Source organism: Oryzias latipes, chromosome 1 (assembly GCF_053564925.1).
Source record: "Oryzias latipes strain Hd-rR chromosome 1, Olatipes_Hd-rR_3.1".
NCBI lineage: Eukaryota > Metazoa > Chordata > Actinopteri > Beloniformes > Adrianichthyidae > Oryzias > Oryzias latipes.
The window spans coordinates 27,152,348-27,223,823 of record NC_136237.1 but is presented as its reverse complement, the minus strand read 5'-3'; the positions used below and the strand labels follow the sequence as shown (position 1 = coordinate 27,223,823).

Sequence of the window (71,476 nt, the reverse complement as noted above, 5' to 3'; positions counted from 1 at the left end):
AGCTCAATCTGAATGTCAGCCCTTTGAAATGCACTGATACCTGACCCCTGAAACCACAGCTGATAATCTGGCCTTATCCTGTCGTGTTTAAACCGCCCCATTTGCAACTTCTGAGGAATGAACCGTCATTTGACTGCATCCAAAAAAGTCATCTCACGTGTTTTTCTGTTGATCCCTTATTTTTTACCCTGACGACCTTCACACATAAAAGCAAAGCTTTGGAAAGTGCACAGGAAGAGGGTTAAAAACTGAACACTTCAAATCCTCTCTTGGTATGCTGGTGTGACGATAAAGAGAAAGACAGACGGAGATCCATAAGGGAAGCCCCCGGTCCTATCTTGTGTTGCTTTTGTGCTGGTAAAACACTGTTGCTTTGAAGAGGAAACATAAATGTGCGGGAGCAACAATCTGCAAGGGATTTACTCCAGGATATAGAGGGCTTTGAACCTTCGCTCTCAGTCTTTGAGATCCCTTATTTACGTCTGTTAACCCATTCCAGAGTGTTGATACTTTTCCACCGACATGGCCTGCAATGCATAAAAATAACACTATGACTGCCACCTCTGCTTAACATACTTATGAGAGTTTGAAATGCAGGAAAAGAAGGATGATGAAATAAGTTATCCTGAAGTAAATGAGCTCGTGTTTAATTGCCAAAATCCTACTGACAGAATCCCAACGGACTGGCGTTGTTTCCTGCAGCAGAACAAAAAAAAAGCTACAAAGCTAAATGTTGTTACCAGATAAAGAACACTGTATTTATTGGATTAAGGGAATGAAGACAGTCTAAAAGCACTTTCACACAGAGACTGTAGTGAAAAAAAAACATGCTGGTGAGGATCTTTTTACTCTTCACTTTTAGATTGAAACACTTCTTATGTAAGTTGTTTTGATATCAATGAGGCATCCTTCTAACATGCAATCACAGCAAATGAGCTACCTGCAGGATGTTCTTGTTGGAACACCTTAGTCTGAAATTACCTGTAGATAACCTGTAGATGTTTCAACTTACTTATTCACTGCGAGGAACACATTTGGGAGGGAATGATTTTGGTTTGACCGTGTATCCACAATGAGGAGCACATCTCTCTCCACGCTAAAAGGACTAACCAGACATGCAGTGAGTATGTGTATTTAAAGGACATTTTGGGTAGCGAGAGTATGATAGTCTGAGAATCTTTCAAATTTGATTGGCAGACATCCAAAAACTCTTTAAAAAGTCACACGCCTCAGCAGCCGAATACTGTCGCCAAGCCAAAACCACCAGGCGCAATGTAGCGTTCAGTGTCTTGCCCAAGGACATTTTGCAACACGGACAGGCAAGGCAGAAACCAAACGTGCAATATTCCGATCAGAGGTCGACCGCTTTCCCGATCAGAGGTCGACCGCTTTACCTGATCAGAGGTCGACCGACATCTGCACCATGACCTTTACAAAAATCCAGGTATTTGTGTTACAGAAACCAAACCCTGCAAGCAGACCATATCACTTCTGCTGTTTCTGCAGTTGAAAGTTTCAGGCTTGTTATTTTTACTCATTCATTGGTATAACATCCCTTCATTTTGAATGTCAAATCTTTACTTTTTTTTCTTTCTGTTCCAGTGTGGGCTTTCTATTTTAATGTGTATTTGATTGACCGGGTAATCCTAAATCATCTGCAACTAAAAGTGTAATTCAATTTCAGGTTTTGCTTGTTTTTTTTAGCAAAAGACAGGAACTGCAGTTGTTGAAAAATCCTCCTATAAGCCCAACATATGGAGGACATGCATCTCATTTGAAGATCAAATCAAAGTTTTTTCGGAACTTGGAACCAATCTGCCAAAAATAGATAACAGTAAAACTCCCCATAACCACCAAGCTAGGCCTGCTGTTTGCTTTATGGCACACACAAAAAAACCACATTAATGAGTCATGAAAGTTGTTTTCTTTAGGAAGAAACTTTCAAAACTGTTAATCACTCCCCTAAAAGTACTCGTTTTTTAATTTTGTTGATGTAAAATGTAATTTTGAAGCTGTTTTAACTATTCAGCCATTAAGTTTAATTTATCCCTCAGTTGGAAACATCCTCTGACATTTACAAATGCTCTGGACCTTCAGAGCTACAGTTTGTAACCTGAACCTATGAATGGTGTTAATGAGTACTGTGGGGCCTTAAGAAGTCAAATAAACAAAGCCATTGTGTAAACTGTCTTCACAGACCCTGAAAGCACAGAGGTTGTATCACATAACATAGAGATGACTGTGCACAAGTCACTCACACAAACCATGAGTTTGATGTGTTTCATCATACATAGTCACATGTGTTTCTACTTGCGCCTTAGTGGAGACTATAAGGCTGAGTGCTTAACCTAGTTTAGATAAACTCTGAGCTGATTTTACCAGTGGTAATCCACAAGGTGTAACCCTGTGAAGTGACATTTCTCATCAGAACCAACACATGAAGGCACCTCATCCTTCAGGCAATCACCGGACAAACTGAACTCAGCTGAACAAACAGACAGAAATCACTGCTGTCCTCAATTGTAATTTTGTCTGACACTTTTTTCTTTCTCAAAGGCCACAAGTAAAATGGTTGGTGACAGTTTTACTACAGTCAGTCAGATGCAACAATGGAGGGATTCATTCAAGAAGGATATTACCACCAGGAAACAGTTAAAACCTGCTTTTGTTTGTCGGTGAATAATGCAACTTTCACCCACAAGTGTTGTGACAACACCAGATTACACTCTAGTTTCCTGTTTGTCTTTTCCCAAGCTGGATAGGCTACACTTCTAAAATGTGTGCCATTCAAACAAGTGGCAGTATAATATCAAAAACATATTGTTAAAAATTTGATAGCCCTAACGAAGCATTGCATTTCCTCCCATTTCACAAGAAAGAAAGAAAAGATGGCTTATGTGGTGAGAGCTCACTATCCAACTATTTCCTGCAAATTGTCTAGAGGTGTGAAAATCTGCCAGCCAGACCCCACCAACTCAAAAAATGTCAGCAGAATGGCAACATAAGCATAAGTCTGTCTGCAGCGTATATGTGCAGCATCCTCATAAATGTGGTTAAAGGCAAACGTAAAGGAAATGTACTCTAAAACGTACTCTAAAACGTAAAGGAAATGTTGAGGTTGTTGCTATTTTCCAAATATTAAGCCAAACCTTAATCAGCACTGAAAGCTTTTGGTATGGGGGGGGGGGGGGGGGGTTCAATCGTGAGTCACTTTGGAAAAAAAATGGTCATCTTTGACATGTTTTTGTGCTCTCCAATTACACAAACTAAGGGACAGACCCACAATTCAGTAACACAAAGATGCAGAATCATTTGTGGCTACAATGTGGCAAATTGAGTTTATGAACTACACAACAAGTGCTACTACTTTGTGGCTGAGATCTGACTAAAACTACAAGACACACAAATTACAAAAACTTTCTCGGTGTGCCACAAACACATCAACATTTGTACAAAAGGCACTTTTGTTTCATAACATTTTAATTCATTTCAAACCAAGTTAAACAATTGCAAAGGTAAGTGTTGCACATTTTGCATTTAGGCATCACAGCAAACTATCTTACAGAAAAACAAAGTTGAGGCAAAAGCATCTGATTAGGATGATAGATGGATTGTGGGAGATATGGAGATGTGCCAGTGCCATGTGCACAAAAACCACAATAAGGCATTTCCTAAACTAAACACAACAGACAAATCTGCATTTCATTTATTATTTCCTTTTAATCCCAGCTTTCCAGTTGCATTGATGTGGCACTTTGCCGAAGCAGCATGAGTTGATAACTTTTTGAGTGGCTACTAAGTGTATCCCAGCGGCCCCATACGGAATCTCATAATCCCAGCAAGCGTCTGGTCCGCTTTAATGACACCAGGTCCCAGACAGAAAATTACCCCAAGTGTTAACTTTTTCTCACATTTCTGCTGCCATCAATGATTTACTGTCGAAGTGCGCTGCACCCGACTGTGGCGTCAGGTTTGAGAGGCAATTAAGGTTTATGAGAGGTCCAGTGCTCCCACAGTTCTAATAACAGCTCTCACAACGTGAGTTATATTTTTGGGTGTGAATAAATATGATCTTTTATCTTGTTTTGGCGCATGCGTAAAAGTCCCTAAATATGTGATTTTACAGACCAAAAAAAAAAAAAAAGTGAAAGTGTACCTGCGGGATGAAGTTGCGCTTCTTGGTGACAACAGCAGAGCGGTTAGTGGCCGCTGTGGGCTTCTCCTCGATGAGACCAGACTTGATGGAGTTCTCTTTCGGGCGCCCCTCTGATGCGTCTGTCCTCACGGAGACGATGAGAAACATCAAAACACAGCATCTATTCCAAGTAGTGGCAAGCATCCTCGATACAACGTCGAGAGGGAAAAACCAAAAACTTTAAAGTTTGTGTCGGGAAATTAAAAAAAAAAAGAGTATCTCAATAAGGCGCGTGCGCCCCCGCTCTGTCCATGCGTCACGGCTGCCAAGAGCGCAACAGAGGCAAGGATGGTGAGGCAAAAATTTATACTGCTGATGTGATGTTCAGAAGAATGCCTGCCATGGGCAGAGTCCAGTGAAGAAGGGGAGTAATGAAGAGTCAAAGTTGGTCAAAAGAAAAGGACCTTTAGGAGGTCTCCACTGTGTCTCCGTCTGGCTGTGAGTGAGCACTCCGTCTTCCAGCCGGCAGCTTTATGATCTCAGACACTTTTTTTTTAATAGGATCCTAATGAGTTTGCTTCCTCCGCCCCTATCCAGTACTGACAAAGAGTGAAACTAATCTGTGCGCGGCACTGCTGCTCCCGCATTGTCGTCTCCACACCGGCACCAGAAGCTCCTTTGGGAAAGAGCTATAAAATTATACACTGTGTATTTTAACTGAGCACTTGACCCTTCTTTACTGCGAGGCGGTTGGGGATGCAGAGGAAATAGGGAGAGAGAGAAAAAAATTTAAGAGGTCTATTATAAGTAAAGTGGAACATTTCCTCATTATCACGTGAAAGAATTCATTTCTAAAGGAAATGGTTACATGCGTTCAAACGCAGGCCTAAAAGTTCAAGTTTCATATGACCTTACTTCATAACTTACAATTACAATCAGTCTGATAATCACTGTTTTCCCCTCTATGGGAAAGACATCCCTCATGACGCACATGCCGGATGAGATAAGGTTAGTGCAGAAAATATAGACTGCAGTTTCATTCGGAATTCTGCACCAGGATTCTGCAGAATCGGCGAACTGAGCTCTTTCATTCTAGGCAGCTAAAGTATGTTGCTGGATCACCTAATTTTCTGAACATTATTATTACATGGAAAGCCTCATTTTGATGGATGCACACACAATAACTAATGAAAGTGAACAGAACTCTCAGAAAAACAGCTTTCCCACAATGACTCTCCTTTTCCCACCTAATATTGCTTTAGTCTTCACCCCCCCCACCCCCCCACCCACCCACACACACACACACACACACACACACACACACACTCTTGGTCTATTCAGTGTTGTAAGCTTGGCTGAACAGGGAGGAAACCAGTATACCAGTAAAGGCTTCTGACCTCAAAGGCGATCCATCACAGAGTCCAATTCAAAGTGTCAAGTTCTTTTGTTAAACACAAAAGGTAACCAACTGAACTGGGGAGTGGGAGGAAGTATTGGACTTGTCTGGTGTAACTGTAGACGCTCAGAAGTGCTACTATTTTAGCCTTACTAGTCACCTGAGTGGACAGTGATTTACCATGAAAGAGTCACACCAGACAGATGCCTTCGCCAGAAATACACTCTGAAAGTGTCTTTTTCCGGAATTCATGTAAGAAGTTATTGTAACACCTCACCTTAAGGGACACAAAAGCTTGCTTTAATTGTCAGAAAAAATACTTTATTCTTTCATATTTACTTTTTGACAAACCAAATCTTTTAGCTTCTTTTAGAAAATAATAGCAGACTTTTTTAAGTTACGAAAACTAAAAAAAAAAAAAAAAGCTTAGTGAAAAAAGCCACCATTGATTACCTAAAAAAAAGTTACAAAAAAATTAGGATGATTAAACAATAGTAGATTGTAGAATTAAACCAAACTTATAAAACTTTTCAAAATAAGACTAATAATATTTTTATTAGTCATCTTTATTTTTTGTTCTAATTACCAGCATTACCACCAGGTAATCCCCGGAGGGGAGTGGGAAAGAGGGACAATACATGAAGCGCACTGCACCAAACAGAGGCATAAAACTACATAATAAATAAACTATCAAGAATAGAGGAGAAGTACATGATTCAAACATGTTAATAGTAAGTTGCATGCACTTTGGCACGTATAGTGATTATAATAAGAATAATAGAATATCTACATTTTTAGCATATTGATATTAATGCAATATAGTATTAATCTATGCAGGGGGAATGGGCCGCCCTGGCCTAGTTTATGAAACAATCTTTCCTCTGTGGAGAAATATGTATAATGGATGTAATCAAAAATGTAATTATTCCCCCAAAGTTCTTTACTGTGGGTAAAATATGGGGAGCAATAAGTTAAATATTCTAAGATTACTAGCTATGGGCTGGCAATAAACCTGTCCAAACAGGAACCTTATGTGGACTTTATCATCATTTTTTAAATACTAGGGTTAAATAAACTATTTAATAAGTTTGACAAAAATTTATAGCAAAATTAACACCTAAATTTTAATGGAATCCTTCTACCTAAGTAAACATTTTCACACCTTTTTTATTTTACGGAAATATCTGACTGCTGCATTTATATTTTAAAAACTTCCCTGTAAATCACCTACCATCAATTCTGAATGCTTCATTGAGTTTTTTGATGAATGGACATTCTTATTAAAAAATCAAAGTAAAAAAGAAAAAAACAACAATTGCCTTGATTTACCTGATCAACATGATCAGACTGCAATGTTTCTGCTTTATTACATGTAATGAACATAATAAAATGCCTTGAAGAAAGGCTGTAAGGGGATCACAGTGAACTGGAGGACCAGAGCAAGGCGGGTCACTGCTCGGTGGAATTTCAAACTCATTCATCACTTCATGAGATGCAAGCACGAATAAAAAGACTCTCAAAATGACAGACTGCTTCGAGTCCACAAGGGGAAAAAAAGGCATGTGGACACACTGTTACTGATTAGTGTGGAAATGTCTGAAGGAACCGCAGCAGATGAGATATGACAGGCCAGAGTAGCAAAGTAACCAAGAGCACGAAAACCGATTGATGTGACAGACTGCAAAGCATCAGGTGCAATAGATAAAATTATTGGGGTTTTTTTCTCTCTCTTCTCTCTGCATCACAAATACAAGCTTGCAGAATCTGAGGTATTTGTCATAAAAAGTAAAATGGACTTTGAGATAATCCTTTATGATTGTTGTTTTTGGCCTGGTCAGTTGGAAGGAGTTTCCCGTGGGATCACCTTGTTCTGACACGTTATATTAGCTCCAGTCTCCTCATGGTATTCACTTTTTGATCATTATTAAGTAATCTGTAAATGTTTCCAAATGTACCATTGCCTGTTTGTTCAGAAGGCAACAGGAGAAAAGAAGCATAGGAGCTGTGAAATCTGGATTTGGAACACAAACTGAATTCCCACCTTGAATTCAGAATCTAAAAACCCTCCCAAATATGCAAAACACATAGTCATTTATAAAACATGGGGCTATTATTTCAAGGAAGAAAAAAAATCAGACTTTAGATGTTCAGTGTTTCCATGACAGATTAGAGTGGCATCATTTGCAACATTTCATGTCTTATTGCATCAAAAGGGCTTGCAGTTGAAGTTCACTGGGATGCCGACTGCATGGCTATGTCAGGAAAACACATTTATATATAAAATACTGCAGGTCAGAAGTCCAGATCTCAAGACTTCTCTGAAACTAGGATAGTGCTCGATGTTGGGACTTTTGTATCTCGTCAAAATTTTACATTACTTCTCAGTCTTAGAAGAACTTCAGAATTTCGTTTCTGTTACAAGAGTAATTTGAACAAAACGTTTTAAATCTCACTAAGGCTTTCAAGGCGGATATCAGCAGTTAGAGACACTGTCTGACACACTGTGTGAAGCCCAGCTTCAGCCTCTAATAATACATGTGATTAAAGTCCGTGTTGGTTTATTTTTTCAAGCCTTACTCGTGGATCTCATCTTCCAGACATTGACATCACGACTGACCACCCACAACTGTGTGGGTCGGCCTAGTTTGAGTCTGCCTTTGATTCTGCATCATTCTGGAATTTGTTTATGTTCCTAACAGGATTTGGGGTTCCCCAATGATCAGACCCAGCAACATGTCAGTCATGCCTTGCTCAGGAGGCGGAGCAAAAAGACTGAAACTCCATGCATGGGATTCAGAAAGAAGATGACATTATGCGAGTGAGCGCCTTGCTCTCTAGTGGACCATGTCTGGCAGATGTGAGCTGGCAGCCGGATGAAGAGTCTCATTCTGCAGGTGGCTAACCACCGCAGCAACAGGCCAAGAGGAAGCATGTCTGCTTCCAGGAAAGTACTTGTTTGGATGTTCAAAGAAAAACACATTTGTTGAGAGTTGTGCTGATTCAAATGTAGACAGCTGTGGATGTTTTTATTACTGGAATTTTTCTGGAACAGATTTATAAGGAAATATCTGTGTCCAACTTTGAGACAATTGCCTTCGTTTTTTTCATAGTAAAACCTTTGTTTTCTGAACAAGAAAAAAAAAACGTTGTTCAGATTTCAGTTGTGCCCGTCGTAAAAGATGAGATAAACAGTTTTTCCTTTCAGTGACGGACATCTCAACTCAACAGAAATAAATTTGTGAAAATTGAGAATGGGATTTTATGTGTCCAAAGACAGAAATGTGGACATTTTTCCATTTTATTTCTGCTCCATATCTCCTCCAACTTTCATAAGAATCTCTTTTTCAGGATTTTTTAAACTTTTGCTTAGTTAAATGTTGCTCTGTGTTCTTCTGCCCTTACTTACATTCAAACTGGTATAAGTTCAAAATAACGTCAATCATATAATCAAATATCTTAATTTATTTCAATTAATACATACATCTTTTTAAAGGACTTGGCACAGTATATATGCGATCAGACAGACACACAAACACAAAAATAACCTATAAACAATTTTTTTGTCAGGTTCTTGCTTGTGGATGAACAAACAGCAAACAGTCTGAACATCTTTGCAGCTGCAGTGAAAACACCAGCATGCTTTTGGTTTTAATCGTTCATAAGAAGAAAAAAAACCCATTTTATTCTGTATTGCAAAAACATACAATTTCTGCTTTGGATTAAGACCTGTTGAGCTATTTTCTGATGGATGGACTCCCCTGTTTTCTGATCCAAGCTTCTTTCAGTGTCAGATATAGAGATTTTGAAGGGTTTCTGCACTTTGGTATACAATCCTCCAAATGTAAAAACTGTAAACTCATGTTTCGCTTTTTCTTTGTCTTTGTTTTAAACCCTTTGTTTTCCACTACAACTAATAGTATGTGAATTTGGTAGGGTTTTCGGATTAAATACAAGTTCTTTGTTGTGTGATTAAAGTAAACTTTGACTTGATATAATTTAATGCATCTGTTCCTCTATATGTGCCTAAATTTAATTGCAATTGTGCCTAATTAAAAAAACAAGTTTATGGTTCTTTTAATATGTCTCCTCTGTCATTGTAAGTACAATACAATAAAGCAGTTCGGTTTCAGCTTGTGTATTTATTTAGAAGAAACACACCAGAAATTGTAAAAAAGTCTGAAAAGTTTTTTTTCCAAAAAATGTTTCACACATTTGCAGAGCATTGCTGACAACAAATGTCTTACCTGCTTATTGACACATTTCATGATTACAAAAACTAGCCTCAATCTTCTGTTTTCAAATGTAAAGACCCACTCCAATACAAATAGGGTTTTTGGGTGTTTTTAACATGTTCTTGCAGAATTTTCTCATGATGAAGGACAAAAATGTAAAGAAGATTAAAACTGCATTTCTGCGTATTTCTTTATTCAAACTGAGGTGAATCAGGAGAGGCATGTAGTTGTTAGGTACAACCATCGCCCGCAAGCTGCCCCGCTCTGTTACTCGCCATTTTTGTTGCCTCGGTAATGGGAGAGAGTGTACACAGAGGGATGATGGGAGATGAAAGGAGGCTCACTCTGCGTCAACAGTCCCGCCTACAACTTAGAGGGGAATCTTGAAAGAATCTCTGCCGCTCTGAAAATTATGTCCTAGAAAACTACAAAGGTTTTTTTTTTTTCATTTTGATAAAAAACAACATAATCATAATTATAAGACCACTGGGAATGCTTTGAAAATAGATCAAAAAATGATCAGAGTGGGACTTTGAGAGGCCAAATGTTGCAGTTCCTCAAAAGTCCACTGGGTTTCAGAAGGTTTCAATATGGTAAAAAAAACAAAATTCAAAAAGAGAATAAAAAATGAGTTAACAAAAGTTTCATTAATTTATGAGGGGATTTTGTTCAAATCAGTTGTTTTTGTTTTATTTGAGCTGATATTTGTACATCCCCTTTTTTATATTAATAATTTATTGATTGGCAGGTTGATGTACCAATGAAAAGACTTAACATCACTACATTTTTCTTGTCCCATCCAAACAACCATTTTTGGGTACTTGTTGTCCAATTGACATACACACCCTGCTTTAGGCTGAAGATAACAAATCTAGTGAACCCATTTTTGTTTTTACTTTCAAATACAGAAACATTAAATTTAAACTTATTCATCGTAATCACGTCACTCTTACTTTAATATTTCCAAAAGCATACTTTCAAAACTAAGTAAAACTGGTGCTTTAAAAGCGTCAACAGGAAACATACAGTAAAATAAAAACATGAAAAATGCCACAAATTCTACTATTTTCAACTATTTTCTAACCTGAGAGTACCGAAAAATTCAAAAACCCAATACACAAATAAAAAGGGAAAACCTGCTTTTGAGCAAATCAGAAATTACAAGTCCACTCATGACTTATTGTTGAGGTTGTAAAAGAGTTACGTACCTTTTAGTGAGTGTGGACGGTGAAACTTAAACCGCCGAAAGAACAAAATTCATTGTCTGATTCACACATCTAAGGCCGAATCCGAATTCGGTGACGCTTTCTTTTACAGTACAGTACTTACAATGTGTCTACTCGGTATTTACATGGTCGTTGCCATGTGTTTTATGCTAATGCAAATTGTAGGTGCAAATAATATTTATAAAGAAGAAATACACACAGGCATTGCCTATTAAAACATTACTTTTGTAATTCTTTGATTCTTGCAAAGTAGATTTTTTTTATGGCAATTTTGATTTTTCCTTTATTTTCTTTGTTGTTGTTTTTGTTTAATGTAACTAAAATATACTTTGTACTTCATCAAAAAAGTGAAGTTGTGAATAATATATCATGTTTATAAATGAGGATAATTGATTGATTTCCAGCATTGCAGTCAAAATAATAAAGAATTCATAGAGATTTATCAAACTCATTACAGAAATGATTAAATAACTAAAATATGCTTTGTACTTCATCAAAGTCATTATGGTTTTTACGTTCATTTGAGCTTATATTTTGATTTTTACAAACCCGGAAGAAGTCCTGCTACATTACCAAACTCTGCTGAAGGAATTTCGACGGACAAAAAGCACGACCCCACATGTCGCCAGTGTAATATAGACAAAAATGCAATAGATTTGACTGCAACTATTGCAGAAGTGACTTTGGCTGGAAAAGGTAAGGATCTGGGGCCATTTCCTGTTTTCATGGTGGGTGACAAACTCATGAGCTATGCAAAGGAGTGTGAATCATTCCTGGAACAACACAAAACTCTGGAAGAAAAGATAATTAATATGAAAACAAATCTGTTCTTTGGAATGCTCCTTTTTACTTTTTTGTACTTTAAACAAATTTCATGGTGATGACACTTTGTATGCTGCAGAAGTGTATCATATTAAAGATTGTTGTTTTCACTGCTGTCTTGTTTCTCTTTAAATTTGAGACATTTTACAAGAAGGAACCAGACCAGAATATGTTTTTAGAATGGAGTTACTTCACCCGTACCAACAAGTTAGCATTGTCTCATTTGGTAAGGTTAAAAGACCAAGTGTGTATGTACACTGTATGGGAAGGTAATACGTGAACATACCCAGCATTTACTACTGAAAGTACCATGTAATAGAGTGGAAATAGGGCTGATTTTCTTTTATAGTCCAGTTTCATTGTACTTAAGGGGAAGGTACCAAGTACTATTCAAGTGAATATACCCTGTATTTAGTAATGAAAGTCCCATGTAGTTGAGTGGAAATAGGGCTAACTTTCTTTTAAAGTCCAGTTTCATTGTACTTAAGGAGTAGTTTCTGGGGTAAATTCCTGGTAAATACCATGAAACATACAACAAGTGCAGACTTAAATTCAAGGTACTTTATCTGTACTTAACTTGTTCTTACATGTGGTAAGTACCACAAAAGACACTGTTGCACAATATGTACATACCCAGTAAGTATATCATAAATACCCAGTATGTACCATATAAGTATGAACCAAATAGTACCACATAAATACACAGCAAGTACAATGTAAGGACCAAGTAGACACATAAAAGTTCCATGTAGAAACCCAGTAAGTCCCATGAAAAGTACCATGTAAATACCTTTTAAGTACCCAGTAAATTCCATAAAAAGTACCATGTAAACACCCTGTTAGTACCCAGTAAATTCGATTAAAAAGTACCATGTAAATACCCTGTAAGTACCCAGTAATTACACTATAAGTACCAAGTAAATACCACTTAAGTACACTGTAAGTACTGTACTGTAAAAGAAAAAGTTATCCCGAATTCTTCCCCTGCTGCTACGGGTTCTCCCTAGGGGTGGGGTTGTCTGAAATAGTTTATTAATGGCTAACCCTCAAGGCGGAGGGTTAACCGAGCCCTCCGCCGCGAAGGTGCTGTGCCGTGGAGGAGAAATGCCTTTCTACACTTGGGTGTGCTCTGATGCACAGAAGTTTAAATTTAATTGTAAGTAATGACTTTTTGTTTTAGCATGAACTTTTTAAAATTATGAAACCAACGTTTCTATGTATTTGCAAGCCCTAGTAGCTCTGCACTAACGTAGCTAACCCCTGACTATTGATGACATCATCGAGAGGGAGTAACTCTATTTTTCCATACCTCTCCTTTTGGAGGGCTAAAATTTAGGAGTAGGTACAGGCCGTAGGGGTATGGGAAGAATTTGGATTCGGCTAACAGATTCCACTCTCCACAATGGAGATGTCCTCCAGCTCACATCAGGATCCCTTCTGCTGTGTCAATTTAATCAAAAGTCCAGCACTGCTTTCAAAACCTCTTTTCACTGCACATTCCAGGAAGATCAACTGAAGGCTGCAGCCAGCGGTGAGCACGGCTCAGTTTAAAGGACATGCTGGCAGATAATTGTTCCTATCCTCCCATTTCCACGGAAGATGGATTAGCCCATTTCCGAAGACTCGGACCTTCAGATGGGAGTATGAATGCGCCCTATTGCTGCCTTGAACCGACTCAGATTATTTAATCGATAGCAGTGACCCCTCACTGGCGGAGTGCTGACCACATGAAAGCATCAAACACTCTGGGATGCAGATGCCCAGAAGGCCATTAATGCTTCTAAATCAAACTGTGCCCTCTCTGCCTGGGGCTGTGGAAAACAGTGCAGAGCACTGTCACTGCTCCGCCTGATATTTGAAGTCGTCTTTAAAGATGTGACTCCTTGTCCCCTTTTTTCTTTCCAGCAGAAAAGACAAGCTTCATGGAGGATCATATGGGAAAATAGGGTCATAAATATGAGCATCAAAAGACAATAAAGCGCAGGTATTACACCGAACAATACTTGAAAGCAATCATTTGCTATTTATGTTTTAATTCTGAGATTGCCTGGATCTGAGAGGATTTAACACAATTGTGCTAAGGTTTGCATTCAAATAAATTTCTGTCTTTGGCTCACATGCTCATGAACCATGAATAACAGGCTCCAGGTAAAGTTTTAACAGAACCCCAGAGACAGGAGCCAGAGTTTGGCAACCCACAACCGCTCCCCGAAAAGAGATTTATGATCTGATCAGCATGGGCTATAAATACCATATTCTCACGATAAACTGCGATTTTCTAAATATTTCATTGAATCAATATGGTAAACCAGAAAATTAGATAATACTGACTGTGGATATGAAATGGCACGCCTGGACCTCAGCTATGCGTCGACAGGACAGATAAAAATGTACACTTAATTGTTGCCGCTGAGATCCCATGAGGAGTGTTGATTAGTTCTGACAGTAATAGTGTTTTAATTGGAACCAGCCTCGGCCAAATACATGAGAGCCCGTTAGTGTACATGCTATGTCTAGTGCGGGCGTGCTTTCTGCAGTTTACCTCAAAGTGCTGCTTTAAAATGTCTGCAGTAATTACAGCCGCATACAACTGTTGGCTCGTAACTCCAGGACCTGTCTGCAGACGTTGAGTAACACTGTTTCCTGGTTTCTGGCGTGAAGCTGATAGCTATATCAGTGTGTCAACAAGTTTTAGGACAAGAGTTACACAATGTGCTTTATAAGTGGGCAAAGTGTTTGCAGAAGTCTAAGCTTGAAAGTCTTGGAATCTAACTTTACTTTAAAGTTTGTTTGTTATTTTATTTATTTAAATATATACATTTAAATCAACTACATGTACTTTTCTAAAACAAATGGGCATGTCTGTTTGTCAGAAAATAGTAGGCTACTGCAGCTCTCCCTGTTGGTGTCAAAAAAACAGATTTCAAGTTTTTCCCACTTAAATATCCTTTCTTTGTCAATTTATTTGACAAATATTAAATAAATATTTGGTCATTGTCTTGCCTATCGTTGTGGCCACCCGGCCACATGTCACTGAATTTTGTTTTATTTTTAATTTGATTTAAAACTTTAAATCAAATATTGGAAGAGTGAAAAAATTTCCAGACCCATCTCAAAGAAAATTCTGGTTTTGGTGTTTTTTCACATATTCTTATGTCATTTTCTCATGATGGATGGCATATATTAGGAAAGTTAATCTTAAAATTGCATTTCTGGGTATTACTTTATTTAAAACCCTTGTGCTATCTTAGATGACCCCACCCTTACATTGACGTGTTCTCCCTACCATGACAAAGGTGGATAAAGGTGGACAGATTTCATGTAATCCATGGACACCAGTGAAGATCACAAATCATCGAAGAAAAAAGGTTCAGAGCACTGTCTAGTGGGTCTAGATGACCCAACTCCCAACGTTAAAGTGCCTAGGATAGCACAAGGGTTACACCGTTGTAGTTCAGGAGCAGACGATAAAATGCTGTTTAAAAAAAGTTGTAGCAGTGACATAGGTGATTCAGTTGATGGCCCACAAGCTCCCTGCAGACAAATACATCCATGAACGTCTTTGTTTTTCTCGTCTGACCTGGAATCTGACTCAAAACTCCAATACTGCTCGCCACTTTTGTTGCCCCAGTAATGTTAGGTTGGGTTGTGAGGGACTGTAAGCTAGCGGGAGAGCTTGTAAAAATAATGAATGGTGGGAAGTTGGAGCGGCCTTACCAACATGGGCAAATTTCTAATGAACCACTGCCGCTCTACAGAAATATGTCCTAGAAAACAATTCAGTTATTTTTATGGCTAAAAACAGTATAATCACAATTTTAAAAATCCGTTGGGAACTTTTTGACAATAAATCAAAAGATGATTAGAATGGGACTTTAAAGAATTGGGACTAAAAATCTCTTTTTTATCATTTTGATTTGATGAAGGCAATTAATTGCCTTATTTTGATAACAACTGTATGTCTCTCTTGTTCACATGTCATTTAGTTTACTGTAGGCTGCACACAGAAAAGAAACACATGAGCTTCTCTGGCCTCCTCACACCCGCTGCTTATCCATTCCAGGATTCCAATTTAAATTTTAAATCATTGTGAATCAGAGGAGCAGGAAAACAAATTTCATTTGAAAAATAACTTATTTGTGACAAAGAAAATATGCGAGGCAGTCCTCAAGCACCTTGCTCTGCCTCCATTCTGATTCATCCACTTGTAGATTAGATCCACTTATGTCTTTGTTTTCTTAGTCCGAGCTGGCATCTGGTTCAAATCTGTACGGCTGGATAGCTCAGATATTGCCATTTTTGTTGCACTGGTAAAGATATAGGTTGGGGGTGTGAGGGGCTGTAAGCAAGCGGGAGAGCATGTGGACAGGTGACGGGAAAGGGGAGTGGGGGGGTTTTTCGCCAAAGGTTCTGCCAACAACTCAGAGACAAATTTCTAATGGACTGGTGTCACTCTGTGTCCTAGAAAACAAATTCGATTTTTAAAATGTTGGTTAAAAAAGGCCTTTACAAGACTACTGGGAATGCTTTTACAATCAAAAGATGGTCAGGGTGGGTCTTTAAATTGTAGGTTTTTTTTGGATTGTAACAACAAAAGCCTGAATGCTGAACTTTTGCAATAAATTTTCAGTTTTGCATGTTTGGACTGTGTGTAGGAATCTGCTCCATTCACATTTGTAGTTATCCTGTTACCACCTCGCTACTAAATGATCAGGAATCACTCAGGTATTCTCTGCATCAAAGACTCTGGTAAAACTACATTCTCTAACTTTTGTTCTCTCATTTCTTCTGTCTAAACCAAGTTTTACACAACACTTAGTTATTCTAATGTGTTCAAATAAAGGTATGGATCAAAGAGAGTATTCGTTTTAGTATGCACTGAGGTTTCAAGTTATCTTCTTCTAACCCTGATCCTGTTCAACTAAACACAACATGAGAATTGTAAGACTCTCTCCTGTAGGCGTCAATCTGACTTGGGCCTGTCCATCCTGGAAAAGTACTTCTTTGTTGTTTCTCCAAGCCGCTGTGGTTACATCAGCTTTACGTGTTAACTTGCTATCAGTGTTACTTTGTTGGCCAGGATTAAATGGCAGGACTACAATGCTCCATTGTGCTTAAACCTGTGATGTTGGTGCACATCGAGGTAACAGAGGTGGACCTCGGAAACACAATGTTCTCTGCAGCTCCTTCTTGTTTGATCTCGGCGCTGAAAGTTTGGCAGACAATTCTTGTAAGATAATAATTCAAAGGGTGTAAAAAAAGAAAATAGTAAGTATTTTACTGCAAAAAAATAGTTTGTCGTTGGGTTTCATGAGAATCATCATTACATTTTTACAACAGCATTTTGAACTGCAACTTAGTCTAGTAACATCTATAAGTGAGTCAAATGAGATATAAAAAAAAGATTCTTGCTTTTTATCAAGTAATTAAATTACAATTAAACCTAGAATTTCTAATGTAAAATTGTGGGGAAAAAACTATGTAAATGTTCAAAAATAATGTTGGGAAATGACTATTTTTCTTTTAATGCATTTTTAAGACAAAAAAACGCACATTTGCTCTCTACAACTTTTTTGAATTAAATTGATACTTTATTTATCTCCTTAATGGGGAAATTCTTCTCACTGCTCACTGCTCCTCCCATCCCTTGGGGGAGCGGTGAGCTGCAGACTAGCCACACTCAGGGGAGCGACAGCTGGCTGGGGATAGCGGGGATTGATCCACCAACACTTTGGTTGTTGAACAACCTGCTCTACCGCCTGAGCTAGAATGCTGCCCTATCTTTTTAAATTTTTTTTTTGCTACGTGTTCCTGATTTACAAATGTTGGTGGAGATGCGCTAAAGCTAATAAAACTCGAAAATCGAATTAAGTCAAGTTGCGTTGCATCGCATCACAGTGGCATCTCAACATGACTGCAACCAATTAAGGCGCTGTGGCTCTTATTACTCATTTTATCGAATTCTTATGTGTCTTTTATATATCTTATTCCTTGTTATAAATGTATGCTGCTCTTTTTAAAAAAACAAAACATTTTTGTTATTAATTTTAAACTTTTCTTTCCTTTTTTTTCCAGAATGCTGGACAGCTCAGTTGGTTAAGTGAAGGACTTGCTCAGTGTTCAACTCCCAGTATGGGTCCTTGGGCAAGATCCACTACTGCCGAACTATGTAGGAAGTCTGGGTCCCTGTGTGCCGGTCCCAATTCCGGCGAAAATACAGGGTTGTGTCAGGTAAGGGCATGTAGAGGAAAAAAAAAATACTCTGCCAAACCACCCATGTGAATCTGTGAAAGCTGTCAAGCACATCCTCTGAATTTAATCAATTAAAAAGTTAAATAATGACAAACAAAACAAGTGGCATCGTAAAATAATAGCACCGATAAAAGCAAAAGCAAAACAACATAATGCTGTATATCATGCTGTGTCAAAAGCCATAACAACGAAAATCATGATTTGAATGTGCTCTAAAAAGCAGTCAGTGCACAACTATTTGTGTTTGCTCTTACCATCTATTTGTTCTAGTTAAGTTAGATCAGGGGATACCATTTTAGAATGTTTTTATCAACTTTATTTTCCAGAAATCTCACCCACCACTACATTAAATGTCAAAGCTGCTGTTTTGTTTCACGGGTAAAACAGTCTGCTACTGATGTGGCCTGGTACAAACAGAAGTTCCAGCTCTTTTCAACAACTGTTCAAAGTAAAAAAAAAAGAGATACAACTGAATTCCAGGAAATGATTTTTATTTTTAAAGACAGTTTTTGCAATGATGCATCCATCCTAACACCACAGGCATGTGCAACTTCATGTCAGATGCTTTGGCATTTAGTCATGGAACGCTGCGATTTAATGGCTGGTGTTAAAATAGTTCTGGTTTGGACAAGTGTCAAGGTAATCATCTCGAGCCCACATGATTCGACTTGACCACCAATAAACTCCCCGTAAGGGAAGTCTATTGTTCTTAGACAGACAGTTTAAAACACCAACCACTCATTTAACATTTTACTTTTTGCCTCAGAATTTTAAACAAGACATACTCAGATGCCTCAAAAGCAAGAATCTGTTTGTCTCTCATTTCCGGTCATTCCAATGTAAAATAATAAGGTGTAACTACCAAGCTTAATTTTAAGAATGACATGAAGTCCAGTCAATCAAAACATAAGAACTTGATATTTAGTGGTATTATTTAAAAGTGATGTAAATGTTACTAATAGGGAAAAAAATCAAAACGTGACATACCTGACCTTACAGTTTCTTATTGTAACTGTGACAAAACAGCAGACAAAACCCTGTTGTCTGTTTTTCCGTCAAAGCCCAGTGTTGCAGTTCATGCTCAGTGGCGTAACAATGAATTATGGGGCCCTTAAAGGGCTGTTATTTCTCCAGACACCCACTTGTTTTAATAAAATGATCCTCCAGGAATTTCTCTCCAGCTGTGGGCCTTTCCATTGTCATAACCTTTCATCTTTCTTCCATCTGCAGTTACCTGGAGTCTAAGGACCTGACCTATGGACACCTGCTGGGCTGCAGAGATGTGTTTGACGTTCATAAATCACAGAGTGACTGCTTTATACTGTTATTTTTCCTGGTCCTCGCTGTTTTTAGGGGTTTGATGTGACCGGACCATATTCATGGGGGTACGACTTTAAGCTGGAGAAACTCATTTGTCTTAGTTTCACATAGAAATTCCTTTAAAGAGAGGAACAAGATGGTGCATGTTATTTTTGTGTGCTTCCTGCAAGACAAAGTTACACAAATCAATCAGACTTTATTTATGGAGCACTTTGAAAGAGCCACTCCTGGACTAATGCGCTCCCCGTAAAAGGTAAGAATAAAATCACTTACGAGCAACAAACGCAACTCTTAAAAAAAACAGGAATAATCTTTAAAAATGTTACAAAATGCTTGATCTAAGCAGCAACAAACCCTTACTATAAATGAGAACCCTTTACAATTTGACACACCTGGTTAAGTAAAGGATTTTATCAAAAGTCAGTAACAAAAATGTTTGGAAAGAGTATCCAGGAGATTGCACAAAGAAAAGACAACAACGCTGCTCATCCTATAAATGCATGATGCTGACAAATGACCTCTGTTGAGTGACGTCTGTGCCTTTTTATCAAACCAATTGATCTGTACTGTCCTTCATCCTTATATATGACTTGTTTAGAGCAAATAAATAACTTTTATGTGTTACATTTTGCAGATTACCAACCACATGTAACCAACAAAAGTTAGAAGAACATGGAAATTGACAATTAAAACTAATTTTTTCATTGATTATTTTCTGTATTTCCTTAGGCTGAGATGTTGTCAAACCAATGTTACTCTAAAAGCTGTTGATAATTTTGCCCTGTCCTGGTGCAACATCAGACTGCGACAAATTCAGGATTTTTACTCAGAATTTGAGATTTCCATAGAAATTTGCTGAATGCATAAAACCCACTAAAGAAAACAAACATGGTGGTGCCAAACAGATTTGCAATGATCAGTCCATTTGATCAGTGTTATTAAGAAGGAAGTATTGGCTGAATATTTAGTGTTTTTATCTAATGATTGAAGGGGGGTCTAAGGGCAGGGATGTCCAGTTTGGCTTAGTCAGTTTGTTAGTTCAATTTAGTACTCTCCTACTGAATTCTATGGATTCATGATCCTTTTGATTTTATGTTTAACTTTTTCAATCACCGATACGAAGCCCATCGAGACGACTGTTGTTGTGAATTTGGGCTATACAAATAAAATTAAATTGAATTGAATTGAATTAAATGTTTTAGAATACAGTTAACTGTAGTAACTGAGCAACATTTTCTCACTTGTTTTTATTGGACAGTAAAAAATCATTTGGAATGATGATTTTCTCCTTGTTTTTTTGTAAGAAATGTTTTAAAATAAAATATTTCTTCAATCCAGTCATTCCAAAAGAAAAAGGGAAAATAAAGCTTCCCATACGTGATGGCCTTCCAAGAAAGTAGAAACTAAAATACAAGGTGAAAAGATTTGCCGATGACGCCTTGTCAGACATGTGCACGCAAAGAGGAGACCAATGACAAGACTCAAAGTGTGACTCAATAGGAGCCAACAAGTTCTGTGATCGTTTGTTTACAAATTAATCCCAGACGCAGAGCAGATAAATACATATATTACAATAGTTGACCAGGCTTGACAAACAGATTCTGCCCTGATGCAGAAATACACAACAAATGAAACACCAGAACTTCTGTGATATGAAGTGACCCCTCTCAGTACAAGCATGGTTACAGAGGAAGGGTTTGGCTTCATGGAGGTGTGCTATTCACAAGATATTTCAGCCCTGCTAAAGTCAAAAACTTTGATTTTGTCCAAACGAAATGACCCTGGATGTATGAATGTTTGTGAGACAATCCAAAACAATCTCTCCAAACTCTGTTTTTTTCATAACAACAATAATAATAGTACATTTTACTTACAAGACGCCTTTCTGAGCACTTAAGGTTGCCGTAAAACATATATACGGTATATAAAATACAATAAACAGTTAAAACAACAGCAATTTAAATCCTTTAAATACAAAGGATGCTTCTGGAACAGACTTGAGTTTTTATCGACATGCGATCATGTTTCCTTCGTCCATGTGCACTATATTTGTTGTGATGTTTCTGACAGGACTTGCATGCTCCAGAGGTGTTCCTGAAATCGGGACAGGCATGTTGATCCACTCCCAGCAGGCAGCTGGGATGCACATTGGTCTAGTCACCACTTACATGCAGTGGGCGTTTGGTTAGAATTAGGCTTTGAGAAAGGGAAGAAAGTGTTTGCGGTCAGGCTCACAAAGAGCATCCATCCATGGTGAACAGCACAGAACAAAATGTACTTTATTGCCTGTAAATAACATTCAAATTACTTCCTTAAAGCAGCTGCTCATCCTGTGCTTGAAGTAGAAGAATATATGCTACATTCCACCTGACAGGTTTTGCTGCAGTTTCTCAAAAAAAAAAAAACTGAACTGCAGACCTGTTTTCTCTCAGGACTAAAACTGAGCTATCAAATTCAGAAATGTTTCAGCTTCAGTTCTCATTTGAAGCAGACGAACAGGGGGGCAAACTCTCATGAATTGGCCCCTTACACGCTGGCATCTGAACACACCACATCATAAAGTAATGACCCCCCTCAGGACACATACTTGATACCGGCTGCATGCACATTTCCTTCTCTGTGCTCTCAGGATGTTTTCCAATAAGAGAGTTCGTCAACAGAATCCAAGTGTTGCACAATTCATTTGCAAGGCTAGAGTTTATTCTTAGGTGGATGTTCACTTATGTTCTTTTTACGTAATGAGTTTTTCTGAGGAACTGGCAAAGGCGCACTTAAACTTTTGGCCAGGTTCAACAAATGTGCTGCAGCAGTTGAAACCGTCTTTTAGAAACTTTAGTAACAAAACATTTCATCTAAAACTGTAAATTATGGGGTTCAGTTCTTTTAGTTTCTTTTTTGCATCTCCTGTCCCTGTTTGTCTCTTCTCTTCATGACACATGGAAGCCTCTAAAATAAGCAATTCATGAACATTGTTCCAAAAAGAAGAAAGGTAATTTGCAAATCCAATCAACAAAATTAACCTATTTTTTTTCAGAATTTTGAAATAATCTTACATTGTTTCACAAAAATTTTGTAGCAATTTTTATTCAAACGTTATCTGCTTTGTCACATGTTCATTTGTCTGTATCAGTATTTCGGCGGAGCATCTCTTTGTACACAGCAAGAAAAAAGCGACGGCTTATCAGCTTTAGATAAGTGATCTTTTGGAAGTGTTTGCTAGGAAACGGTGGCAAAACCCAGGAAGAAGCAGATCTCACATTGTTCGAAGTTTTATGGTTAAAAATAGAGAATCTTGGGAATTTGTGTCACCATTTTTTTAAAACCTCGTTGAGATTCCATCCTAATATTCCTTTCCTAGAATCAGAGATTCAACAATTTCTGCGGAGTCAACAAGTAATGGAAAAGTGCTGCCGGAGTATGTGCGGTGTGTCAGCTGGGATTCCTGCGTGTTTTTTTGTTTTGTTTGTTTTTTTGACCTGAGAGGACTTGTGAAGGTGGCTCAGCGTGACATTGCAGCAAGTGGAGGGTTAAATCTGCGTTCCTCCATAAAACCCATGGAAAAATAATGAATCACTGTGCAGCTTAGTAAAGCATTCCCTTTATCTGTGCACCACGATCTACTCAGACATTTATGTCAGCTCCAGAGCAAAAGGTTCAAAAGGAAAGGACTACAAAAGTAATCTGGTTCTGTTTCGCTGTACTCTAATTTGTTAAGCGATCCACTGTTAGATGGGTTCAGCTTGACAGTTGTGGAGAAAAAAAATAAAATCAAACTTTTACAGAGATAATTTATCATCTCGTTGGTGGTTGCTCATGTGGGGCGGGGGGCTTTGTGTCTGTGCTTGTGTACGATGTGGCTTCTCCTGTTCCACACATTGTTTCCAGAAGGGAGGATAAGGCCCAAAGTAATTACTGCAATTTATGATCAAAGCTGGAACAATGTCCAAGACAAATACAAGCGTGGCATCGGGTAGCAGCACATCTGAAGACGCGGGGAGAACTTGAGATCGCCTGAGTAAGAAGTGCCAGTGAATGGCTGAAACCACATCACTGTGTTTGTTTGTGAGGAAGAAGCGGCTGGAAGTTAATCACAGGTGCTCATTACGCCCCATGTACAAACTGACCTCATGGGTTCTTAGTGAACTAAGATGCGGAATGCTGAGAAATGAAAGGGATTGGTTTGGGCTCAGTTTCCTGTAGTCATATTTTTTTTCTTCAAATATATATATATTTTTGATCATTTTGCCACTTTACTGTACATTTGACCATTAAAACCTTCTGAATATTTACTTTATCGCTACACAGATCAGGAGAAGCTTGTGCCATTTCTGTGCTAAATGATGCAGAACTCACTAGAAAGCATTTTTATGGCATCAACAAAGCTGTTTCGCCTGATTTCAGAAGGTAAACGGACAAGAAAAACACAGTTGTGCTTATTATTTTTCTTTATGGTAAAACTGCAAAGTCTTCCCTTTGGACCAAAATAGCTATTCTATGTTCTGTCGTGAGATGGGGCTGAGAAAAGGCCTCAACTTTGGTTTCTTCCCAGCAGTAGGTGGTCCTGGTTAACTTTTTAGGGATAAATCATTTCATAGAATTTTCTCCAACAGAAAAAAAAGCAGATGTGTTGATCTGTGTTTAGCACACACCACAACTAAACAGAGAATATTATATATACAGAGTTCATGCAAAGTTATCGTTGCTGTTACGGCTGCTTTCTTGGTTTGTGTACTTTTAGGGAATCAACCAGTTATTTGAATATTTGAAGATCCGCTTCAATAAAAATTGTGTTTATGGTATTTTTAGCATATTCTTACTGCATTTAGCATACTCTTGCTGCATTTTCTCATGACGGAGATAAAAACTGTTGTTCTCAGTATTTCTTTATTCAAATTGTTGGGAATCAGGAGCAGATGATGATAAAAAAGGCCGAAAATGATGTGACGTAAAATACAAGTATCATCCAAGTAATGTTATCTTGGGGTTGTGAGGCGTAGTAAGCTAGCAGGAGAGGGCGTAAACAAAGGGATGATGGGATGATTACTCCGTACCAACAGTCCCGCCCACAACTCAGAGGCAAATTTTAATGAACTCCTGATGCTCTGCAGAAACTATGTCCTAGAAAACGACACAGGTTTTTTTATTTTACCTAAAAAACAACATAGTTGTAATTAAAAGACCACTGGGAACGCTTTCAAAAGAGATCAAAAGATGATCAGAGTGGGACTTTGAGCAAAGAATCTCATTTAGGTGGCCTGAAGATGGCAAGGACTCCAGAAATCAGCAGCTAAGGTCCAAAGAAAGGCTTAAAGACGTTTGCTAAAAAAAACCTTTATCCCTTGTGCTATCCTATGGGGTCAAGATGACCATTGACGTGTTCTCCCTACCAAGACAAAGGTGGATAAAGGTGGACAGATTTCATGTAATCCATGGACACCAGTGAAGATCACAAATCATTGAAGATAAAAGGTTCAGAGCACTGTCTAGTGGGTCTAGATGACCCAACTCCCAATGTTAAAGTGCCTAGGATAGCACAAGGGTCAATTGGAAATAAAAGAAAGTCCTGCTCCTTGGATTAAACAAAAATAATAATAATTTAGGTCATAAAATGTTCACATTTTTTTGCTCAGTATCTCCCACATCTACAAATCGAGGACACATAATGAAAAAGTCAATCACTGGATGTTTAACATGAGACCTGTGAGCTTTTTTTCCCTCCACAGATGAGTTTCTGATACAACACACTGTCAACAGAATGGGAAACTTTGAAACTGAGACTGCTACCGAGCTCCTGAAATGTCTCTCAGTTTGCCTAAGGAGCCCGTTGTCCTGCAGTTGTACCCCACTAAACCTGCCTTCAACTGTACGTGAACCTCTGACCGCAAATATACACCGCCGAGTCCTCCAAGTGGTGACAAGTAAAGATATACAGTTTCCTTTTTCAGACACCCTCACTCTGTATGAAGCGCAGAATTCGTATTAATTTGCTATGAGGTTGGGAAACTGATGCTTTTTCTTTGATGTGTGCACGACTCCACTTTTGATGCACGACCCCTTCATGCTGGGCTTTCGTCTCATAAGTTAATGTCTCAGAGGCTGTCCGGCCTCATCCATAAACGCCGGCTTGACTGCGCCATAAATGGGAATGATTTATCCAGCCCCTGTAAACTTGGAGTAATGAACTGTTGCATGAAGCTTCCTGCACTGCAGCTGTTTGAGTCAAAATGAACATATCCGGAAAGTTCCCCCTTGTCCCTCCAAGGGAGTCCACATTTGGGTCTGTGGGTCTAACGTTTAAAGATACTTTGTCATTTCCAAGTATTTGAAGTGATGAAAGTGATGAAAATTACTGCAGACTTGATGAAAAGATTCATGAATATTTAATGGCTGCAATGCAAAAAGAAAAACCAAATAAGTAGTTTTGTGACGTTCCAAAATAAAAGCATCAATTGGATTAGCCTTGTTATACCAAATCGCTCGTCAGACATCCACTAAACTCTTCATTTTGCCTTTGAAAACCCAAACTTCTTCCTGCAAATGGGCACCAACTCTGCCCCACAAATGCTAGTCAGAGCCAACACAGAGGAATGCCACTTCCCCTGAATTTTAATCATGTCCTGTGTCTTTGAATCGCATATTTCAAAGTAAAGCCTGTTTTTGTCGTGACCGGCTTTGACGGGAACCCAAAACAGATGGAAGGAAATTGGAGATAAATGCAGATGGAGTCCATGTGGGATGGGATGAGACAGTGATGATGTCAATAAAGGCATGATGCTTGCATCTATAATGGTGCACAGGAGCCACATACATAACTTCCTAGGCTGCATTAGGTGATGTATGGAATAAAGATTCTTCCAACTGCAGTTTGATGTCATTGCATTGATGTCTTCTAGCAGCTTTTCGAATCAACCAAATTTTGTTATTTACTGAATACTTAAGTCTAACTTCTTACAGTTTCAGTTCAATCTTTTGACCTGCATAAGTGCAACAAAAGCACAACCTATGAATGATAGGAGGTGGAGTACAGACAGACCCTCCGGCCCCTGGCACCTGTAAGCTCACTCTGTGTAACACCCTCCACAGCAATTAGCCAGTGCACACAATAGCACCACCCAGAGAGCGCATATCCTTTACAGATAATTAGGTTGACATTTATGAAACATCTCTGCCAAAATCGTATCATTTTGATGTGGTACAAAAGTCTATCACATCAAAAGCATATCAGAGATTAAACACAACCTCGTAGAAAACACTTTAAAAAAACTGTTGGGAGTATTTCTGACAGAACTTTTCTCAATCCTTTATTTCCCACTTCTGCATCTGGGAGCCAGCTGTGGCTCTCTGTATACACTGTGTGAGGGGTGTTTAAGCCTGATTGAGGTCAACAGGAGGTTTGTCTAATATGACGGACAGCTGATTGACCAAATGAGAGGTCACCACGGCTTCCAGCGGGACAAAGTGACATTTTGAAGAAGGGGGATGCTGAAATGAGGGCAGCTGCAAGGACAAAGAGATGAAGAGGTGATGAAAAGTCAGAGTTTCCAGTTGTAAGAGCGGGAAGCTGCCATCCCAACAGAAGAAGAAGAAAAAAGATTTTAGTATTTACTAAATAAATTCTGGTATATACAAATACTTTATTGAGCAGTGATACAGTGAAGTTTTCTAATGGAATTGTTTAGTTTGCATGTGCAGACAAATATGAAAAAATTAGAAAACTTTTTTACCTGCAAACTCATAAAAAATGTAACACCTTAAAGCCTAAATGTATTTCCAGCTATGGAAAAAAAATCAGTTTTGTTTTCTTGCTGTCATATAGATGCTGAATTAAGATAATTTTGGAGTAGGTTCATGCATATCTGCATCAATAGGGTTACAGTGTGAAAAAATATATGTAATTACAGTATTTCTGACAAAAAAACAATTTTAATTTATTTTTTTTATCTAAAACAGTCTTAAAGTCCCAGTTTTGCAAATTGCCAACAGCAAATTAAAGATTTAACATATTCAGTTTGTCACTGGATGAAGTTAACCTATGACCCCACCCTTACATTGACGTGTTCTCCCTACCATGACAAAGGTGGATAAAGGTGGAAAGATTTCATGTAATCCATGGACACCAGTGAGGTTCACAAATTATTGAAGAAAAAAAGGTTCAGCGCACTGTCTAGTGGGTCTAGATGACCCAACTCCCAATGTTAAAGTGCCTAGGATAGCACAAGGGTTACCACAAAAAACCTTCCTAAAGACGCGTAAAAACAAAGTTTCTCACATTTTACTTCAGCATTTCAGCTCAGTTTCAGATAAACAGCTTCGTGTTCAAAGCTTTGCTTTTTTTCTAACATTAACTTACTGGATTTGGAGTTATTCCGAGTAAATAAAATTTGAGAAAAATACCACAAAAACTGAAAAAGTGAGTTATTTTTTTTTCTAAAAATTGTTTATTGGACAAGGAATAGAATTACCCCATCTCCAAACACCTAAATATATAGAATACCAGGAAAAATACAGAAAAATATTAGCAGATACAAGAAAAAAAGGTTAAATATATGACATGTAAATAGTTACATGCAGAATGAGGTTAATATGATGGAAGACAATTTGAATTAAAGAACTGACCACTACATGAACAGCTGGGACAAAACAAATAAAAACAATTAATAAAGGTTCTATTTGTTCTTTTTTAAACAAGACGTGACTGATTGTGAAGACCAAGGCACTCAACTCACACTTTTAATACTTGTGCACACATCTTTTGTCTTTTGCACAAGGAAAATACAAAGAAGCTTCTTTGTGCCGCAGGCGTGCAAAAGGTGAACTCCATTAGTAACACTTTAGATGTGGACAAAACTCAAAAGTCATTCCTGAACATTCTAGTACTGTTCAACAGTCCCGTCCATTCAGGTCATCAGGAGCTTCTTGCATCTTTGATCATTTTTGTACAATCGTTTTAAACCAGATGTTAGAAAATACAGTTTAAGTGTTAATGAAACACTAACGCCTACTTTTATAAAATGTCATGTTTGCAGCAAACCGACTTCTCTCATAGTTTTTAAATGCAGATAAATAAAACACATACAGCTAAAACGCAGTCAAGACAAAACTAAAAACAAACCAGAAGCATAGAGCAGGAAAGTGACAGATAAAAGGTTTGTGTTATAGACGTGAGTGGTCCCCTCCTTTGGAGCAGAAGCTGTTCCCATTCTTCCCGTCTTGGTCGTGCGAGGATCAGCACCTTCAGGCCTTCTCCAGTGACTTGTAGTACTCTTTCAGCACAGCCCAGGCCGACGGCGCCATGAAGCCATCCGGAGGGTTCTGTCCCTCACGAGCCAGCTTACGCATGCGGGTGCCTGAGATGAAGTCATAGTCTTGATGGCTGGAGAGGAATAAAAACAAAAAGAAAGAAAGACGATGAATAATAAATGTGGTCAACATGAACGATAGGAGGCAGCTGCTGTCTGACCATTGAATAGCAGGTTCTCACCAACAGAAAACTAGAAAAATAAATTTGAAAAATAAAGACGTCTTATCTAAAAAGAAAGGAATGAACAACTAGAAATTTAGAGAAGTTTTAACAAGAGTGAATAATGTGTTTATAACAGAAGGAACAACAGCTTTAATGTCCATTTTAGTTTTTGAAAATGGACTTCTTTTAGCTCTGAAAACGCTCCATTTCTTTTCTCTTGGCATCCGATTAAACACACAATTAATACTAATTTTCTGTCTTTCTTTTTATTGAAACACGCTATTTTTCAAAGGAAGAAAAACCATTTAGGTACCGCAAAATAAAACACCCATCTGTCAGAGTGAAGAAATTCCATTGGCTTTTATTTTCGTCACCTTCTCTTTCCTGAGTTTAACAAATGAGCCTCTGAGCTTAAAATGAAGAAAAAAAAATGTAACAAACTAAGAAAAGCTATAAGAGGATTTGCAGGCAGCAAGAAGCCAGAAACCTTTGAAATCTGTCCCCAGTGAAGCCCTTTTATGGCTTCTGAAAGTTCCCTCTCTACACTGAAGTTAATTTTGACTATAAATACGATCATAAACTGTGACTAAAAATACGTTTTTGAGTTCTCTAAAAAGTTTAGGGGAAAAAAAACAACATCCATACCACAAAAGCTGGTGAGCAGCTTGCTCTGATCTAAGCATGGACACTTCAGAGAAAGACTGAGAGGTGTTGGTGATTTAGATGCTCATCTATAACCTGCCTTGGAAGAGCCAGAAAGGCCACAAAAAATGCCATAAATTTACTCAGAATGGCGGCAAACGTCTCTGAGATGGAATTTGCTTTGTGGCAGAAGCCACAAGATAAACCGTTTCAGAGCAGAGAATGCACTTATATTCCTAAAAGTTATCCAAAAAAAAAAAAAGGGTAAAAAAACAACACCCATTGCACACTTCCATTTGGTCGGCAAATAGGAATCTACTTTGAATCTTTTGCGGTTTAAAAGACAAATGAAGAGCGATGTACGGCTGAGGGAAGGATTGTAAAGCTGTTAGTATTTTGTTTTTGGGAAACAATCTTTCTTTTAAAATCAGATAAACATATAAAATAGTTATAAATTCCCCTGCCTGATCATTTGGTTGGACTTCAAACAATATCAATAGGAGGTCTTAGTTGTCTCATTTAATAGAAAAGACAAAAAGAACTGATTCCAGTTTGGGGAAACAAAATCTTGAAGATTTGCATCATGGATAATAAAGCTAATCTTTTGATTAATCCTAATATTTCTGGTGTAACACAACTACAGTTGCATAACCCAACGTAGAGCTTTTTTTTATTAGACCTGGATAAAAAGCAAAGAAACAGTATGATTAGTCATTATACACAGTGTCTATGTGCAGACTTTAATCAACGGTAATTTCCTCAAACATCAAAAGTCATACTAATCCTCAAAGCCTTTTAAGTGTATAGGAACGAAAAGCAGCTGCTGTTATTCTTGGCTCAATATTTCAACTCAGACAGCGTAAAAAAAAAATAAAAATGAATGGAGGTCTTTTCTGTAAACAATAAAAAAACAAGAGAATGCCATTTCTGTTTAGGTTGTTCAGCCTACAGTTGAAGTATTAGTGTGGGCTAAATCCATAAATAAGTTTAGAAATTAATTCTGTGCAAGCCAGCACTTCCTGCATACCTCCCCTGTATCCTATTACTTTAATAAATTACCTTCAAAACTACAGGAGACAAAAGAGTCCACTCCTCAAAACGGCCCTTCAGACTATAGAAACAGTGCTTACTTCTTGGGGTCATAAAAGTCCATGGCTCTTTTGATCTTGTTGTAAGCAGCAACCTTGAAGGGTACTATCTCAAGGCTGATGAGGCCCGGAGCCATGGTGAGGACCTTGGCTCCATGACTGGGCTCATACAGGTCCTTTCCTGTGTCGGGGTGAGGCATGCCTGCAGGGTCTCGGCCAACGATGTAGAAATTGGCTCCAGCCACCATGCGCGCTCTGCAGTGCCACTGAACCTGAGACGATGGGTTCAACCGCACGAAAACACATTTAAAAACGTAAATGAAGGATTAGGCAGGAAGCATTTGGTGAATAACAAACAGCATCTATATCCTAAAAGTCAGAAACTTTTACACGTTGATGTGAATATACCTATGTTAGGTTTGTCTGAAAACACTGTAAAGTACGCATCTTTAACCAATAGTAAATTCCTCTTTTTGACATTTGCTTCTCTAAAACAAAATGAACAAACGCTTTGACTCTGATTGTGTTTTACAGAAACATATTTGCTCAGTTACTTCTGAGGAAAACATCAACGCTGTGTTCAAACAAATGTCAGGCATGCAACTGCAAACATCGTGGCCTTGATTATTACCTCGGTTGGCCCCGCATACATCATGGGGGAGGGAAAAATTGCAACAATGGTGGAGTCTGGATTCAGCACGCCTTCTTCCATCACTGCGGCATGCTGCTTCATTCTCCATGGTAGCGGCACGTCGTCGTCCTTGGTCCAGCCCCCCAGCGGGTGGAGCAGCAGGACGGGCCGGCGGTAGCCCCGCTCGATCAGTCGCTTCTGGGTGTCCTGCATTAGAAGGGCGTGGCCGTTGTGCACTGGGTTACGGAGCTGGAAGGCGAAGATGGCGTCTAACAACAGAGGAAAACAAGAAAAGGTTATTAAAGGCAGCCTGACAGTAAAAAAAATGAAAGAAAATTGCTTGTAGCATTTACACGTGGCCGGTAAGAGATCAGTACTTGCACCTTAAGGACGATCAGAGTGAGGCATAGGGGGCGCCATACGACCGCATCACCCGAATGTCAAAAAACGAGTGCAGCTTCCATTTTCCGTACAAATACTTCACAATATATCTACCACACGCACAACGAACATTGTTTTTCCCTTTCAACAATGAATGAGCCCCAAGGGAATTGCAAGACACGCCCCCCCCCCTTAAGATGTGGCCTGTCCTCTCTACGACCCTCCATGGGCCCAGACAACCCAATGACCTCCGACGGCTGTACGGGTCAACCCCATACTGCTACATGTGGCTAAGGCTTTAGTTCCTTAGTTGCCTATTTTTGCAACATATAAAGGATCAACATTCACCAAAGACTAAACAATAAAAGTTAAACTTTCATCTTCCCAAACTGCAGAATTAGTATAAAGTTCTGCTTAGTTGCTAAGATAAAACAGAAAAATCAGGAAAATCTGCTGCATAGTCCTGTTTCTCCTTGGTTCAGGTAGGGTACACAGAATATTCTGTACAAAATAACCTTCTCCTGTCGCCATACCTGCATTCATTTCTTTAAACTTCTGCCTCAGCTCGTTGGGAGTTAGGCGGTACTGGTCAAGACCATCATTCCAACGAATCCTGTCCAGAACTTGCAGGTCTCCACCTACCAGCCAATCTCCACCTTCCATCACCATCTGCAGTAGTAACAGTAAAGGTGATCACAACAGTGAACACAAATCAGACTGGGTTTAGATTTCAAGCATCGCAGACCTTTCATTTCTTTGTTTTATTGCCGTCAAGCTTTCTAATAGGACGATAAAGACAGTATAGTATAAAACAGTCAGTAAAATGACAGAATCTGGACGTTTCTGCTTTTGATTAAAGTATCTATTTTAACTTAATTTTAACTTTTTTTTCATTTGAAAATAAACTTTTACAGCCTTAAGAAGAAAAAGAAAAGACTGCACCTTCTGCCGGGGGCAGACAAAAAAAGACCAAACTAAATTGAACTAAATGTCTTCACAACTAAAACGACTTTATGAATAATATTCATGAATAACTTAGATAAGAAATAAAAAATTACTGCAAATGTGTTTAAAGAAACATGTTTTGCCCTGTCTTCTTAAATGTCCATAGAAAACACATTTTATTGTTTTGTTTCTGCACACCAAATTAATTATTTTTCCCTGCTGTGCTTTGACTGACGTTAAAGAAATAGATTGTGTCAGGTAGGCAAAACAGCATTTTTTTTCCAGAAATTACACTTATTTTCAAATAAGACCATGTTTGGTTTACTAGTTTGAAGTTATGACATGTACAGAAAAGCTAAAGCATGCAGTTGCTTTTTTTCTGTGTAGTTTTCATTTTGTAACATATGCTAAGCCTTTCAACAGTCTTTTGTATGGAAAGCTGAGTTTCTTCCAGTCATTTTGACACGCTGGATGAGAGGACTGGATTTGGGAAGTCGCTTCCAAAGTTATTAAAAACTAATTAAGTCAGCACCCCTTGTCAAGATAGAGTCCTGACTTTCAAATTCTACTCATCAACTCCAAGTAAAATTGGAATAGTGTTATAAATGGAGACATTTTATGAACTTAACACACTGATAAAAGCTTGTGACCACATTCACCAGAGAGCTTCCCCTTGTGGGATTCATCAAACAAAGTCATTCAAGTGCTAAGGAAGCAGGAACCGGCTCCTTTGGTTTCAGGCGCTGTTTCGCCTGCCTCCTGCCGCACTCATGAGACCAAAGATAGAATTACAGAAATCGCTGGCCTGTGCTATTTTAATATGATACAAAGTGACAAACTTACATGGAAAAATCCACCCACGTCGCTGAATTCACTAGAATGTAATCTATCATGTGAAAACTCTTTGATATTTATACTTTAAAAGCAGACGTATTAACGTATGCAATGCAGATTAAGAGTGGTCTGCAGCTTTAGCATCAACACAACTTCACAGAAGGTTGCTTCAATCATTGCACAAATACATTGTTTTTCAAACCTGTTTTTCTTTTCCACGTTGTCCACATCAACGATGAAAGATTTAATCCGTGTGCAGATAAACTGTCATGTGAAGCATGTACACATGTAGCATGTTTAGCAATGCTAAGAGCCTAACCAAACAAACAGCTGCAGCAGCATCGCTTCCAGCAAAAGCAGCTCTATCTGACACACAGGTAAACAGGAAAGAGTGGATTGACTGTTATGCAGAAAAAAAAGCTCTTTTTGTGACTAGAAGGGGGCACAAAAAATAAAGAATAGAAGTTGTAGCTGTAACAGTAAATGAGCGCTGACAGAAAGACTCCACCACACTAAGCTAAACATATACTGATGTGTGCAAACACACAACTTTAATGGGTGAGACCTTCATTGGTGAACTTGGGTTAGGTTTGAGTGCCTGAAAAGAGAAAAACAAAGGTACAGCTTTCTTATCACATGTGCTAAAATACATTTAGCACATGTGCTAAGGAAGCACTGACACATTAGGTCAGGGGTGTCAAACTCATTTTCACTGAGGGCCACATCAGCACAGTGGTCATCCTCAAAGGGCCAGTTAGACATCTAACTGAATGTAATGAAAAATGTATGCAACTATTCCTTAATGTTAAATAACTCATTATTTATTTATTATAACTTTTAAAGTGACAGTTACAGTTGCATAGAAAACACATGTTTACTTGTTACTCTAGCATAAATCCTTTTACATTGGATTCTGTCAGGTTAGGTTATATGGACAACCTTTAAGTCCTAATGTATACCGGTAGTTGCCCAATCCGATATTTCAAGTTCAATTCCCCCTAGATATGAATAAATACACACCAATTTTTATTTTAAGAAATTAAAAACTTTTATGCTCTCGCAGGCCACAAAAAATGACACGGAAGGCCACATTTGGTCGGCGGGCCTGGAGTTTGACACATGTGCATTAGGTGATGACAGTGTAGAGTTATGGTACCAGTATTTGACATTTTCAGATTGTATTGCATTAGAAAACTGCCAAGCCAGATTTTACCATTAGAAATAAGGAAGAATAACTGTAGAACTTGCCGCTTTGTCATCAAACTAATCAGAGTAATTTTGTTACTGTGCTGATGAAGCAAAGTAAAGGTTTTAAAATGGGACAGCATGAGTTAAGCAGGAGTTAAATGTGTTCATTTATGTCAGGTAAAAGCAGCCAACTGAATGTGTTCATTAAAAACCCACTCCAATCATCTTTGGATCAGTTGTAAAAGCATTTTCCCAGGGGTCTTTCAACTAGGATTATGCCGTTTTTGGCCAAAATCCAAAAACCTGTGTCATTTTGTAGAACATAGTTTCTACAGAGTGGAAGTAGTTCATACAAACTGGGACCAAATGCAATTTTAAGCTTAATTTTCTTTATCTTTGTCCCCCATCATCAAAAATTCCACAAGAACACATTAAAACATCTAAGATATCTTTTTCATCAGATTGGATCTTTAAAAACATAGTAAAATTAGCTGGCATTTTACAAACCAGCCTGCATTATTGCTCAACAAGTATTGAATATTTAAAATAAATAAAAAAAATAAACTATTTGTGTCAGTAACATGAGCCACATTCTTGTATAGAAACAAAGCCCTGGCACTTTGCACAGACCGTGGAGGATCATTTCTGGACACCGTCTCCCTAAAGGGTCTACCTGAGCCCCACCGGTTAATAAGAACTGCACTAAAGAAAGAAAAAGAAAAAAAACGGGCTAAATTAGGAAAGCGAATCGCCAAGTGGAAATATAGATGGGTGTGGACAGATCAATGCAATCTCAAAAACATATTTTGGTGCCGGCCGAGCGGGAGAATCGACCTCCAAATATAACACCTTCAAATGTGGGAGGACCAAAAGGCTTCGAGTGATTACACTGAACGTTTGTGCAGAACGATAGAAAAACTGAGCCCTGAAAAGCTCAGTTTTTCCAGAGGTAATATGAAAATAACAGATGGGATCTCTGTTCTAACAGAGGGAAAACTGGGAAAACAGTCTGCTTTCAAATTAAAAGCATGCAATAATTAGGCCGAAAAACTGAAATTACAACAAATTAACTAAATGAAGCATTTTCCATTTTCGGTATTCGTTTTTTGAAAGGTACAAAAGATCTATACATAGAATGCAGTTGGACATCGGTTGTTCAATCAATTAACATCAAAGAAAACAAAAGTTTTCTTTACTTGATGTATGGGAATGGTTTGCAGCTTTGAGACTCATTTCACTAATAAATAATATGTGTAAGCCCTTTCAAACTTCTTAAAGCTTTGGATTAAGTATCAAAATGACTGATTATAGTTTGTTCTGGCAAGCTTTACTCAAAAAAACGAATGTGGCTGCCAGCAGAAAAAGTGTCCACTCGATGTAATCAATAACCACTTGGCTTGTCTTTAAGTTACTCTTAAGAGTTTTTTTGTGATGTCCCACACTCTAAGCAGTTCAACCTGTGTGCAGCTGGCAGCAGGACAGCAATGAAAGATGCTTTGCAGTGTTTTTCTTTTGGAAAGGCCGGCAGCGTAAACAGGCCAGATCTGATTTTCCGTACTAAGAAGAATGGGAATTGCACTTTGTATGAACACAGAAGAGCTTCACCAAACAAGAGATGCTAAAATGCAGTTTATGAAATATTAGATTTTTCTTATCCTGAGCATTCTTTGTAAATGGCTTTAGAACTCAGAATTTAAAAAAAGTATTTGTTTTAGGAAAAGTGGGTTTCAGGATAACTCACTACTGGACTTTCTGTCTGTATTTCAATTCCCACATTTGCTTTTAGAACAAGCTGAACCTAATGCTACGTTACAATGACTGACACATGTCTGACACTTGGTTTTCAATAACTGAACATACAACATGTGTTCTAATGGGTGACATCACACTTACTTGATCCAGTTCTCATTTACAGTCAGTGGTCCAAAACAGCTGTGTGATTTCCCATGAAGCACTTCCAGACTCACACTTTTGCCCCTCATTTTCTTAGCAACTTTGTTTTGGCTACCTTTGCTGCACTTTAGGAATTATTCAGTTTTATTAAAAAGAAGAACAGTAATTCCAACTTTCACAAATACCCAATACTTTTAGATAAAAAGCAAAGCAGGTGCTGTTTGGTGCATCAAGGTAATTCTGAACAAGCAGGAAGTCCCATCAGACACTCACCTTAATGTAAGGGTGGTCTTTACAGGTAGTCCCCCACTGCCGAGCACAGCGCTCTTCTTTCCTGTGTTCATAAAACTCTGGATTACGAAGGATGGCCACTCTTTTGCCCTCGTACACCAAGGCCATAGCGGTGACGCCATCCAAACGCTCCTTATCGGCAGTGGACACCGGCAGCACCACAGGCACAGAAAGATTGATCACTCCACCTGTTGGAGACGGGGTGTTTAACTTATTACTGCCTTAACCCTTGGGCTATCCTATGGGGTCGAGATGACCCAATCCTTACATTGACGTGTTATTCCTACCATGACAAAGGTGGATAAAGGTGGAAAGATTTCATGTAATCCATGGACACCAGTGAAGATAACAAATCATTGAAGAAAAAAGGTTCAGTGCACTGTCTAGTGGGTCTAGATGACCCAACTCCCAATTTCAAAGTGCCTAGGATAGCACAAGGGTTACCGTGACCCTGAAAAACAACTCGGCACTTAACTTTTACAAATACAAGCAGAAAAAATGTGTCCAAATGCTAAAGAGGATATCTACAACAATCTTTCAATTCCAACTTCATTAAACTGTTAATAAAACCCTTTCTTTTCCCCGAAAAAAAAGAGAAGGTTTCCGATCCCAAGTGCCATTGAGCTCATGAGAGGAAAGCCTGGACAGACCACAGGGACAGTCATCCGTCAAAATTTCTAGACTGTGGGAGGAAGGCATAAAGCCTGAAAGGACGACAAAGAGATCTTGAAAACTTCACACAGAAAGAGGCCCAACCAGGAAACAAACCTCCGGCAGTCACGGATGAGCGATTAAGTTATGGCGTCTGCACAGTAGTGAAGGGGAACTTTTTCAAATAAAAGAATGGAGAGTGAGATTCTCAATTCAAAAGGCCCAATAACCAACCAACACAGTCCTAATGTGATATAACTACACCATCCAGAATGCCTAGAGCGACCAAGAAGCAAGCGATTGGTCAGAGGGATTGATGGGAAGTTTTTCAAGTGAACGGTGTCCTTATTTATTCAAAATCACATAAAATACAAAACAACACAGCTGTGATGTTTCAACAGTCTATCAGGTGGTGAAGAGCTTTAATTAATCAAACCTTGTAAATTTTTGAGCTTCGTGTTCCACAGAAATTCAGCTCCAGGTCAGAAAGCAAAAGAAAAATTAAACGTAGGCACACCAGGTAATTAGGTATGCTGTCACTTTTAATGGTCTAACAAATTGTACCTGTTGTTATTAGTACAGTTTAGGTGTTTCCCTTGACCACAGTTGAAAGGCAATAATGTACCAAAAAATACTATATATAAATGTACAGTGTAAGAAAACATGTAAAGCCTTCTTTGTTGTGAAGAATCATGTTGTAGACCCTCGGGCCACAACAAGAACGCACATCCTAAAGGCTGTAATTTAAGAAGCTCAAAGAAGAATGGAAAGAATGGAAACTACACTAGATCTTGTCCCACTACTATGTCATACTTTGTCTGTGTTCTTCTAGTTTCTCAATTTTTCAATAAGGGTGAATAGAAGGTTGAGACCTGAGCACTTTTTACAAGATAAATGATTAAGTATATAGAAATAGGGGTGGATGCCACCAGCTTCTGTCCCAATCTCACAGAACAGCTGGATACAATAAAACACACAGCAAAACGTCAGAATGTGAGAGATACGCGCTTGAACTTGGATGTCTGTTTATGTTTCTTGGCTTTTTGTTTGGCCAGAGCAGCAGTTTTGTGCGTTAGAAGCAGTTATAGAATTATGTTGTGTGTAATCGATCCCCTTCCTGTCACATTCAAAGAAGGAAGTGAAAATGAACAAATAGCGGTGTGTGGTGTCAATCAATAAAAAGCTTCTTCCTCCACGTCTTTCACTCTTAGAACTAACAGGAAACTTAATCTAGACTTTTTAGTCTAAATATATTAATAGATAAAGTATGTAGAAAACAATGTAAGGTACACCCCCTTTCCTGTTCTGGGATTATATATTTTAGAACACAATTTTAAAAAATGCCACACCAGCTCTTAAAAACGTGACTTCTTTATAATAAGTCACAAAAGTTCTAACCAACTGCGTCATGATTGGAGACCATCATAGAATCTGGAGTTTGTGTAAGCAAGTCAAAAATTCATTTCATTGTAATTAAATAAACAAGCGCATGACAGTGCCAAAGATTTGCTTGAGAGGGACTAGTCTTAAAAGGGAGACTTTGACATTTTGTTTTGTTTGTTCTTGTTGGACTGCGACAATGATTGAAAGCAGGGAGGCACAATATTGCCCTTTTTTGCCAAAATCTGATATGTTGATATTTTTAAAGACATGTTGGCCAATACATGGGCAATATTTTTACCGATATTTAGATTAAAATCATACTTGAAACTCCACTTGAAGATATTCCTCCCAAAAAACGGCTTTGAACAAAACAATAAGACAGTTCAGTTCCAAAAAAACTAAAATTCTATTTTACTCATGATTTGCTTCAGCTTTACTTGATCTGTTGTAAAAAAAAAAAAAAAAAAAAAAAACATTGGGGGAAACCAAAGAAGACTTTTTTTCTGCATCTTAACCTTTTTACCGTCTACCAATCCAGTCCAGTCAAGATTTTGGCACTTGGCAAGTTTCGTGATTTGCCAGAATATGAGATGGATCAGATAAAGTAGATTAACCTAAAAGGATGGTGAGAGGATTGATATCCAAATATTTTTTCAATTTTCCTAAGCACAAGAGTTAAGTGTGTACCATTTCATGTTCCTGTCTAGCATTGTTACCTGTGTTCTCTGACATAGCTGTCCACTCTCCCAGTTGGTTTACCCACAACTGTGAGCAAATGTCTGTGCCCCAGGTAAACAAACAAAGGTGTGTACATTTAGAGAAGAATGCAGAGAAACAGCCCACCTGTTCCATGTTTTTCATTCAGGTGCATTGATACATTTCCAATTATCACGATGGCACAGTCAAAGCAGAATTGCACCAGCAAGAACTCTAAGCAGGAATGTTGACATAGGCTGACGTTCTATTGAATTTTTATAAAATGTGCGTAAAATCCATAATTTTCTAAGAGGTTTAAATAGACCCCGTCTAGACTGTAGTTTCCAGCTCAATGAGCTTCATTGATTTAGACTGCCAAACAAACATGTTTTAAACTTTGTCCAGTCGTTGGAGAAAGCGGTTTCACATCAAACCATCACACAATAGGCTCTTTCAAAGTGGGCGATATAAGGTTAGACCCTGTTCTAATAACCAATTCGACGTATTCCAAATATTTTGTCTCAATAACCTCACTGCATCTTATGCTACATTCACATTGGGCATGTGACGCGCTAAATAGCCCACAGTGTTCACACTGGGTGAGCAGGCAGAGACTTGTTTTCCTATTTCTACGGTTTACCAGCGCATGTCCACCATCCAAAGGTTGGAAGAGGTTTGATGCCAAATGTCAAAGTGGTGCAAATCTTGCGATTTTTGCCCCAAGCTTTTTCTTTTACAGCTCTATTTTAATATATGAAAGACTAAACCTGCAATTAATAATTTCTCCTCCATGATCAATTTTCAAACGGTGGTGACTGAAAACAGACACCATTCATACGTCACTACCAAATCAGAGTCCCTGGTTGGCCAAAGTTCCATCTGGTTTAACTTTTTTCGTTTTTTTTTTTTACTTGTCCTGTCCAACAGCTGAGCAGACAGACAAGAGCTGAAAGTCTCTTGTGTTCGACAGATTTTACTGTCACAATAGGGGTTATGAAACCTTTGACACACTATATGTATATTTAAATAAACCCCTTTTGTAATTTAGCCTAAACTTTATTCATCTTACTCATATCTGTAACAGTCTTTTGTTGGACCGGACGGAAAAGAAAAGAAGGGAAGAAGAGAGAGGGATCCGGGCGGGAATTAAAGAGGAGGAGGCGTAGAACCGTTAAGCAGCATAAAGCAACAAGTTGCTAGATGTTTACAATCATTACAGTCTGGTTTATAAGTTATATAAATCCAAAAGGGGGCGGGGCCTGTCTACACACATACACCCAAATGCCACAAACATACCTGTGGGCTCCGAAAATTCCCACATACAAAACATGTCAACATGTACACAAGACAACTGATGTTCACACACGCATACTTATGCATTTGGATCGACCCATGTGAAATATTTCATTTAATAACTCAAACCATTTGTGCAAAGGTGAGATAGCACCTGTGCTTGAGTGGGTCTTCATGTTCTTCTAAAGTGGATGATGGAATGTAAGAAGACGGAGGGAGAGTACCCAGCCAAATCTAGATTTCATCCATCAATGCAGATAAACTAAAAACATTTTTAAGGTAAAAGAAAAAGTGGAATACATTAAGTAATACAAAGTCCAAAGACTATAATAAACACAAAACATTAAAAAAATACTAACTTGAGTCAAATTTGCTATGAAAATTTAGCTTGTCAAGAAATGTATCCGAGTTTTAGTGCATCCCAAGCCAAAGATACTAAAGTTTGAATAAAACATGCAATTAAGTTCTTTTCACTGTATGTTTTTCATTTGACACAAACTGCTGTTTTGAGAAACATCTTACCATCCAGCAGGCAGTCAAAATGAAGACACTGCAGAAACTCTCTCTCTCTCATGAAGCCATTCAGAGGAGTGGCCCAGCCTTCAGCCAGCACCTGCACCCACTGCATGTCCAGCTGAAGAGGACAGTCACATCACCATTCATGAAAGACTAGAAATAACCAATCGGCCCTCTAATTACAGTACATTTAAATCTTAAAATGTACTTTCAAATCATCATTTGGATGGATGGACTTTACCACCCTTTTTACAATATGATAAAATAATGTCAGAATCAAATAATTCTTCTAAAGTAAAAAAAGATAGAGCCCAACATACGTACTTTTCCAATCTGCACAGCAGGGAGGGTCTCTGCGTCAGCCTTAGCAAGATCCAATTTATTCTCCTGAACATACAGCTCTTTCACCTCATAGGAACCATCAACCGGAACGATATCCTGCACAGATAGATGTCAAGAAACAAGGTACGTCAAAAGAAGTTCATCATAAGTGCTCCTTTTTTTAAATAACTTTATTAACAAACTTTGCTCATACAAAATACCAAACACAAAACTCCACACTGTCTGCATAATACAATTTTCAAGTTTGCCAGGAAAATGAACAAAAAAAAAAAATCAAAAACCCATAATAATAACAATGTAAAACAGGTTAAGCAAAAATAAAACAAAAATAATAAAGGCAAAGGAATCTGTTAAAGTTTCAAAAGAGACCATATTTCAACTGTTATGACAAGGATTTTATACTGTTTACATACAGTACCATTTCTTTCTGGAAAACATAAAATACTGTTTTCTGTTGGCATATATACACTTGTGTTTAAAGTATTTAGCCATAATTATAAGTAAATTCACTACATATATTTTCTCTGCCTTAAGTCTCCCTTGTGTAAAATATCCAAAAATAATGTGCTCATAAAATAATCTATAATCTTCACATAGATGAGTTCTTATAAAATGCATCAAATCTTTCCAAAATAGTTGAGTGAAGGAGCAATTCCAAAAAAGATGAGGCACCGTTTCTGGTGAGGAATGACAAAATGAACAGTTTATGTCCAGATCTTTTTTAACCTTGGTATGTCCAGGTGTTTCACTGGATAAAATGTATGAAGAATTTTGAAAGAAATTTCTCTCATTTTATTGGTGATGAAATACTTTTGGGGCAGGGACCAAACCTTTTCCAACTGAAGTCTACAGCCAAACCTATTCTAGTAGGAGATAACATGCGGTTTTGTGGCAATCTCATTTTGAAACAGAGAACGGATCTTTGATTATTCCTGCTAGCTGAAAAACATATCTTCCTACACCACAATTCTGTTAATTTGGGAGGAGAACATGGAGTATCTGAAGGAGAACTGCTACACAGAAGTCTAACACCAACTGGGATGGCTCCAGTAACTAATAACTGTAATGCAAACTCTGCAGGTGAAACATGCAGACTATAGGTGCACAGAAACTCAACATATGACATCAGGTTAACTTGTGGATTAATCCGCTTGTCTCACAAGAGAAATGTTTTTTTCAAACCAATTTTCAAAAAAATAATCTTGTTTTTGCATAGAATATCTGAATTATTCCAAATATAGTAGCGATGAGGAGAAAGATTTTGTTTGTAGATCAAAGTCCGTGCCATCCTGTGTCCCAAGAGCCATAACAAGAGCAAATATGATGCTCTCACGCTCCCTGGTGGCCAGTGGCAAAATTACAGCACTATTTTAACAATCAGGTCAGAAATTTCTACGGAAGTGAAAAAAACAAAAAAAGAAAGAAAGTACTCAAATGTAACATCACATCAAGCTATTTTTGGCCCTTACCCGTTCTTGAAGCAGGTCAACCAGCTGTTGGATGGACTCATTCACACTGCAGGAGTCAGTCTTCAGCACCAGCTCTGGAGCTTCGGGCTTCTCATACTCTGAGTCGATGCCAGTGAATCCTATCAAAGCAGAAACAATTTCCTTATAGCTTTAAGCTGTGCTACATTCCAAATGTTCCATTCCTGAGCAAACAATTCAGGGAAAAACCCTTATATGATGATCCTTTGTTTGTTAATAAAGTCAGATATATACTGCAGCCGTTTTTAAATGCTTAAAAATAAAGAATCATGAGAACTTTGCTCATTGTACATGCATTTGTGGTTCATAAAAACTTACATTTTTTGGAAACTTTAACTTGTTTCAAGGTACAGAAAACTAGAAGAGTTTCCCATTTTGTGTTTAACAATTTTCAAGCTGGACTTGTATACAAAAGCAGCCAAAATGGCTTGACACTATAAACAATAAACATAAGAGCGACTCCTGGTATAAATCTCTCCACCTGTCAGCACCCACCTCACATTTTGTCTATATACAAACTTTTGCTTCTGTGCCACAACCTAAATGTCCTTGAGGGGTACAAACAAGGTCACACTGGAATAACTCAAAACATTTTTTCGAAGAAAATAAAAGTGGAGAATAGTGCAGCACTAAATGATACTGATTTCTAAAATGTAAGGCCTTCTGCTATTCAAAAACAACATAAAAAAAGCACTTCACTTTTCAGTTCACTGACAACTATTTAAAAATATATAATAATAATAATAATACATTTTATTTAAAAGCGCCTTTCAAAACACCCAAGGTCATTGTACAAAGTTAGAGGTAAAACACAATAAAATCACAACATGTTAAAAACAATAAATAAATTGGATTCATTAGTATAATCAGCTGACAGAGAATGAGTGCCACAAAATGTCTTTTTGTGGTATCATTCAGCAAAACGGCTCACAAAGGCTATATATATTCTTGCAATTAAAGGCTATATTATGCTCCTATTTATGTGATCAATTAATTAATAATTGATAACAAAATCCTATTGATCGTCTTACCACAAGTGAGCAGTGATGTGAGAATGGACTGACAAATATACCTGTGACAACACAACTGAAATAAAAAAAGAGGACTTTTTTATTTATTTGATACGTATAAAAAAAATAAACTCCTGCAGTCAATTTTGTGCACTGTACATAATCATAAATTATGGTATTACTTTACAGTCAGTGTTTGTGTTGTATGTTACGGAAGAACAGTTGTGTCCTTTAGCATGCTCTTCCTGCACATATGTAACACTAATGGACTCTGAAAGAATGACTCTGCAACGCTGTGGAGTGATAAATGTACTCAGTAATAGCAGAAGATGCAAAGTGAAACACCATATTTAATGGTGGCTGTTATCGGTCAGCCTTCAACCACTGAAGGAATTTGGCTGTTTGCATTGTTGATGATCTTTAATCTTTTTATATAGGAATCCTTTCGTTATAACCCTTGTGCTATCCTAGGCACTTTAACGTTGGGTGTTGGGTCATCTAGACCCACTAGACAGTGCGCTGAACCTTTCTTCTTCAATGATTTGTGATCTTCACTGGTGTCCATGGATTACATGAAATCTTTCCACCTTTATCTCCTTTATCATGGTAGGGAGAAAATGTCAATGTAAGGGTGGGGTCATCTAAGATACCACAAGGGTTACAAAGAAAAATGTTCCATTACTCGGCAAAACAAAGATTGCCTTCATTGATATTCTTGTGAGTAAGATAATAATTTAACTATAGTTGTATTGAATGGAAAAATAAAATAAAATGTAGAGCTTAACATCATCTTATAAAATAAAGAATTATAAATTTAGAAAATAGTTTTCCATTAAAATATAAAGAAAAGAAAAAAATGTGTATACATTTTACCGAAATAGGTGAGAAAAACAAACTTGATTGATTTTGCCATCTTTCCTCAATTCATTAATAAAGATAAATGAATTAATAAAGCTGCTCAATATTTTAAACAAATAAATACTGTCATCTATATTGTACAAACTGTAGTCTATATCAGGGATTATTCGAAGCCAAGGAAATGGTTTAGAAACCTCTAAGTCATTAGTCTGGCTGAACTACTAGATAAAAAGTCTTCAGGATGAAAACAAATATGTACTGAATGTTATTCACTTTAATGCAAAACATATTAGAAATACATTATTTTAAAAATGCCTTATGTTTGCAAATAAATGCTAAACATGTTCTCACTCCAATTTAAGAAATACAACAATAAGGCTCCCCAAAAACAAAAGTGTCTCACGCTTAGAATTGGAAACTTGAAAAATAATAGAAGTGCTTTGTTTTATTGCTACTAATGTGAAATAATAGAACATTCTGTGGGCTACTGACATTTTTTTTTTTAATATTTTCATGCAAGTATTGGAAAATATTCTTGTGGAATACATTATTTTTTTAGTCTAGAATGTAAGATGTAATTTTGGGAGTATTTAGGGTATGTTAAGTGAAGGAACTTATATGAAACAGCATAACTATTAAAGTCGTTGTCTGGGTTTAACATTTTTACTCCGCCTCTTCCTCCCCGCAGCTACTGCTTTCTAATGAAAACGTAACCAGCAACATAACTATTTCCTAACTTTAGAAAATCATCTGGTCTATAAATTTGCAATCATAGACCCCTAAGCCAAAAGTGCTTCAGGGGTTCCCCCCAGCATGACATCCAGCCTGGTCAAGCAGATCTGGGTTCTTGTGTGAGCGTGGATTTGAATGGACAGCACATGGGGGAAGGTGCTGATCAGTACTAAAAGATACTTTACTGCGGCATGCAGATTAAAAAAAAACATTAATGAGGACTTTAGCAATGTTTTTCCTCCTAAAACCACAATAAGCCAGGAAGCATTTTGGGATCACAAATATGTTAGAGGTTGAGCCCTTTTGGTAAAGAAACTGCAAAAGTTCAGAAAAAAGATGATGTGTCACCCTACCAGTATGAAGCAATGAAAAGCCATGACAGGCATTTCCTCTATGTGAGGTGTTGGTTTGCATTTGAAACTAGGTTAAAAAAATAAGGCAGTAGGATAACACAAGAAATACAAACTGTTTTAAAAGTACCAGTTTAGGGATGCACTGATTTATTTTCCCCACAACATGGTTCAAATTTTAATTTTTGGATCAAAGTTTTCTTTCGGTTGGAAATAAAGTTGTGTACGACAAAACAACAACAACAAAAACTAAAAATTTAGAAGAAAAAAAATGTTTTTCTTTGCGATTAACCAAATAACTACAAAGAAAAAACTGTTAGTTGGTTTAAACTGAGCCTGATGCAAAAACCCAATAAATCCCAGTAAGACATCCTAAATTTAGCACAACATGTATTTAATACTTTCAACATTAACATATGCAAATGAAGTGATGCAACAATTCGCTTTTCTCAAGATTTGGTGGCATGGTATAGCGTACGGTTTGGCTTTAGGCCAAGAATTGTGGGATCCCTACTAATAATATATATTTTTTCAGCCTGAAAAAAGTATTAGAAACATAAATTTCTTCTTAAGGACACTCTCTTATTTAATGCTGAGATGTTTCTGGTATTAAATGCTGTTCAAAAATCAAGATTGTCAGCTACAATGTGACTTTTAATTCTATCTGAACCCGAAAGTAATAAGGATTTTGAGGGCATTTTACTGCTTTAGTTCTAACGTTGAACCGATTTAAAACTTGAGCAGAATTGTACTTCACCTCTTATCTCCCCTGCTCTGGCTCTTTTGTAAAGGCCCTTCACATCCCTCTGCTCACAAACGTCCAGCGGGGCATCTACAAAAACCTCAAAGAACGGTAGTCCCGCTGCTTCGTGGATCTTCCGTGCGTTAAGGCGATCCTGTCAGTGAAACAGCGTTGGACAAACATTTATTAAAAGGTACACTGTCCTGTTGCATTTTTTTAACTTAAAAAAAAAACACATCTTAACACAGCTAGACCATTTCACATGATTCATTTCTCTCCACATTCACTCACTCTGCTGTAAGGAGAAATGAAGCTTGCGATGCAGACCAGTCCTGCATCAGCAAAAAGCCGGGCCACCTCAGCAATCCGCCTAATGTTCTCTTCACGGTCCTCTGGGCTGAAACCCAGGTTCTTGTTCAGACCTTGACGAATATTGTCCCCATCCAGGGTGTAGCAGGGGATACGATGACAAACCAGGTACTCCTCCAGAGCCATGCTGACTGTTGTTTTTCCCGCACCAGACAAACCTTGGCAAGAAGCAAAGCACCACTGTTATGAATGTCAAACAGCTAATTAAGGGAAGAGCCAAATTGGCATTGTAATGTTACCATACCAGTGAGCCAAACAGTGCACCCCCTGAATCCTCCTCTTGTGCCTACAACCTGACCTCGTTTATTTCTGCTTACATGATGAGCCTGATAGGTGACATTAGTTGCACGTTGCATTCCCTGGAATATCACAGATTCAGTGAGAAACTCAAGAGTTCCAGAAACACAAACAAATTCGAATCTAAAATAAGAGAAAAGTCAACAAATGTTTTAATTTTGTTTCCAAGTGAACTATTTATCAGTACCGATTTGCATTACATTCAATATATAATGCAAAGCTTTCATTTCCAAAACCTTGGTTTGAAAACATTTACATTCCTGGAATTAGTTTGCATTAGTCTTAGTCTTTCACCAAGCTAGGTAAAAAAAACAACACAAAACAAAAATAGTGATAAATCAGAGCTTCAATTCAAATTAGGGAATCTGTGGAAAATCCCGGAAGAGCATCTTTACATGACCCCAAATCTCATAACTGGATGTAGTCACATAACTGCAATAAACATATCAAACTAATTTACCTGCAGAAATCACAGAATTAAAAAATGATGCATGTGCATGAGAAGACATTAGCACTTCTTAATGTTCTTTTAACATCTAATCTGAAATTGTTCAACCTTTGTTAACGTTTTTTTTTTAAATCTCTTTCTTGTCAGAAAAAAAAAATCAATGTGCTTTTGTAGCATTGACTGTATAGAATGGAGGACTTGTTTTCTACTCACTTTTTTGCATTTTTCAAACACATTTTAGATGTAAATGAACATATACTGTTTATATTAATTGATATATACGTGCATAAAAAGATTCATTATTGGGGAGACATTTCTTCTGAAAATCAAATAACTCAGTTAAGATTTACAACTGAAAACATATTATATATTTAACATGTTTTTTATGCCTTAAATTAAAGTTTACAGTCAGTGTTAATAAAAATAAATATGTTATGTATGGCATCATTCACTGAGGTCTGAACAAAAATATTGTATTGACTGCGTTGATGTTGGCAGAAAATTCGTGGGATAGTTTAGTGGAATTAGCTAAAAATTAGCAAAAAAAATGGCTTTAAATGAGGAGCTAGGCTACAGCTAGCTAACTGGCTAATATTAAAAACACTAAAACATCGCTTCCAGGTTGGCCGAACTCACAGCGCCTTAATCTACAGCTTTTTTTAAGTGAGCACTCATGTTGACAGTATAACTTAGCGATAAAATATCAACACATCGAGGAAAAATATAAAATAAACTCACCCAGCTCTCAGGAGCGTTGCTTAGCTTCTGTTTTTTATTCAAATTACCCTCCGTTTCCATTGCTTAGCGGGGGGGGGAGCTAATTTAAACAAATTAGCACTTAAGTAGGTCAAGCACAAACACTAGAGCGAATGTGGCTTTTTTAACAGTACAGGTGGGGCTTCTAAAGCATGGAATGCAGAAGCCACTGGCTTTGGCACTACTACAAAACGAGGCGCCGGTGCACCAGCAAGCACTACTTCCTTAGCGCCTACGTCACGAGTGACGTAGCATCTCGGAAGAAAAACTGGTCTGAAATCAGTTCAGCATCACCGTCTATCCGTTAGAACTGCGAATGTCCGGGTAACCGACCTGATCTGAATCCGTGAAGGGTTCACACTTGAAAGGAAAATTCCAGGTGAATTGAGAAATATTGAATATATGTAGAAAATATAGAATTTTTACATTTAATACTTGCATTTTTCATGTTTCTTTAGTTGTATTGTAATAAATAAATAATCTGCTAGTGATACATAAGCAGATTTCTACAAAATTGAAAACATCGCACGCCAACTCCAGGAGCAGCAATTTCAAAAGAACATAGTTACAGGGCGACACACATGCGCTGATTACAGGACAGCCGTGAATTACAGAGGGATACTGGCGCGCTCGTGGCGCTTCAGGGAGGAGCGCCTCAGCAAAAGCTACAGACAGCTCCGCGCATTGGAACAGTGCAACCAGCGGCGGACATTCGGGCAGCATCTGGAAGCATCAGGGATTCCGAGGAGGACAGCAAGAAGGCCCAAGCAAGGAAAGGTAGGATGCATAAAAAACACCGGGAAAAATAAAGGAATGGACAAATCTTCCATGCGTTTTTGGCCTATTCGCGATGCGTTTGTAACGGTCGGGATTCTGTGGTGCCCAAGGGATGAAATCCAACTTTTAAGCCATATGGGGATGTAAACTGTACAGAACGTCTACTGCCAAACTCGTGTTTTGTTTAGATTAATGCCAAATATGCCGACATTTAGTAATAATTTGTGCATGATTTACCATTTTCCAATTAAAGGAACAGTCTATTTTATTCATTTACTGAAACCGCACAACTTTAGTTGTGATTTTCTTCTATTTTTAGATTTTCCGTTAACAGTTCTCTTTTTAGACTTGGGATAACCTGTTGCCCCACCCTCCAAGCCTTATGCATAACCTTGTGTTTAACACTGTGTGGGGTCACTGTGCTACACCCCAAGAGTAAACTTCAGAGGTGGCTGTGGTCCAAGCATCACATGTGCCAAATTTCCCACTCTATAATATGTATGTAAGGCATTTAAAAAAAGAAACACCCAGCCATGTCATTGACAGTCCTTTCCAGCATCCCTCATCATTTGTGGCTTTGGTACCCAGAAAAGAATGGATGTAGGGTTCTTGGACTAAGATATATCCAAGCTCCATGAAAAGACTTTCAAAATAGTGACTAAAGCAACCTTTAGTTAACCTAAAATGAATGTTAAGAAATCGACAAAAGACGATGACAATCTCTGAATCCAACAGAGCAATCAAAAATGATCATCTATGCCTATTTCCTGCCATGTTATCTTTAAGATTTAAAGATAAATTATTATGAAAGGTTACACTGTCTTTGGTCGGTTGTTGAGAATCCTCTTGATGTTCACAGAAGTGGTTTACGTTCAAGGCTTTGCTGCTCTGCTAATGGTGGAGCATGGACATTAACAAGTGTGAGAGTGGCTTTTAATTGCTTCCAAGCGGCAGTGGTTCCCTTTAATATCCTGCCGGTCGCCACACACCTTGCTTCAAAAGTGGGCATTGGCTTTTTTTAGGCTGAGCACTACTGTGAAGGGAAACATTGATCTTCAAATTCCTCCATGTGTGCAAAGCCCATCCTAAATTCTTTCTCAGAAACAGAATTTTTGCATTCCATCCCTTTGAATTAGAACATTTTTCTCCAATTTTGTCTTGTGCAAATGACAAGTTGATTTTTTTTAATATGCTGAGCTGACCTCCCTTTAAATTCACCAAGGACTTGCAACAAATCTGAACATAGTTTAATTTTCATCTACGTAGAACTTAAAAAGAACCTTACATATTACATAAATTATATATTTATTTACCTATAAACCTATTTACCTATATATTTATTGACCTATAACACTCCTAAAATATCAAATATGCTTTCATTTCATTGATTGATCTTTTTTTATTTGGCAGTTGTATTTCCTTATAGAATTCAACATGTCTAGGACTGCGCCCTGTACCGGTCCCCAGCCCGGATAAAATACAGTCAGGAAGGTCATCTGGCATTAAAAAAAACTCTCTGTCAAACCACCTATGCGAATCCGTGAAAGCTGACCTTTGAAGGGATAAGCCTATCGTTTAACAACATTGTTATAATCACTATTGATTTTGCTGTTATGATCCCAGTATATTGTCACAAAAAAATTGTGCAATGGGATTCTCCTTTCACTGCTCTAAAGAGGGAGATTCTTTAATGGGAGCTACAGTTTTGTAAACCAATGCAAGTCTGTAAAGAGCTAAAAAGCCCAAGCGGGCATCACGTTACATCTTCCTCACTACTTTTGTTGTCAGCTTATCTTTGGGTGTCACTGGTTCGTAGGAAGCAGGCCCTTCTCTGGGGTAGCTTATTTTTGGCCATTTGATGAAGGCCCTACATGACGGCGAGATGAAAATGAGTAGGTTGTAGGAGCAGCATGTTATTTAGAAGGACCCAGAACGAGGCGAAAACTGTGTGTCCCACAGTAAAACGTAGCCCTCAAAAGCAACTGGTAGACCCGAAATAGCTTGGGTGTGTGGAGGCAGCAGGGTTATTCATTAGTGCAGCTTGCGTCCATGCTGAACAGGGTTTTCTGCCAGCTTTCCATCACCACCCATCCCTTCAGAACACTGGCGACTGGGAAAATACTGTGCACTGTACAGCAGGGAGGAATGGACTGGAAAATTAGCCAAATGCAGACTGTGCCACTGACCTGCCGCCACACTGCACAGGCAGTGCAATTTAACAGTCACTAACCCCTTCCTCAAATTAGTGAGCGCCTCAGTACGTTAAAGCATCATTGGTGTTGTGTTTGTTCAACAAAACTGAACAAAAAAAATGGTGTTTGCCACATCTTTCCTGTTTGGCTTCAAAACAATAAGCTTCAAGAGTGATATGCACAGGACAAATGACGGGGTATTATAAAAACAGTGGTGTTAATTTCCCTCAGGCATTTGGCTCTAAATGGTGATGTAATTGGTGCATCTCTAAAATTCGTCTCACACAGAATCTGGCTCTCCCCTAAATGCCCTTCACTTCGCAGCTTGCAGCATAGCTCATGCAGAGCCACGACATCGCAACCCAGATCCAGCACAGTAATGGACTTATTTTGTCTTCTTGTTTGTTCTGATTTAATTTTCCATCTTGGTCAATATTAACATACCTTATGAACCTAGAAAGGTAGTCAGAGTTTTTGCTCTGTAGCCGTCCAACAGTTACATAACTGGGATTGAATCTGCTCAGTGAGAGTGCATTTTAACTTGAAATTTGACTGTTCTGTCAGGTATGAGCCGTCCTAAGAAAACATTTGAGAGCTGCCCTGTAACAAGCAGTACCTTCCTTTTTTTTTTGCTATTGAGTTTCTTTGCAAGTAAACACATTTGTGCTTTCCCAGAGGACTTTAATCGTAATGCATTCCAAGCGCAAAAGCAACATTTGGTCTATTAACAGTGCTGTTAATGGTACTTAAGTCTTTTTGAAATGGTCAACATCTCTGATGACACAAAGCACTCTACGATTAAAGACTGTAAATATTTCAATACCGAACATTTCTCTGGCTTATTTTCAAATTAGTATTGATTTTTGATTTGATTTTGATTTTATTGATTTATTTCAAGCATTGTAGTCAAAGCAATAAAGAATTTACACATATTTATCAAACTCATTACAGAAATGATGAAATGCATAGATTAAAAAGACAGAAAACAAAACAAAAATGTCATTTAAATCATATTTGCTTAATTAAATACAGTGATCAGTATAAGTAGAGTTGGATTTATTGCTTGAAAAGGAGTGGGAAGAAGCAAGCTTATATAATCCCACCCCTACTGAGTTCATTCATTTGATAGTTTTACAGTGTTTTAAATCCGGTTCTGATCAGATGGATTCTCTTCAAGTAACAAAATCCAGTGCCTAGTAATTCATTCATGATTTCAGTAAACAGTAACGGTACCGATATGTAATAATAATTGATTATCATTAGAACACATGATAACATTAAACCAGAAATTATTGCTACACATTGCAGATCAAGTAAACAAAATCAATAGCTTATTGATTGTAATTTAAACATTTCAGTAATCATTATTGCACATTACAATGTAACACTCTTATCTTCATATCCTGAAATAAGAGTTTCTTTATACATTTTCTTGAATATTTGAATATTTGAACATTTTTTGAGCTCATTACTTAAACCGTTCCATAGTTTAGTGCCACACACCGACACACGGAAACTTTTCTTTGTGGTTCTTATCAATTTGATCTTGAATTTCCTACATTCCTTCAGTCTGTAGCCTCCTTCATTTTCTAAGAACTGTTTTTGGATATTGAATGGTAACGATTTCCAACTGGCTCTGTATAAAAGTTGCGCAGTGTAAAAATCCACAAAGTCAGGCAGTTTTAAAAGTCTTGATTGATAAAATAGATTGTTTGTATGATCAAGATATCCGGCTTTATGTACAATTCTGAAGGCTCGTTTTTGAAGTAAAAAGAGAGAATGTAATGAACTTTTGTAATTATTCCCCCAAATTTCTATACAGTAGATGAAATATGGTAATATTAAGAAGCAGTACAATAAATATCTACTGTTGTATCCTAATATATGTTTAAATACTTTTTGAGACTTTAGTTTGTATGTGTCTGATGTGTGGCTTCCAACTCAGTTTGTCAGCGATAAAAAAAAAACTAAGAATTTGATTTCTGTAACACTTTCGATTAAGACATTATTTATTTCAATTGAGAGCTCTTTATTTGCGTTTTAGTTTCCAAAAAACATCACTTTGGTTTTATCTAGGTTCAAAGATAATTTGTTGTAATCCATCCATAATTTTATTTTGTTTAACTCTGTGTTCACCACCTTGATAAGTTCCCTATAATTGTCTATAGAATAGAATATATTTGTGTCATCAGCAAATAATATGAGTTTCATAAGCTTTGAAACATTGAATATGTCATTTATGTAAATATTGAATTGCAGCGGGCCCAGAATTCATCCTTGTGGGACACCACAACTTATCTCTTTGGTTTCAGATGTATATTCATCAATCTTGACAAATTGTTTTCTTCCCGTTAAATAGCTTTTGACCCAAGCTAGCGCTAGTCCTCTTATCCCATACACTTCCAGTTTTTCAAGTAGGATGTCATGATTGAGATTGTCAAATGCTTTTTTTAAGTCAATGAAAATTCCAGCTGCATATTTCTTTTTGTCCAGAGCATTTGTGATTTCCTCCACAGCATCAATGATAGCCAATGAGGTTAATCTATTTTCTCTAAAGCCATATTGGTTTTTTAATTCATAATGTTGTGTTTTTCAATAAATAAAGCTAATTTATCATTGAATATTTTTCCTAAAATTTTTGAGAATTGTGGAAAAAGAGAAAATATAGTAGTATCTATAGTTTGTAAATTGGTGTTTGTCTCCACTCTTATAGATAGGAATCACTTTGGCTATTTTCATTTGGTTTGGGAATCTCCCAGTTTGTAATGATAAGTTACATATGTATGTTATAGGCTTAGATCCACTATAAATGATTTTTTCATCACCTTCATATCTATATCCTCACAATCTTTTGAGTTTTTACTCTTGAAATTATTCACAATTGATATCAGCTCATTTTCGTTCACATCAGAGAGAAAGATTGACTGTGGGATCCTTTCTATGGGTGGATTATTGTCTTTGCTGGTTTTGCATTTTGGAATTTCCGCTGCCAACTCTGGACCCACATTTACAAAATAGTTATTGAGACCATTTGCTGCTACATTGATGTCATAACTTGACCCTTCTCATCTGTAAGGTAATCTGGATAAGTTCGCTTTTTTGTCCCATTTTTAATGATGTTATTTAATATTTCCCAAACTCGCTTTACGTTGTATTTAGTCAAAGTCAAAGTCAAAGTCAAAGTCGGCTTTATTGTCAAATGTACTGCATCCATAAAGACATACAGCACAGATGAAATTGCTTTCCTCTCACCCCACAGTGCAAGCAGCATATAAAAAATAAAGAAATAAATGACTTAAAAAATAGATAAAAAGACAGCAATAATAAGAAGAATAACAGGAGTCTAAACAGTGCAGAGAGCAATGAGATGGTTAAAGTGGCAGTTTAAAGTGACAACAGTGCTGAGAACAGTAAGTGGATGAGTTAGTGATGGCAGTCTTTGGTGAAAGTGGTGATCTGAACTGTTGTGAAAGTTTTCAGTGTGGGCTTGTAGGACGGAGTGGAGGGGCCAGAGGGGGGAGGGCAGGGAGGGAGTTGAGTGTCCTTATCGCCTGATGGAGGAAACTGTCTTTTAGTCTGCTGGTTCTGGCCTGCAGACTTTGCAGCCTCCTCCCTGATGGCAGCAGGTTGAAGTGTCTCTGGGATGAGTGTGAGGGGTCCCCTGCAATCCTGATGGCTTTGCGGGTGAGGCGGGAGAGGTAAATGTCATTCAGTAGATTATTGAAGTACACTTTTTTACTGTAACGTGTTATTTCAGTTAGTTTATTTTTATATGACTTATATCTTTGTTCAGTTTCTCTTGTCCTCTGTTTTAAGAATTTTTTAAAAAGGTTATTTTTCTTTTTACAAGCATTTTGTAGACCGGTGTTTAACCAAGGGCATTTGGCAAATTTGTTCTTGAATTTATAAATTGGACATTTCTTATTGTAAAGTGAGCTAAATATTTCTAAAAAACATTTATAAGCAATATCGACATCTTTCTCTCTGTACACAGACTTCCAGTTTTGTCTGGACAAGTCATTATTTAGAGCATTCATGGTTTTTTCATTTCTTAACCTTTTGTAGACTGGTTCTTTTATAATTTTCTTTGTCTTCACATTGATGTCAAATAGTGCAAAAACTGGTAAATGATCAGTTATGTCACATATCATTAGTCCACTCATATGAGTGTATTCTATATTATTTGTAAAAATATTATCAATGAGAGTAGCACTTTGCGTAGTGATTCTGCTGGGTCTTGTTATGGTTGGATATAAACTCATAGCATACATCCTGCTGATAAAGTCGTCGGTGGCTTCATGTTTGCTGGGGTTAATCAGATCGATATTGAAGTCTCCACAGATGTATAATATTTTGTTATTTAGAGAGGTAAACATCTTTTCCATCCAGTCACTGAACACTTCTAAGCTTGACCCTGGCGACCTATAAACACAGCAAACAATGACATTTTTCCCTGAATTGTTACATATTTCAATTGTGAGACATTCCAGTATTCCATCCACTGCGACAGACAATTTATCAATTACCGTAAACTTCATATTTTTTCCACATATACTGCGACTCCTCCACCTTTTTTGTTTACTCTGTTCACATAGTTAAGTTCATAGTTTTCCAATTCAAAGTCAGCGTCCTTGTCGCGGCTGAACCAAGTCTCAGATATGGTTATGATATCAAAAGGAATGCCCGATGTTCTGTAAATAGTCCTTGATGTCTTCAAAGTTGGTATACATGCTTCTGCTGTTAAAGTGAATTATTGACAGTTTTTCTTCTGGGTTAACTGAGTTTTTAAAGTCATCTATGCTGTAATATTTGCAGTCCATATTAACAGTGGAAAAGAACTGATCAGGGTCGATGTCTTGAAGGTTGTTGTCATTATCACTGAATATTTGGAGGTCGGTTTGCTCATCATTCAGATCTCTCTGAGAGTTGTGGTTGCGGGTGACTGTTGAAGAAAAAGTGTTGTTTTTTTTAGAAGCCATGGATAGTAGAGTTTGTCTCCTCATTTCGTAAGACCAGGAACTTCACGTATCTATTGTTTAGACTGTAGTGGGTAAATATTTTTCCAAATCTTGCAGGCTCCTGATAAGAACAACCTTGGACTGCTCAGGGGAGCCACAGAGTTTGGCATAAATTTTACAGTCTTTTACCCAGGTTCCTTGAATTTTCCCCTGCTTTTTTATACAGTTATCTAAAATATGTTTTAAGGAAAGAAAACAGATACATTTTCATTTTTTCCCTTTAATGCAACCAAGCAATAAAAGCATCCTCAATAATTCCACATCTAACACTTTTTTTTTCTGTATCTTGGCAGCTGGAGAGTGTTTCTTCCTAAGGTGGACTGAACAGACACTCATGGCTTCACAGGAGCTTGGAAACGCCAGGGAGTCTGCCACTGATAATCTGAAGCCAAAAATTGACAATGATGCCGAGCCCAGCACCACGAAACCCTGCCCCGTCCACGCTCCGAGTGGCGAGGAGGCCAAGAGGGGTTTCCGGAAGGGCATGAGCAGACACAATGACTATGTGAAAATCACAGTGCCTGAGTCTAAAGTCAACCGTCTCCCCACCGAGTGGTGGAAGACAGTGATCGCTTTTTTCTACGCTGCTTTTAACCTGGTCTTGACAACCGTGGTCATCACCGTCGTGCATGAGAGAGTCCCACCTAAAGAGACTAGCCCACCCCTGCCTGATAAGTTTTTTGACTATATCGACCGGGTCCAGTGGGCCTTTGCAGTGACAGAGATCAACGGCATGCTGCTGCTGGGCATCTGGATGATCCAGCTGTTTTTCTTCAAATACAAGTAAGAACCATTTGGTTTTCTTTTGATAGATTTGTGATTGAAGGTGAATGACTTCTCATTGTAGATTCTGCTTCCCAAAAAAGGTTTTTTATGTTGTTCAAGTTCTACAGCTCATAAAAGATTAATAATTGATTTTTTTGTATTTTAATGTGCCATACATTTACAGAGAAAATTACAAGTATCATTCAAACCAAACGTATTTAAATAGACACTTAAATCAGGATCCGGATGGTGGGTGAATAGACAAAAAAATATCTAGCGTGGATTTTAACGTTTCCTTGTAATTTAAAAAATAAAAATCATCAGTTATGAAACTTTAATCCTTTTCTTTTAATGACCCATTGCCATATTTGTATAATTTTCAGTCTGGTTTGTTTTTAATTTAATCTAAAATAAAAACAAGAAGTGTTTACTCCACCCTATGATTTATATAGATGGAAATAATAGAAGGATATGGACTATATCAGGGAACCTAAAACTCTAAAGCCATCCCTAAATGTTATTCCCAACATTTTATTAAAGTAGATCTCTGAAGAAACTGCTTTTTAGTCAGGAACCTGATACTTTCAGAAAACCTTCCCTTTTTTAGGCAATTAATAGGATCAGAAACTTAATCCAAAGTTCCTCCTCACCAATTTATGATTACTGTTAAGTAGAAAATAAAATGGCATCAAACCAGAATCAGATTTGGGAAAAATGTGTGATTAGGTATATTACTCAAAGCAAAGTTGTAACCTTCAATAACAAGTAAAGAAGTGGAAGTGTGCACACGAGTGACATGTGCTTCATTTCCATCTGCAGGTCTATTGTGTTCCGAAGGTTTTTCTTCCTCATCGGCACCCTGTACCTGTACCGTTGTGTGACCATGTACATCACCACCCTGCCTGTGCCTGGCGTGCACATGACCTGTGCTCCTAAGGTGAGCATCGCTAAAGCAACATCTGGTATTATTTTTGGACATTCACGCAGCAGATGCTCTATAAATGAAAAAGCAAGAAAGAAAGTCTTTTATGGCCTCAAGTGCACCAGGGATATTGAGGTACTTCCATGTCTGATCTGAAACATGTGCTTTTGGCATTTGCTTGCTGAGTGAGTGGTACAAAAACATCATACAGCTGCACTGCAGGACTTTTTGACCCAATATTTTTTTAATAGAAGCGCAGTAGAGGGTTATATTAAATTCTTTGTTTTCAATTAATTTCCTGTTTTAATGTGACAACTATAAAGTTATCATGCAAGCAGAGAGAAACGGCCAATTTGAGTTGTAAGTCGAGGATCTCGAGGTGTTAAATAGAGACTAAACTCAAGAAATAAGCTTGTTATTTTCAAAATGTTAGACAATTCAGATGTTTGTGTCCTACAGTACTTCAAATAATTGTTTGAGTTTGTTCCTTTTGGCAGCTTCACGGAGACTCCCAAGCAAAAATTCAGCGAATTCTGCGGCTGATGTCAGGTGGAGGCCTGTCCATGACAAACTCGCATCTGCTGTGTGGAGACTTCCTCTACAGTGGACACACAGTGATGCTCACCCTCACCTACTTGTTCATTAAGGAGTGTGAGTACCATTTTAGTTTTGCATCACACAATAATGCATGGTCCTCCTAAATCAACTTGTTTGTTTTAGTATTCAGATCTGAATTTTCTTTGTATATTACTTTTTTTTTGTGGTTTGGTGTAAATTGTCTGCTAAAACCCTATCGATACAGGAAATGTGTTGTCTTTGTCATTTCAGTTAAAAGGAGTCATGTTTTTTTTTTTTTTTCCGTTTTATGTTAGACTCGCCGCGGTCGTTTTGGTGGTACCATCTCATATGCTGGCTGCTGAGTGCCGTGGGTGTGGTCTGCATCTTGGTGGCCCATGAGCACTACAGCGTGGACGTAGTCGTGGCCTATTTCATCACATCCCGTCTGTTCTGGTGGTACCATACCATGGCCAACCTACAGGTCAGGATACTGAGCGGCAACATGCACCCACAGCTGCAGGACACAGCTCTTTATTTGGAAGTCTACAACAAGTTTACTATTACTGAGAATCATATAGTTAAGAGTTTCAGATGCTTCACTTTTCAATGTTTTATACTTATAAAATATACCTTTTAATGTCTGCTTTCTTGAAATTACCATTGAGTTTTTGAAGTACTCCCTCTAGTGGAGACTGTAGAAACAAACTGCTTTGCAACGAAGGTCAACTGTCACAATAGTTCAATAAAGAAGAGCAGCTATAAATAGATTTACATTGAAAAAAGTTTTAGCAAAAATGGAGAATAAACCAAAAAATATGCCGATATATATTCAACATTTTTATCACATCCTGAAACTTAGAAATTAAGGTCAAAAGGAAAGCTCAACTTTAGTCTGATTCTGCCTTAAAATATAAGAGAATTTGAATGGGAAATTGATATAAGAAATTGTTTGGAAAGTAGATTTTTTTTTCATTTTGCCTGAAACATCCTTTCTGCTGGTCTAAGATGACTTTGATTTGTTTTTTCTTCTGTTTTGTCTGTTAATGTTCAGTGGCATGTTTGCACAAGTAAGATCAAAAAGTAGCACAGTCTCCTTTTTTACACGTTTTACTAGAGATGGGTAGCAACAAGTTACATTTATTTCAGTAACTTTTTGCACTAAAAGCACAGCTTAGAGTAGTTTTACTGAAACCCACTTTTTACTTTTTGCAGAGGCAATAAACAGCACTCTTACTCAGCTACGATTGTCGATCAAATAACTTTATATTTTTTGCAATATTTGCATCATTTATTAAAAATGTGTACAATGGTATCTGCCGAATAGCAGTATCATTAAAATGTTGCATGAATGGGTTAATAATGAACGGTGGGAAGTATAGAGACTTTTGGAGAATGTCTTCTCAATACAACTGAAGTTTGACTTTATACATTAGCACATCAGCAAAAATATTTCAGTAAAACAGCATGTGGAGGTTAAAGTAACAATGATTTAACACTACAAGCTTGCTGAAAGTTTTTAAAAACGGCAGAAACTTTATGCTGCACTTTTAAAAATGGAAAACCAAGTTTTTGATCGGTTTTCATTTTTGTTTTGTTTTCCAGGTTCCATAAGTTTTAGATCATAAATCAGACATGTTCAAATCAATACTTAAGTTATTTTTTTATACCCGTGAATTTTCCCCCCATCACCCAACAAGATACTGCATTGATTTCTTTAGTATCATTATTTGGGAGTAAAGGGAACTCTTATATGGGTGTTTAGTTACAACATATATTAGGCTGCTTCTTGTAGCTTGTGTGATAACATGCTTTTTCAGTCTCATGTGTGCGGTAAAAATTGATCTGCTTTGGCTACAATGTTCAGTGCCATGTTTTACAAAAAAATTAAAAAAAAACGAAAAGATGGAGATGATGATTTGACTCAGCAGTTATTACACTGACTCTGAATTCCTGTTATATAAGAATATTCTCACATTTGATGCAATCTGATCGACAGCCAAGGCTTGACCCAATTTAGGTCACCGAGCAAATTGGCAAAGAAGAAAAAGGATAAAAATGTTGCAATAGACCAATGTTCAGGGCTCAGCCCAATGCAAATTATTTATTTGTCTGACCCTTGGAGAACTGTTATCAAGAGATATGAGCCAAACTCTTGAAACATGCTTTGTTGCTCCTAAATTTATAAGAAAATATAAGACACTGAGAACTTATTTGTTCATATTTTACATTTTCGCATACTTTTTTTAGTAGAAAAATGACCTGTGTCATCTGGTTAACTGTTGTTTTTGTTACCAAGCAAATACCACAAGGAGCAGAGAAAATAAACTTGATGTAAGCCAACAGAAAATTATGGAGATGTATCTGAGGATGTTTTTGTATATTCCTCTATGCATGTTAAGGCCTTGTCACACAGCCACTATGTACATTTTGCGCATTTTCTACGTATAAAATTTCTGTCTTTTGGGATACGTGCTTGATCTATGTAATTCATACGTGTTTCTTGCCTTCGTCTTTCGTTGATGTGTGCAGACGGGTCTTTATGTGAATTCGATTTTAAGCTGTTCAAAATTTTTTGTTGGTTGAGAATTACACAGTTTACGCGTATTTGACGTAGTTTATACGCAATTTCTACGTAAAACTTACGTAATGATTTTAGTGAGATATGGCTTTCTGTGGCTTTCCACGAGTGTTCCTGGTATGTCCAACGGACTTTTCATGTACCACCAACGTATAACTTTTATATCACGTATACAGCGCACATATCACAATACGTTACATAAATGATGCACTAATCACTAATGAATTGCATGTAAACAGCGCAACAATCACAAACGGTTCATGTTCTACATTGAGTTACGTGTCCTTTGCGCGGTTTATTCGTACCTCTTCCGTGGTTTTAACATGATTCATTCATGATACATTTGCGACAGTTTCACGTAGACCACAACTTTTTTCCACATATATTCACGCTAGACCAATTTTCCTCTGTGCAATTTGGGCAAAATGTATGTAGTGGCTGTGTGACACCGCCTTTAGTAGCAACCACCTACCAACGCAACATCCGAAGGAACGATGATAAAAAAAATGAAAAAGTGCTGTGAGAATGTGTTGGTTCTTTTCTTGATACAAGTCAATTTTTTCACAACTAAATGATTTATTTTAATTTTTCCAATTCTTTTTTTTTTTCTTGTAACAGACCCTAAAATGCTCACCCAACAACTATCTCACCAACACCTGGTGGAACCCATTGTTTAACTTCCTGGAGAGGAACGTGCAAACGTCGGTGCCGTGCTCCTTCATTTGGCCCCTCACCTGGCCGTCTGTATGCTTGAAGAATCCCTGCAAGACGTACTCCATGGTACAAAGCACACGGGAGGAGTAACGCTCCTCAGATGCTGTAGCACCTTTGCCTGTCACCTTTACCACCCTTTGGAGTGGAGTTCACTCAGTCAGTATTGTCTATTGTGCAGGGACCAAAATCTACCTACTTAATCCTCATTCATAGAATATAGGTTAGAGAAAAAGAGAATTACAGCAAAAAGGATGATTAGGAATTTTACCACTGTGGTTTATTTATAAGATAAAGTGCTGCAATGAGTTACAGCTTTTTTGTTACACTAATCTTTTTCTTATTCTCTTGATATCACAACTACTTTTATTTCAACATAGCAGCTTTATTCTTCCAGTACTTTGTTTTAGTAGATGAAAACTGCAAATACTGCAATGTGTCTTTAGTGTGACCTCAATATGATATAGTACTGAGGTCACAAGGTGCCTTAGTGTTTTCAACATCTGTAACTGTACCAAAGCTGCCATTTTTGTCTTAAATTCAACTTTATATTCTTTTAATTTCATTGAGTTTGTGTTATTTGCAGTAGCCATACATTTGTTAACTGTAGTACTCAAGTTGTAGCACTCTAATAAAATATAATTGTAATGATTTACTGCATAACCTTCCTTTTTTTAATTACAATTTTAGATTGTAAAATACATTTTTATACAGATTAAAAGCTGCATCAGACACAACAATTAAAACGGCAGTTGCAGTAATTTTACAATTGAAAAAAATGATCTTTAGATGTGTTTGTTTCTTTTTTTTAAGGATTTCAGTTGTTCCTTTACATTTTCTGGAAAAAAACACTCAATAATGCAATAATGGGGGTTAGAGAAACTAAAACGGAGGCTCAGATTAGGGAGAAACCTGACATTTGACAAAAAAAATGTGTTTTTATCATACATGTGGCAAGAATGATTGTCAAATGAAAGTTCTGAGTTCTTCTTTTGAAGTCCTTTTTTGCTCACAAAACCCTGCTATACTTTTTATATTATACTTTGTTCTATGTGTTTTTTTTTTTGTTCTTCTTTGGTACTGTGTTGGTGACTGCTTCAGTTTTATTCTCCAAGTGGACAGTGACAATAAAGGAATATCTTATCTCTTACCCCATCTTACTGACAGCTCCAACAATGCAGTCATGATTATTTTAAAACAACATTTTTTTGTTGTGGGAATTCACATTAAAGTTGATAATTATGTGTTAAGAAGTCTTTAGTTGTTAGTGTACATTTAAAATCCACCACAAATGAAACATTTGGAATATATGACTTATTTACGTTTTTCTGTTTGGACAGATTTTATTATGATGTGCCAGGCATCTTTTTTTAATCAGATTGTCTTTGAGTACAAATTTTAAAAATAGGTGAAGCCTCCCCAGACCGCACTTCCCTGCTTGAAACGTGTTTCAACCAGGAACTGGAATCTCCCAAACCCGCCCAAATTATGTCCATCCACCTAAAGCTATTTTTACCCACAAAGCTGCCCTATTGGGCAGAAAACAGCCCAGTTTGACAATGCTGCTGTGTTTGCTGTCTAACTTGCAAGTCTCTGCCTTGCTGGTCACTGGAATATACCATTGCTGCTGAAGGACAGGGGAGGACCAAACACTTTTGCACAATCAATCTTATGCCAGTTCAGTGATTTTAGGGTGCTTTTTAATGACAAAGTTAGATAATGATGAATGCAAAATTTATTTTAGGCATTTTATTAAGTGTTCAGCTCGGGGCCCCAAGAGTATCGGGGGCCCCAGGCTATCACCTATGTATGCCTAATGGTAATTCTGCCTCTGTCTTTAGGTATATGAAACCGAAATATCTAGAATGCAATGCTGCCTTGGTACTTGCCGAACGAAATATCTTACTAGGAACTCATCATTGAAAAAGTTTGAAGGAGGTAAACTTAAAGATAGAAAAACATTGAGCTGATCAATTAGACAGACCAAACACTTTGTTAAATTCTGACCATAGGGGGAAACATAATTATAGTTTTAATGTTTTTTTTAATAGATTATAAAAAGAAAAGAAAAACAAAAAAGGGGTCTGTAAAAACGGGAGAGATCCATTCACTGTAAATAAGACCTATGAAAGGGGGCGGGGCACTGTTTCTCTTTTAGTGCTGATAGACCAATCACAGTCTGCCTGAGAACTGTCGGCCAATAGGAGCGCTGTAACGGAAGGAGGCTGTTTTCGTCCTCTCAGAACAACACAGGAAGAGCATGTGAACGGCGCGGACACCGTTTTTTCTTCCGAAAATGCCCTGCTGGCTCACCAAATTTGGTATATTTTAACTCTCGCCATGGTTTCATCGTCGTTTGGACTCATTTGGAGCTCTGTGCTGTCGCTTTCAAACCTTTTAACCTCACTTCTGTTCTTGCTAGTCTATTATTTAGTCCGTTTTTATCAGAAGCAGCGTACAATATACAAAAACATTCCTCCAGGTCCAAAGCCGTGGCCTGTCGTCGGGAACTTCGGCAACTTTTTCGTGCCTCCTTCTGTTAGGACGAAAATCGCAGGTCAGCCGAACAGCACCAACGCTATAGAAATTGAGGCTTTAAGGCAGCAAGCCACCGTGTTCGGGAACATACACAGCCTTTTCATTGGCGGCCAGCTGATCGTCGTTCTGCACGGCTTCCATCTGATCAGAGACGCCCTCCTCAACCAGCCGGAGGTTTTCTCTGACAGACCTGACATCCCTCTCGTCACCATCCTGACCAAACGCAAAGGTAAGCAGCTCATCTATAAACAATACCGGGAAATGAGGAAAGCTGGGACACATTTATCTGATTATTATAGTTACAGAAGAAATATCAAAAGTTCAAATTCATATTTTTTAAGGAACATAAAAGAGGTCAAATTAACACACTTTTATTTTCAGACTCAGATGTGGTCCATAGAAAAAAGATACAAATACAGTATACATAATAAAAAGTAAAAAGATATAAATTAAAAAGAGTATAATATTGATTTAATTATATTATAATTGACTAAAGGAGCTTAAAAGTTTTTTTTTAATGGCATTATTAACATATAAACACATGTATGGGGAAAGAGCAACTTTAACTTGGTTGTTGACACATTTAGAGGCTTGATTATTATTGTATGTGTGTGCAGGAGTTCTAAAGCCTCCTCAGCTTGTCTGCTTCTTCTTTGTGGTCAGAATCAGATTCCAATTCCCATTTTAGAAAATAACGCTGTTTCAGTTGGCAACATTTTTGCTTGAGAAGAAGATATCATAGTTTTGCATATGCCAAATGTTACTGTAGCTCTGCACAGATGAATTATTGAGAAAAAAAGGCATTGTTTTAAGATTTAAAAGAATCTTAGATCAATTCTTTTTCATGGTCCATTTTTCTAAAAATCTACACTTTGATTTGACTTGAAATGGTTTATTTCAAGCAATCAAATAAGAATAATACACAAAAACAAACAATCATCAGTTATACATTCACACAAGGACGTATCAAACTTAGTATAATTAGACATTAAATCAAAGATTGCTTGAAAGGGAGTAGAAGGAAGCAAACTTATATAATCACATCCGTTCTACCGAAACCATTTTATTAAATGATTTATCATTATCCGGTTCATAACTTTTATCAGAAAGAGTTAAGAATCCTGAAGTATCAATAAATCACACTTCAGCTACAAATGATTTGATCTTTCTTATATAAGTTCAGTAATTAGACCCAAAGCACCATAGAGTCACACACACATTCACACACTGATGGTGGCTCCCCTGCCGAGCACTGTCGCCAACATTCCACCAGAGATAAGGTGGGCTTCAGTGCCTTGCCCAAGGACACTTCGACATATGCTGGCAAGGTGGGAATCAAACCTGCAATCTTCCGATCAGAGGTTAAACGGCATATCACTGCACCACTTTGATGAGAAATGACCTAAATAGTTTCAGAATGTGAAAGGTTTCAGTATTTTGATTTAGCATGTCTGACATGTCTTTCACCTACGTTTTCAGTCAGTGGTGTTGAATCTGCCATGTTTTTATGAAGTGATATATGCCAAGACATTGCAATCAAAACTTTCTATGTAGCAAATGAAAATATGAAATATTCCTTAAAAAACTTTTTTTTTTGCTTTCAAAACCTTTTTTTTCCTTAAAAACGTTTTTGTTTTCAAAAACTTTTGTTTTTCTCAAAAGAAAAAAACCTTTTGTTTTCAAAAAAAAATTTCCATTGCAACACAAATATTTTCACATGCGTTGTGTCTCATCTCCCTTTTTTCCCTATCTTTGATTTTGCGTTCATACCTTTCATCTTAGCGTGACATAGCTGCTGCTTCATACCATCAGGTCAGATGGAGTGTTGGATGTAACTAATTATAAAGGGGATGTTTCACAGTAGCATATTGTGTTATGTTGTTGTTTTTTTGCTTTAACAGAGCAATATAAAGGATTGCCAAAAGTAATTGTAATAATAAATGTAATTGTTCAAAGCAGTGAGGTCATAAAATGTTTGCATTAAAAAAATCTCCTACATCCTTTTTCTGCATGTGGTCGATCACTTAGAGCTTTTTTTGAATACATATGGACAGATAGACAGAAAAAACTCACCATCATAACTTAGCAGATAATAACATTTTCTATTTATATGGTGTGTTTATGTGTCTGGACTCATTTCATTCTCCCATGTCATCAGTCAGCCAATATTTGGTGGTTTCATTCAGAGCTAACTCCTCCTGTCGGCTAAAACAGCTTCAGATGATAAAAATATGAAAGCCAAATTATTACAAAATACTGTGGTTATGCCAATATTATTGGTATGATGATGCAAATAAGTGCTAATCAGCTTACTATAGTGGGAAAGCCATAATTAACTTAAGAAATTGGACTGACTTTGATGTCATCAAAATTAGCCTAAATTATTAGAGCACAAAGTATTTAGCCATCTTAAAGCTAATGGGGGGGTACTTCCATCCAGATTCTCATTTTCAGGCCAAAATCCAGTAAAATGTTGCATCCTGGCCAGACTCAGGGATCCAGACCATCTTCGTCTTACGGGTTAACAGAGGGAGGGAGGGTTTTTTATTTTTTTATTCATTTTTTGATGCATTCCATAATTCTTTTATACATGTTTGCGAAAAAGATCTTTCCGAGGCAAAAAAATGGAAATGAGAAATACAGGAAGTAGATCAGGAGAGAGCAAAGTGGGGAGCAGACATGGAAAAGCCGATGGCTGCAGGAAGAGAGATGAGGAGGAACGAGAAGTTTCAGCTGCAGAGATGGAGGGATGGAGAGCCCGAGCTCAGAGCAGAAGACCACCTCCTGATGTTTCTTGTAAACAAGTGATATGCTCCATGCTTCTGTCTCTGGGTTTTACTCTGAAAGGATCGTGGGTTTTCCTATGTAAATACCTTGCGAAGCTCCAAATGTCACAATATCTTGGTAAATCATAGCAGAACCGGTTCTATTCAACTGTAAGTTGAAGTTTTAAGTTGAATTCATTTATATTGCGCTTTAAAATAAAATATAGCCTGCATGTTAAAAGCTCAACAAATGAAAACAACATTTTATCAGATATGATCAGTATCTGCTGGTCCAGACATCACACAGTAAAACAGAGATCAGGTGCCTTGAAGAAGGCCCTGTAGTGGAGTTAGCTTAAAGAACAAAGGGATTGTCAAAATAAACGTGACCATTATGCTCATTTTCAGTGAAAATAGCTAAACTAGCTTTATATCAAACTAAGAATGAGGTAATTTGGAAAAATCCATACCTTAATCCCATGCTGAGTAATATATTTTCATAAACCCATGGACAGAAAACAAACCAAAACAAAAGCTGATGTCTTGAAATCTCCAATTTCAGGAATCGTTTTTGCCCCCTATGGACCAGTATGGAGAAAACAACGCAAGTTCTGCCACACCACACTTCGGAGCTTTGGCTTGGGAAAGCTGAGTTTGGAACCTTGCATACAACGAGGCCTGGCCGGCGTCAAAGCAGAGCTGCTCCGGCTGAACGAGGAGCGTGGCAGTGCCGGCGTGGACCCAGCCACCCTGATCGGCAACTCTGTGTCAAACGTCATTTGCTCCCTGATCCTGGGCCAGTGCTTCCACCACCACGACGTGGAGTTCCGCACAATGATACGCCTCATGGAACACGGGCTGAAAATCTGCATCAACAGTCCAGCGGTCCTCATCAACATCTTTCCGCTGCTCTACTATTTGCCTTTCGGCGTTTTCAAGGAGTTACGGCAGGTGGAGCGTGACATCACCGCGTTCTTAAAGAGGATTATTGCGAAGCACCGTGACACGCTGGATCCCGACAATCCAAGGGACCTCACAGACATGTACTTGATAGAGATGTTGACTCAGCAAGCTGCAGGAGTGGAGGACAGCAGCTTCACAGATGACTATCTCTTCTATGTTATAGGAGACCTCTTTATTGCTGGCACAGACACCACTACCAATTCCATTTTATGGTTTCTGCTATACATGATCTTACACCCTGACGTCCAAGGTAAAAGCAGCAACAATCCAGTCTGCGTAATGCCTCAAAAATGTCCTACTATTGTCCTCTAAACTGCAGATTTTACATTAACCCTAGAACACTTCCGCTAAAATAAGTTACACCATCACTTTTGCCGTTGTTTTTGGTACCCGATATAATATACCCAACAAAAAGTAGTTGTCAAAAAATAGATCCAGACATGACAACACATGATAAATTGTAGTGATTTTCTTTTATTTTCAACTGTGGTATGTATAACAAAGTGAAAAAGAAAAACAGGAAGTTCCTAAAGCATGCTCAAAAATTACTGAAAAGTAGGAATTTGAGAACAAAAGATTTTTAATAAATAATAAAATGATGCTAGGAGGTTGGTCTTTGGTCTCCCTTTTCCCGGACATGTCAGACTTCCCTGGTGAAGACACAAACATGGTTAAATTCATGTAAATAGTTTTGCTCGGATGAAAACCACCCGGTGATAGTGCTCTAGGGTTAAATCCTTATAAATACCCAATAGGAACTGCAGTAATATTTATTGGACATTATCACTTGAAAACCATAACAGACTGTGAAAAATAGTTGTTTTTTGCATTGATAGTAATAGTAATGCATTTTATGGATCAGTATCTTTGAAACATGTAGATTGTACTTCATTCTTTTGGGTTATTTTTGGCAAACATTGCCTGCATATAAAGAGACTGTAACATTTTTAAAGGCTTAGAGATGTTTTACTGATAAAATACAAAACATCTGTAGAAAAAGAAAGGAGTTGTCCAACTCTAATACAATGACTTTTTGACATTTAGCCACTTCTTACATTTTGTTCTGATTGGGTTTTGATGTCCGTTTGAAGACAAAGCTCAGGCCGAGATCGATGGAGTGGTGGGAAAACATCGGGTTCCCTCCGTGACGGACAAAGGAAGCTTGCCGTTCACGGAGGCCACCATCATGGAGGTGCAGCGGCTGCACTCAGTGGTTCCCCTTGCCATTCCGCACATGACTTCAGAGACAACAGGTAATCAGCCTATGGGTCTTCACGCAACAGAATCATGTCACAACCATCCACTTTTTTCTTCTTTTTTTTTAAAATATTTTTCCTCCTTCAGTGTTCAGAGGTTACACTATTCCAAAGGGAACAGTTATTTTTCCCAACCTGTGGTCCGTGCATAGAGACCCAACACTTTGGGAGGATGCTGACTCGTTCAACCCCTCGCGGTTCTTGGACAATGAGGGGAATCTGCTCAGGAAAGAGTACTTCATACCATTTGGCATTGGTATGCTTTTCTTTTACCCGTACATTAAAGATGACATGTATGCCGATGCAAGTTCACCTCTGGTTCCACTCATGTGCCTTCCAGGTCGCAGAGTCTGCATGGGAGAGCAGCTAGCTAAGATGGAGCTGTTCCTGACGGTCACCACTTTACTGCAAGCCTTCAAGTTCAGACATCCTGAAGGAAATCCTCCACCTACCGTGAAGGAGCGCTTCGGCCTGACCATGGCGCCCTGCCCTTTCAGCGTGTGTGTGACTCCTCGAGGTGGACCAAATTTAAATCCCTGAAAAACTAGGCAGATGGACAGAACCATTGAAAATGGTTCCTGTTAGAGCGCCACAAAATGCGAAATCATTGTGACGAATGGATAATCCATTGGTCTCTAGCACTTGAACAGTAACACATAACAGTGTTATGCTTTTATATGAAAAGTGCTTTATAAATAAAGTTTGATTGATTGATCTCTAGGGCATATTGAAAATGTGGTTTTAAGTTTTCCATACTAAAGAATTTAGTTAGTTGATTCTTTTTGACTAACATTTTTACCTGTGTTTGGTCCGGTTTCTCATTTCAGATCAAAAACTATTCAATCATGAATATGCTGCTGACGCCTTGACGCCTGAATTTATTTCCAGCAATAAAAAAAAATCACTTTTTGCTATCAAAGATGCTAAATTAAGGTAATTTTGGAGCCCAAGTGGTTGGATCCATATTTGCATCTATAGGTGTCAAGGGATTCATTTTTTTCCAAGGAAAAGACCATTTCAATAGTTGAATTTCAGTGTTAGATCAAAATGTTAAAGAATATAAGGACTAGTGGATCAGATCTGAGTTGATTTTTTTTTTAAATCATTGTTTTGATTCATGAATGTTGAAATGTAACGAGTAGTTATAATTTTTTTTGTAAAAACATGTAATAAGCACAGTTAAATTATGTAAGATTATTTGAATTTTAAATAAATTTTAAACGAAATTCACATTGTTGGTGGTGGTATCATTTTTTTTTTCATATACTGTATTTTTATTGGATATGTAGTTTCCATCATGTAGTAAAAGTGCTAAACAAAAGAAGTTTGATTGGATTTGATTTGATGACTGTAGGAGCTAAAGGCGTAGAAACTATTTAACTAAGTTCTAGCTCCTTTGATACACTGAGATGTGCGACGCCAGAGTTGATTGACGCGCCAAGCGGGCTGTCGTTTCCTTATACGACGAAGAAAAATGAGTCTTTTACTCCGATCAACTTTGCATTACTTTGTTTCTTTTATTTATTTACACTACTGAACGGATTGGACTACTCTTTTGCTTCATTTCCCGCACAAGCGGTCAAAAACCATTTCTCCATCTGGCTCATGCACACCTGTCTGTGGTCAGATAATCAAAAAAATTTATAATTGACAGAAAAACATGAAAACAGCGACACCCACAGGACATGTTTCTCAATAGGGCTCCTACACACCGGCCCCTAAATTGTTATACAATTGAATAACAATTTACAAATACCTCTTAAA

General features: G+C 37.7%; 4 protein-coding genes across 5 annotated transcripts in view; 2 read left to right on the top strand and 2 right to left on the bottom strand.

The window, feature by feature from the left end:
* LOC101172222 (dickkopf-related protein 2) overlaps window positions 1-4,674 on the bottom strand; it is a 10,145-nt gene extending 5,471 nt beyond the window's left edge. Inside the window, exon 1 of the mRNA XM_023957408.2 lies at window positions 4,157-4,674. Coding sequence (XP_023813176.1) covers window positions 4,157-4,339 — 183 coding nt within the window. The 5' untranslated portion in view covers window positions 4,340-4,674. The remainder of the gene's footprint in view (window positions 1-4,156) is intronic.
* Window positions 4,675-27,801: 23,127 nt separating this feature from the next.
* Window positions 27,802-48,919, bottom strand: LOC144994433 (bifunctional 3'-phosphoadenosine 5'-phosphosulfate synthase 1). The gene is made up of 12 exons (XM_078952267.1): window positions 48,652-48,919; window positions 47,413-47,527; window positions 47,091-47,326; window positions 46,815-46,953; window positions 43,090-43,208; window positions 41,603-41,716; window positions 41,285-41,396; window positions 36,722-36,927; window positions 32,122-32,257; window positions 31,208-31,476; window positions 30,619-30,848; window positions 27,802-28,756 (listed from the first exon to the last, which is right to left on the bottom strand). Exons 1-12 carry the CDS (start codon window positions 48,709-48,711, stop codon window positions 28,618-28,620), a joined length of 1,875 nt encoding a protein of 624 aa, XP_078808393.1. The 5' UTR covers window positions 48,712-48,919; the 3' UTR covers window positions 27,802-28,617.
* Window positions 48,920-48,975: 56 nt separating this feature from the next.
* LOC144981222 (phosphatidylcholine:ceramide cholinephosphotransferase 2-like) lies at window positions 48,976-62,841 on the top strand. Of its 2 annotated transcripts, none has more exons than XM_078952279.1 (6): window positions 48,976-49,446; window positions 56,950-57,439; window positions 58,241-58,358; window positions 58,841-58,994; window positions 59,216-59,382; window positions 62,098-62,841. In XM_078952279.1, exons 2-6 carry the CDS (start codon window positions 56,991-56,993, stop codon window positions 62,281-62,283), a joined length of 1,074 nt encoding a protein of 357 aa, XP_078808405.1. In that variant the 5' UTR covers window positions 48,976-49,446; window positions 56,950-56,990; the 3' UTR covers window positions 62,284-62,841. The 2 variants fall into 2 exon arrangements, with proteins under 2 accessions (XP_078808405.1, XP_078808407.1); XM_078952281.1 differs by lacking the exon at window positions 48,976-49,446 and adding an exon at window positions 55,211-55,336.
* Window positions 62,842-64,389: 1,548 nt separating this feature from the next.
* Window positions 64,390-70,942, top strand: LOC144994435 (cytochrome P450 2U1-like). Its single transcript, XM_078952273.1, has 5 exons — window positions 64,390-64,957; window positions 68,056-68,706; window positions 69,548-69,709; window positions 69,801-69,968; window positions 70,053-70,942. Exons 1-5 carry the CDS (start codon window positions 64,531-64,533, stop codon window positions 70,250-70,252), a joined length of 1,608 nt encoding a protein of 535 aa, XP_078808399.1. The 5' UTR covers window positions 64,390-64,530; the 3' UTR covers window positions 70,253-70,942.
* The last annotated feature ends 534 nt before the right edge of the window (window positions 70,943-71,476 follow it).

What these genes read in the sequence shown, in the direction of transcription:
- LOC144994435 (XM_078952273.1), top strand. Translation starts at nt 64,531, where the DNA reads ATGGTTTCATCGTCGTTTGGACTCATTTGGAGCTCTGTGCTGTCGCTT. An exon ending in CATCCTGACCAAACGCAAAG is followed by an intron (nt 64,958 to 68,055) that starts GTAAGCAGCTCA and finishes CTCCAATTTCAG; the next exon opens with GAATCGTTTTTGCCCCCTAT. An exon ending in CTTACACCCTGACGTCCAAG is followed by an intron (nt 68,707 to 69,547) that starts GTAAAAGCAGCA and finishes GTCCGTTTGAAG; the next exon opens with ACAAAGCTCAGGCCGAGATC.
- LOC144981222 (XM_078952279.1), top strand. Translation starts at nt 56,991, where the DNA reads ATGGCTTCACAGGAGCTTGGAAACGCCAGGGAGTCTGCCACTGATAAT. An exon ending in ACATGACCTGTGCTCCTAAG is followed by an intron (nt 58,359 to 58,840) that starts GTGAGCATCGCT and finishes TCCTTTTGGCAG; the next exon opens with CTTCACGGAGACTCCCAAGC. An exon ending in CTACTTGTTCATTAAGGAGT is followed by an intron (nt 58,995 to 59,215) that starts GTGAGTACCATT and finishes GTTTTATGTTAG; the next exon opens with ACTCGCCGCGGTCGTTTTGG.
- LOC144994433 (XM_078952267.1), bottom strand. Translation starts at nt 48,711, where the DNA reads ATGGAAACGGAGGGTAATTTGAATAAAAAACAGAAGCTAAGCAACGCT. An exon ending in TCATTTCTCCTTACAGCAGA is followed by an intron (nt 46,954 to 47,090) that starts GTGAGTGAATGT and finishes TTTCACTGACAG; the next exon opens with GATCGCCTTAACGCACGGAA. An exon ending in GTTTAAAGAAATGAATGCAG is followed by an intron (nt 31,477 to 32,121) that starts GTATGGCGACAG and finishes CTCTGTTGTTAG; the next exon opens with ACGCCATCTTCGCCTTCCAG.